Source organism: Coregonus lavaretus (assembly GCF_964263955.1).
Source record: "Coregonus lavaretus genome assembly, chromosome: 3".
Taxonomy (NCBI): Eukaryota; Metazoa; Chordata; class Actinopteri; order Salmoniformes; family Salmonidae; genus Coregonus; species Coregonus lavaretus.
This window is the reverse complement of record NC_139990.1, coordinates 27,362,317-27,434,405: the sequence shown is the minus strand read 5'-3', so window position 1 is coordinate 27,434,405 and position 72,089 is coordinate 27,362,317. Positions and strand designations below refer to the sequence as shown.

The 72,089-nt window shown below is 42.7% G+C and overlaps 4 protein-coding genes across 5 annotated transcripts; 2 read left to right on the top strand and 2 right to left on the bottom strand.

Moving 5' to 3' along the window:
* Positions 1-6,300: 6,300 nt before the first annotated feature.
* On the bottom strand, positions 6,301-7,350 carry LOC311106999 (formyl peptide receptor 2-like; the record flags this gene model as incomplete). Its single annotated transcript, XM_084149447.1, has 1 exon — positions 6,301-7,350. One exon carries the CDS (start codon positions 7,348-7,350, stop codon positions 6,301-6,303), a length of 1,050 nt encoding a protein of 349 aa, XP_084005573.1.
* A 23,410-nt stretch (positions 7,351-30,760) lies between these two features.
* LOC311106996 (formyl peptide receptor 2-like) lies at positions 30,761-31,834 on the bottom strand (the record flags this gene model as incomplete). The annotated part of the gene is made up of 1 exon (XM_084149424.1): positions 30,761-31,834. The coding sequence occupies one exon, from the start codon at positions 31,832-31,834 to the stop codon at positions 30,761-30,763; it is 1,074 nt and encodes a 357-aa protein (XP_084005550.1).
* A 13,135-nt stretch (positions 31,835-44,969) lies between these two features.
* On the top strand, positions 44,970-51,417 carry LOC311109445 (B-cell receptor CD22-like). 2 transcript variants are annotated; one of them, XM_084152343.1, is made up of 9 exons: positions 44,970-45,080; positions 45,182-45,263; positions 46,431-46,799; positions 48,718-49,029; positions 49,532-49,798; positions 49,987-50,083; positions 50,195-50,213; positions 50,525-50,614; positions 50,786-51,417. In XM_084152343.1, the coding sequence occupies exons 1-9, from the start codon at positions 45,057-45,059 to the stop codon at positions 50,867-50,869; spliced, it is 1,344 nt and encodes a 447-aa protein (XP_084008469.1). In that variant the 5' UTR covers positions 44,970-45,056; the 3' UTR covers positions 50,870-51,417. The 2 variants fall into 2 exon arrangements, with proteins under 2 accessions (XP_084008469.1, XP_084008470.1); XM_084152344.1 differs by lacking the exon at positions 49,532-49,798.
* A 2,835-nt stretch (positions 51,418-54,252) lies between these two features.
* Positions 54,253-66,187, top strand: LOC311106988 (serine/threonine-protein kinase SBK1-like; the record flags this gene model as incomplete). The annotated part of the gene is made up of 6 exons (XM_084149412.1): positions 54,253-54,300; positions 54,410-54,505; positions 58,718-58,888; positions 64,329-64,473; positions 64,583-64,785; positions 65,393-66,187. 6 exons carry the CDS (start codon positions 54,253-54,255, stop codon positions 66,185-66,187), a joined length of 1,458 nt encoding a protein of 485 aa, XP_084005538.1.
* Between the last annotated feature and the right edge of the window lie 5,902 nt (positions 66,188-72,089).

Genomic DNA, 72,089 nt, shown 5'->3' with positions numbered 1-72,089 from the left:
CCAAGCCAGTGGTGCGCGTCGCCAGCCCGGTCCGGCCTGTTCCTGTCCCTCGCACCAAGCTAGTGGTGCGCGTCGCCAGCCCGGTCCGGCCTGTTCCTGTCCCTCGCACCAAGTCAGTGGTGCGCGTCGCCAGCCCGGTCCGGCCCGTTCCTGCTCCCCACACCAAGCCAGTGGTGCGCGTCATCAGCCCGGTCCGGCCCGTTCCTGCTCCCTGCGCCAAGCCAGTGGTGCGTGTGTCCAGTCCGGCACGGCCCGTGCCTGTTCCACCGGTGCCAGGTCCGGCACCGTTCAGCTGCTCCACTCCGGAGTCAGAGCAATCCGCTCCACCGGGGTCCAGTCCAACTCCAGTCAGCGGATCCACTCCGGAGCCAGAGCAATCCGCTCCACCGGTGTCCAGTCCAGCTCCGGCCAGCGGCTCCAGTCCGGAGCCGGTAAGGTTTGGTCCACCGTCGTCGGGTCCAGCTCCAGTCAGCGGGGCCAGACCAGACCAGGGGCGCAACGGGGAGGTGGAGAAAAGGTGGTGGTCACGCCCGGAGCCGGATCCGGCCCCTACCCTCTTGTGTTTGTGTGGCGCGGTCGCAGTCCGCGCCTTTGAGTGGGGGGGGGGGGGGGGGGGGTGGTGTACTGTCACGCCCTGGCTCTGGGGACTCTTAAATGTTGAGCCAGGGTGTGGATTTTTCTATGTTTAGTTTTCTATGTTTTTTGTTCTAGATCGTTTAGATCTATGTTGGCCAGGGTGGTTCCCAATCAGAGGCAGCTGTAGCTCGTTGTCTCTGATTGGGGACCATACTTAGGCAGCCTGTTGGCACCAGTTAGTTTGTGGGATCTTGATCCGTAAAGGTTTTGTGTGTGTAACCTCAGGACTTCACGTATCGTTTCGTTTTGTTGTTTTGTTCGTGTGTTGTGTATCAATAAAGATGTACGCTTATCACGCTGCGCCTTGGTTCCACGAGTCATTAAACGAGCGTGACACAGTATTGGTCGGTCACATGAATGAAGCAAACGTTAATGATGAATTAATCATGCAAATATGACTTGTCTGCAGTATATTAGAGAACTAACGGGACTGCCCCGTTAGAGCTTCTGACAGACATTCATTATGGTGCATTAAGTTTGTTGGAACTTCTCCAGCGCACTGACAATAAACAATGATTCATTTATGATTGACTTCGAGTGTCCTTATGTAAGAATTTCCACAACACGAGTTTCCAGCTGCTTTGAAGGTGGCAGAAGTCATGCTGGATTGACAGCATGGCCAATGTATTTAACCGTTTCTGGCCCATGGTGTTGGCTGTGAATGTTTATCCTTTTAAGCTTGGAAAATAAACCCTTCTACACAGACTTGGTCCACACACCCTCTCCACCAAATAGCAGGCAGGGGAAGCAAAATAGTGATTGTGTTGCAATGCTTGCAGTTAGCCACTGATTCCTTTTCACATGACAAGGATTGAAAAGGATTTGCCAGTAGATTGTCGACCTGATTCATGATGATGACTGCTTTTCTAGCTTGATAGCTAAGATTTTGAAAGTATGATGTTGACATGATCAGTCCAATCAAAGCTACGGTAGATATAACGTGAATTGATGTCATTTTATCTGTGGCCAATGACCTTGAGCCTTCTTGGATGGGCACTTCTAATGTAAATCTATGGCAACACCCAAGGGGGCTGGAACTTTCTAGCTCTCCCTGTAGATTTTGTGGTGACGTAGTGTCCCCATGAGTGACAGAACACTGAGAAAATCACGGCGCAACTAGAGAAGATTACCAACCCCTACGCTCTACATTTTGCGCTGGCTGCCTCTCCACCACAGAAAGCACTGAACTAGGCTGAAACACCTGCATTTTGGAGCAACCTTAGTCAAGAAAGCAAAAAAGAGACCATGTTTATATGAAGCTTTATTAACTTAAGAATAATTGTTACATTGTTTGCAAATTGATAAGTGACACGTATCAATGCCAAGATAACATGCAAAACAGTATTAACCCCCTTGGCATTTTTCCTATTTTGTTGCCTTACAACCTGGAATTAAAATGGATTTTTTGGGGGGTTTGTATCATTTGATTTACACAACATGCCTACCACATTGAAGATGCAAAATATTGTTGTTGTTGTTGAACAAACAAAAAATAAGACAAAAAAACTGAAAGCTTGAGCGTGCATAACTATTCACCCCCCAAAGTCAATACTTTGTAGAGCAATTACAGCTGCAAGTCTCTTGGGGTATGTCTCTATAAACATGGCACATCTAGCCACTGGGATTTTTGCCCATTCTTCAAGGCAAAACTGCTCCAGCTCCTGGTGTACAGCAATCTTTAAGTCATACCACAGATTCTCAATTGGATTGAGGTCTGGGCTTTGACTAGGTAATTCCAAGACATTTCAATGTTTCCCCTTAAACCATTTGAGTGTTGCTTTAGCAGTATGCTTAGGGTCATTGTCCTGCTGGAAGGTGAACCTCTGTCCCAGTCTCAAATCTCTGGAAGACTGAAACAGGTTTCTCTCAACAATTTCCCTGTATTTAGCGCCATCCATCATTCAATTCTGACCAGTTTCCCTGTCCCTGCCGATGAAAAACATCCCCACAGCATGATGCTGCCACCACCATGATTGACTGTGGATGGTGTTCTCGGGGTGATGAGAGGTGTTGGGTATGCGCCAGACATAGCGTTTTCCTTGATGGACAAAAAGCTCAATTTTAGTCTCATCTGACCAGAGTACCTTCTTCCATATGTTTGGGGAGTCTCCCACATGCCTTTTGGTGAACACCAAAAGTCTTTCATAATTTTTTTCTTTAAGCAATGGCTTTTTTCTGGCCACTCTTCTGTAAAGCCCAGCTCTGTGGAGTGTACGGCTTAAAGTGGTCCTATGGACAGATACTCCATTCTCTGCTGTGGAGCTTTGCAGCTCCTTCAGGGTTATCGTTGGTCTCTTTGTTGCCTCTCTGATTAATGCCCTCCTTGCCTGGTCCGTGAGTTTTGGTGGGCGGCCCTCTCTTGGCAGGTTTGTTGTGGTGCCATATTCTTTCCATTTTTTAATAATGGATTTAATGGTGCTCCGTGGGATGTTCAAAGTTTAGGATATTTTTTTATAACCCAACCCTGATCTGTACTCCACAACTTTGTCCCTGACCTGTTTAGAGAGCTCCTTGGTCTTCATGGTGCCGCTTGCTTGGTGGTGCCCCTTGCTTAGTGGTGTTGCAGACTCTGGGGCCTTTCAGAACAGGTGTATATATACTGAGATCATGTGACACTTAGATTGCACACAGGTGGACTTTATTTAACTATTTATATGACTTCTGAAGGTAATTGGTTGCACCAGATCTTATTTAGGGGCTTCATAGCAAAGGGGGCGAATACATACAGTGAGGGGAAAAAGTATTTGATCCCCTGCTGATTTTGTACGTTTGCCCACTGACAAAGACATGATCAGTCTATAATTTTAATGGTAGGTTTATTTGAACAGTGAGAGACAGAATAACAACAAAAAAATCCAGAAAAACTAATGTCAAAAATGTTATAAATTGATTTGCATTTTAATGAGGGAAATAAGTATTTGACCCCTCTGCAAAACATGACTTAGGACTTGGTGGCAAAACCCTTGTTGGCAATCACAGAGGTCAGACGTTTCTTGTAGTTGGCCACCAGGTTTGCACACATCTCAGGAGGGATTTTGTCCCACTCTTTGCAGATCTTCTCCAAGTCATTAAGGTTTCGAGGCTGACGTTTGGCAACACGAACCTTCAGCTCCCTCCACAGATTTTCTATGGGATTAAGGTCTGGAGACTGGCTAGGCCACTGTGCTTCTTCTTGAGCCACTTCTTTGTTGCCTTGGCCGTGTGTTTTGGGTCATTGTCATGCTGGAATACCCATCCACGACCCATTTTCAATGCCCTGGCTGAGGGAAGGAGGTTCTCACCCAAGATTTGACGGTACATGGCCCCGTCCATCGTCCCTTTGATGCGGTGAAGTTATCCTGTCCCCTTAGCAGAAAAACACCCCCAAAGCATAATGTTTCCACCTCCATGTTTGACGGTGGGGATGGTGTTCTTGGGGTCATAGGCAGCATTCCTCCTCCTCCAAACACGGCGAGTTGAGTTGATGCCAAAGAGCTCAATTTTGGTCTCATCTGACCACAACACTTTCACCCAGTTCTCCTCTGAATCATTCAGATGTTCATTGGCAAACTTCAGACGGGCATGTATATGTGCTTTCTTGAGCAGGGGGACCTTGCGGGCGCTGCAGGATTTTAGTCCTTCACGGCGTAGTGTGTTACCAATTGTTTTCTTGGTGACTATGGTCCCAGCTGCCTTGAGATCATTGACAAGATCCTCCGTGTAGTTCTGGGCTGATTCCTCACCGTTCTCATGATCATTGCAACTCCACGAGGTGAGATCTTGCATGGAGCCCCAGGCCAAGGGACTGACAGTTCTTTTGTGTTTCTTCCATTTGCGAATAATCACACCAACTGTTGTCACCTTCTCACCAAGCTGCTTGGCGATGGTCTTGTAGCCCATTCCAGCCTTGTGTAGGTCTACAATCTTGTCCCTGACATCCTTGGAGAGCTCTTTGGTCTTGGCCATGGTGGAGAGTTTGGAATCTGATTGATTGATTGCTTCTGTGGACAGGGGTCTTTTATACAGGTAACAAGCTGAGATTAGGAGCACTCCCTTTAAGAGTGTGCTCCTAATCTCAGTTTGTTACCTGTATAAAAGACACCTGGGAGCCAGAAATCATTCTGATTGAGAGGGGGTCAAATACTTATTTCCCTCATTAAAATGCAAATCAATTTATAACATTTTTGACATGCGTTTTTCTGGATTCTTTTGTTGTTATTCTGTCTCTCACTGTTCAAATAAACCTACCATTGAAATTATAGTCTGATCATTTCTTTGTCAGTGGGCAAACGTACAAAATCAGCAGGGGATCAAATACTTTTTTCCCTCACTGTATGCACGCACCACTTTTCCGTTATTTCTTTTTTAGAACAAGTAATTTTATTTTTATTTTGTGTATGTCCATTACATGAAATCCAAATAAAAATCAATTTACATTACAGGTTTTAATGCAACAAAATAGGAAAAACGCCAAGGGCGATGAAAACTTTTGCAAGGCACTGTATTTTTGGCCCACTTGCCCTGAATGACGGGTCAACACTGAACAAGATAGTAGCCATATTAGAATCCCTCCAAATGGTATTTTGTTTAGAATTGATTACTTCTAAACAAAAGGCTATTTGGAAATGTAAAACAGATAGTCATGTGCTTTTTTTTCTCCATGACTAAAAATGATGACATTCTATTTTTAGCTGATCTGGGAGCCAATACGTTGAAGCAGCATATCAAATTGGGATCATGTTGTAGGTTGCACCGGAAAGTATAAGTATTTGCCATTTAATATTATTTCATTAGAAATCCGATCAAGAGTCCTGAAAAATATAAGCAGAGAGAGGAGAAGGAGAGAAAGAGAGAGAGAAAGAAAGAGTCAGAAAGCTAATTGAATTGTGGTTTTCAATTCTCTTCCGCTGTGAGAGTGGTGTCTGTCATTGTGGAAACATGACCATCCGGTTTCAACTGAACTGGCAACCACAGAGCTTAAGCTAAGCCACTGTGTTCATCTCTGACACAGTTTGTCTGAAGGAGAGAGCAGTCATATGACTGAGACACGATAGAGACAGTCTGACTAGGAGGAGCAATGTGGTGACTAAAAGAGAAACAAGCGACCACCACACTTCCTCAAGTCCAGTTGTCCAGATCACATCCTCTTTTTCTGACTCCCCTCTCCCTTTCTTTCTATTTTCTCTCAAATTTTCTATTTCCACCCTTTGAATCATCAATGAGAATGAATGAGGTGTCAGCAATATGGAAAATTCACCATTGGCACATAAGGATGCTGCCCTGTAGTAGACAATGATTCTAAATGGAAAAGCTGAAACCAAAAATTTTAATAAATATCCTTGTTTTTCCACTGTAAAACATAGCATGATTGAAGTCATCTATGACTTTCCCCAAAAGATATATCACTTCCCCCTGATATGTTCTTTTCTCTTTTCTAGGCACTGTTCCACGTTCTTTCTCAGATTTTCATCATATAACACTTAGAAAGTGTGATAATTATTTATTGAGTCATTTACATAAATTCACAGTTACCCTATGTCTATATGTATCCCAACTGTTAAAAAATATGAAAAATGTTTGTCTACACAAGCTATTCAGCTATTCAGTGTTAACTAGCCTGTGAACTAATAAGGACTGAAACACCTCCTCATACCAAATGTCACTTCCCTCAGACATTGGCCACATTCACTCGAGACTGACCATTGCAGGTCGTGACGCAGAGCCAGAACTATCATCCACTGTGCGCTCGTTGGACTGCGTGGAGCGACCATCCCTGTCATCAGCTAGTGCTCTCCGGTACACCCCCACTAAGCTCTGCCTGAACCTCAACCCTCTCATGTCCAACCCCATACAGAAGTAAAGCAGCGGGTTCACGCAACTGTTGAAGTAGGCAAAGCCTGTGGCCACTGTCAGCCCAACCTTCACCACCTTACTCTTGCTGTTCACCATCTTGGCCAGTAGGAGGCAGTGGTAGGGCGCCCAGCACAGGAAGAAGGCACAGACCAGCGATGCCAGGATATGTATGGGACGTGACTTGCCCAACAGGCGGGTGCGTCGGATGCCTAGCCCTGCCAGGATGTAGCAGCAGAGGATGATGAGGAAAGGAAGCAGGAAACCGCATAGGAAGCGGATGAAGTAGAGCCCTAGCCTAGCGCTGTTATCGTCCTTCATTGGCTCATTTTCCTCCAGCGAGCACCTGCTCAGGTTGTTCTTGCCCAGGTGAACCTGGCGGTAGGCGAAGTAGGGTGCGCTCAAAATGGTTGCCGCCACCCACACGCCGGCGCTCACCAGGCGGGCGGCGCAGATCGTCCTATGCCGTTTGGTAAAGACGGGGTGCAAGACGCACAGCGTCCGGTCCATGCTGATGACGGCGAGCAGGAACACACTACAGAACATGTTGGCATACTTGAAGAAGCCATTGGACTTGCACAAGAAGATGCCAAACGGCCAGTAGTCGAAGAAGAGCTTCTTAGTCAGCGAGAGCACACGGCTCAGGCAGAAGATGAGGTCGGCAATGGCCAGGTTGACCAGCCACACACTGGTGACGGTGGGCTTGAGCTTGAAGCCTGCCACCCAGATGACTACAGAGTTGCCCGTGGTGCCCAATACAATGACCAGCATGTAAAGGACAATGATTAAGTTGTCCATGATGGCATCGATGTCCACCACCGTGGCTTTGTCATCTCGGGCGGCTGAGGTGACGAGGACGAATGGAAGGGTGGTGTTTGGTGTCATTCTGTAAAAAAAGGGCGACAAGGGTGTGAATATACAGAATGACTTCCTTCTACAGTATTAAAGGCCTTCATCTAGGATGAGTCATATAGTGTAACACTGTTTCCTCTAATGGTTTTACACTTTGTCACAGCCAGCAGCCAGTCAGTTATTATTATCAGGAAGAGGACTCATAGTCACAAATGGACAGAACTCTTTAAATTCTTGACTTTAGTAAGTATTCTGAATCTTCAAATGAGATGTTGTGTACCAGGCATGATGTGATCTATTCATGACAGTCCATTTCTATGTCTGTGTCTGAGTCATTTTGTGTCTGTGTCTGGGAATGTGTGTGTGTGTATGTGTGTGTATTTGTGTGAGTATGTGGCGGGGGTCTGGGACTGTGAACTACCCACAGTTTAAAAATATTTTTTATTTTTCCAAAGTGCACACCACAGGAGGCTGCTGAGGGGAGGACGGCTCATAATAATGGCTGGAACGGAGTACATTTCATGTTATCAAACACCTGTTTCATGTCTTTGACACCATTCCACTCATTCCGCTCCAACCATTACCATGAGCCCATTCTCCCCAATGAAGGTGCCACCAACCTCCTGTAGTGCACACCCACATACTATACAATTAATTGGATATTGACATACTGTCTGCGTTCCACCTAAAACAAGTCAGTCCAACAAGAAACGTATAAGAACATGACTGCCATCCTGCTCCACTTTGCATGCAGTATCTCAATTTCTTTTCCAGAGGCATACATAGACAGGAATCATATAATGGTTTTGGCTTATGACTAGGGCTGTGGCGGTCACGTAATTTCATCAGCCGGTGATTGTCAAGCAAATAACTGCCGGTCTCACAGTTTATAGCCTACAAGCCACTGGCTATAAACTGAATGTTCCATTAGCTGAAAAGTCTAATAAATCCATGTAATATAGCCTACACCATCACAATAAATCCATTATTTATTTTAGACAGATCTAAAGAAACATGATATGAAGAAAATGTAGTCTATTTCAGAAAAACAGAATAGCATCTGAGTTGTCCTTATGTTAGGTCCTGATCTGGCTATGCCATATGGCTGTTGGCTACACTAGTTCATTTAGCAGACAAGATTTGATTAGAATTCAATGGCATTATTTTATAGTATTTTATAGTATAAAGAATACAATTGAACAAAGCTGAATAAAATAGAAAGGATATTTTCTCCAAATGATTTCAGGGAATGCGCACATGCGGCTATTCTGTGTTGAGCGGTTAACAAAGAAACAGCTACTCCTATATGATGCTGGGTCAATTGTGCGCCGTCCTGTGGGACTCCCGTTCACGGCCGGTTGTGACACAGCCTGGGTTCGATCAATGCAGTGCCTTTGACCGCTGCACCACTCGGGAGGCCCCATATGTTTAGATTTTTAATACATTCTAAGGCTGCATGATGCAACTCTAATGATGATTGAAAAAAAGTTGCATGAAAGGCATGAGGTCTGCTTAGTTTTTTGTGCAGGCTGTACACTCTTCATCAGTCTCTCATTCACAATTTGAAAAGCACTTGATAATGACTCGAATTTCCCAGGGGCATCCCCTTTGTGTGACCATAATGCCCCTAAAAAAATCCATGCCTTTTGCCTTTTGTGACCTTGGGCTGAATATAATAATATTTATTCCCTTCTCCCTTCGTGCTGCGTGCTCCGAAGCACCTCTCACTCACATGGCTCTCAGTCACGTGATCAGGTCTTTCTCACAGGCTACAAGTGAAGACAGACACATCGGGGTCGCAACTGCATGCGTCCTTATCCAATTCAGAGGTGCATGTTGAAGATATTGGAAGAATTTACTTTTCGTCAGTCAGCAAGATGAGTAAGCCTAAATAACAGCAAAAGCACTAGCCTATGTCAATCTACTATCCCCCATAGTACAAAAGTTGACCTATTCTATTCTGTGTGAGAAATAAATATTCCAAACATATTCTGGGACAGTTGTGGGATGCGCTAGATCCCAAATTAATACAACCGCTAGCATGAAAAATATCTTTTTTATGCAATGAGGCTGACGCAACAGATCAGAACGTTTGGCTTAAAACGCTGATAGACTATTAGTCTATTTCTTAACATTATAAGTGCAGCAATGCACACACGACAGTAGGCTATAAACTGAATGTTCCATTAGCTGGAAAACACATTATCAAAAGTGACACAAATGGGATTATGCATGTAATGCTTTTATTATAAAGGTGCATTTCTATATCAGCTAGTTAATTCTAAAATTGATTCAATCGTTTTTTCCCCTCGTCAATCTACACACAATACCCCATAAGGACAAAACCGTTTTTTAGAAATTGTTGCAAATGTATTAAAAATAAAAAACTGAGATATCATATTTACATAAGTATTCAGACCATTTACTCAGTACTTTGTTGAAGCACCTTTGGCAGTGATTACAGCCTCAAGTCTTCTTGGGTATGACGCTACAAGCTTGGTACACCTGTATTTGGAGAGTTTCTCCCATTCTTTTCTGCAGATCCTCTCAAGCTCTGCCAGGTTGGAGGGGGAGCGTCGCTGCACAGCTATTTTCAGGTCTCTCAAGAGATGTTCGATCGGGTTCAAGTCCGGGCTCTGGCTGGGCCACTCAAGGACATTCAGAGACTTGTCCCGAAGCCACTCCTGCGTTGTCTTGGCTGTGTGCTTAGGGTTGTTGTCCTGTTGGAACGTGAACCTTCGCCCCAGTCTGAGATCCTGAGTGCTCTGGAGCAGGTTTTCATCAAGGATCTCTCTGTACTTTGCTCTGTTAATCTTTCCCTCGATCCAGACTAGTCTCCCAGTCCCTGCCGCTGAAAAACATCCCCACAGCATGATGCTGCCACCACCATGCTTCACCGTAGGGATGGTATTGGCCAGGTGATGAGCGGTGCCTGGTTTCCTCCAGACGTGATGTTTGGCATTCAGGCCAAAGAGTTAAATCTTGGTTTCATCAGACCAGAGAATCCTTTAGGTCTCTTTTGCAAACTCCACATTTTGTTGCATTACAGCCTTGTTATAAAATGGATGAAATAACATATTTTCCTCATAAATCTACACACAATACCCCATAATGACAAAGCAAAAACAGGTTTTTAGAAATGTTTGCAAATGTAAAAAAATAAATAATAATAATAATAATACGTATTTACTCATAGCAAAGGGTATTCAGACCCTTTGCTATGAGACTCGAAATTGAGCTCAGGTGCATTCTGTTTCCATTGATCATCCTTGAGATGTTTGTACAACTTGATTGGAGTCCACCTGTGGTAAATTCAATTGAATGGACATGATTTGGAAAGGCACACACCTGTCTATATATGGTCCCACTGTTGACAGTGCATGTCAGAGCAAAAACCAAGCCATGAGGTCGAAGGAATTGTCCGTAGAGCTCCGAGACAGGATTGTGTCGAGGCACAGATCTGTGGAAGGGTACTAAAAACTGTCTGCAGCATTGAAGGTCCCCAAGAACACAGTGGCCTCCATCATTCTTAAATGGAAAAAGTTTGGAACCACCAAGACTCTTCCTAGAGCTGGCTGCCCGGCCAAACTGAGCAATCGGGGGAGAAGGGCCTTGGTTAGGGAGGTGACCAAGAAACTGATGGTCACTCTGACATGGCTCCAGAGTTCCTCTGTGGAGATGGGAGAATCTTCCAGAAGGACAACCATCTCTGCAGCACTCCACCAATCAGGCCTTTATGGTAGAGTGGCCAGACGGAAGCCACTCCTCAGTAAAAGGCACATGACAGCCCGCTTGGCACCTAAAGGCACCTAAAGACTCCCAGAGCATGAGAAACAAGATTTTATGGTCTGATGGAACCAAGATTGAACTCTTTGGCCTGAATGCCAAGCATCACGTCTGGAGGAAACCTGGCATCATACCTACGGTGAAGCATGTGTGGTGGCAGCATCATGCTGTGGGGATGTTTTTCAGTGGCAGGGACTGGGAGACTAGTCAGGATCGAGGGAAAGATGAACAGAGCAAAGTACAGAGAGATCCTTGATGAAAACCTGCTCCGGAGTGCTTAGGACCTCAGACTGGGGCGAAGATTCACCTTCCAACAGGACAACAACCCTAAGCACACAGCCAAGACAACACAGGAGTGGCTTCGGTACAAGTCTCTGAATGTCCTTGAGTGTCCCAGCCAGAGCCCGGACTTGAACCTGATCGAACATCTCTGGAGAGACCTGAAAATAGCTGTGCAGCGATGCTCCCCATCCAACCTGACAGAGCTTGAGAGGATCTGCAGAGAAGAATGGGAGAAACTCCCCAAATACAGGTGTGCCAAGCTTGTAGCATCATACCCAAGAAGACTCGCGGCTGTAATCGCTGCCAAAGATGCTTCAACAAAGTACTGAGTAAAGGGTCTGAATACTTATGTAAATGTGATATTTCAGTTTTTTTTGTTTTTGCTTTGTCATTATGGGGTATTGTGTGTAGATTGATGAGGGGGGAAAAAACGATTTAATCAATTTTAGAATAAGGCCGTAACGTGACAAAATGTGGAAAAAGTCAAGGGGTCTGAATACTTTCCGAATGCACTGTATATATTTATATATATATATTCCCATCAGTGAGCCAACAGTAAAACAAACATAGTCCTGTTGTATTGGAACCAATAAACTTCCAGTCTATATAACGGATGGGGTTTACCTAGGAGCAAGATTATTAGGAATGCGTTTTTGTGCCATGAGCCAACGACTTAGTGTTTTTTTATGAGCAGAGGCTTCTTTGATATGACGCTAATAAGATTTGCATTCCCGTAAATACTTGCGTTGTCATAGTGCTTGCTCTCGGCGAAAGTCAATATTGACAGGCTACATTCATTGGATGTTCTTTATCAGTTTGAGGATGTATTTCATTCATGTAAATACATCTTACAAAGTATTATTTTTTTGTCATTTAGCAGACGCTCTTATCCAGAGTGACTTACAGTTAGTGAGTGCATACATAAAAATAAAAAAAATCATACTGGCCCCCCGTGGGAATCGAACCCACAACCCTGGTGTTGCAAACACCATGCTCTACCAACTGAGCTACATCCCTGCCGGCCAGTCCCTCCCCTACCCTGGACGACGCTGGGCCAATTGTGCACCGCCCCATGGGTCTCCCGGTCGCGGCCGGCTACGACAGAGCCTGGATTCTCTATTTTGTCCAATGCACTGTCATTGACAAACATTAGATACTATTTCAGTTTGATTTCTTTATTGTCAAGGTTATGAATGATGTCTTATTGTTAGATGTGACTGACATACTGTATGCACTGGTGACTTCATGAGCAATGTGTCTAGCACAGTGGACTGATAGTTCTGGACTACAGTGTATACATGATGAGGATTAAGTTGTTTTATTACACCTCCTATTTTATGGCAGTTTGTGTTATTGCTACAGTATTCATGTTTGCCTACGTGATTAAATGCTGTTCGCCCCTGCTCGGAAATGTAGAAGAGACTTTGTTTTCAATGACACTGTTCCTGGCTAAATTAAGTTTCATTAAATGCTGCAAAACAAACCGTCCATATCTAGCCTAGACTTTACTCAATATTTTCATCTACAGTAGTAATGTATATCAGTGGCTAATCATCATCCATCTTGTTGGCAACTCAATTTGAGCTGGCATGTGGTGATATTTCAATGGAAAGCAATGGACACAGATAAAGGGTAACATACAGTAGCTTCTTTGGATAGCCCTGACGGATTATCTGTATATACAGTGGCTTGGGAAAGTATTCACCCCCCTTGGCATTTTTCCTATTTTGTTGCCTTACAACCTGGAATTATTTTTGGGGGGTTTGTATCATTTGATTTACACAACATGCCTACCACTTTGAAGATGCAAAATATTTGTTATTGTGAAACAAACAAGAAATAAGACAAAAAACTGAAAACTTGAGCGTGCATAACTATTCACCCCCCAAAGTAAAAACTTTGTAGAGCCACCTTTTGCAGCAATTACAGCTGCAAGTCTCTTGGGGTATGTCTCTATAAGCTTGGCACATCTAGCCACTGGGATTTTTGCCCATTCTTCAAGGCAAAACTGCTCCAGCTCCTTCAAGTTTGCCAAGTCTAGGTCCAAAAGACTTCTCAACAGCTTCTACCCCCAAGCCATAAGACTCCTGAACAGCTAATCATGGCTACCCGGACTATTTGCACTGCCCCCCCACCCCATACTTTTTACGCTGCTGCTACTCTGTTAAGTATTTATGCATAGTCACTTTAACTCTACCCACATGTACATATTACCTCAACTACCTCAACTAGCCGGTGCCCCCGCACATTGACTATGCAACGGTACCCCCCTGTATATATAGCCTCCCTACTGTCACTTTATTCTATTGTATATATAGCCTCCCTACTGTCACTTTATTTTTACTTCTGCTCTTTTTTTCTCAACACTTTTTTTGTTGTTGTTTTATTCTTACTTTTTTTGTTTAAAATAAATGCACTGTTGGTTAAGGGCTGTAAGTAAGCATTTCACTGTAATGTCTGCACCTGTTGTATTCGGCGCATGTGACCAATAAAATTTGATTTGATTTGATTTGATTTGAAGTTGGATGGGTTCCGCTGGTGTGCAGCAATCTTTAAGTCATACCACATATTCTCAATTGGATTGAGGTCTGGGCTTTGATTAGTCCATTCCAAGACATTTAAATGTTTCCCCTTAAACCACTCGAGTGTTGCTTTAGCAGTATGTTTAGGGTCTTTATCCTGCTGGAAGGTGATCCTCCGTCCCAGTCTCAAATCTCTGGAAGACTGAAACAGGTTTCCCTCAGGAATTCCCCTGTATTTAGCACCATCCATCATTCCTTCAATTCTGACCAGTTTCTCAGTCCCTGCCCATGAAAAGGTGTTGGGTTTGCGCCAGACATAGCGTTTTCCTTGATGGCCAAAAAGCTCAATTTTAGTCTCATCTGACCAGAGTACATTCTTCCATATGTTTGGGGAGTCTCCCACATGCCTTTTGGCGAACACCAAACGTGTTTGCTTATTTTTTTCTTTAAGCAATGGCTTTTTTCTGGCCACTCTTCCGTAAAGCCCAACTCTGTGGAGTGTATGGCTTAAAGTGGTCCTATGGACAGATACTCCAATCTCCGCTGTGGAGCTTTGCAGCTCCTTCAGGGTTATTTTATTATTTTTATTTATTTTATCTTTGGTCTCTTTGTTGCCTCTCTGATTAATGCCCTCCTTGCCTGGTCAGTGAGTTTTGGTGGGCGGCCCTCTCTTGGCAGGTTTGTTGTGGTGCCATATTCTTTACATTTTTTAATAATGGATTTAATGGTGCTCCATGGGATGTTCAAAGTTATGGATATTTTTTTATTACCCAACCCTGATCTGTACTTCTCCACAACTTTGTCCCTGACCTGTTTGGAGAGCTCCTTGGTCTTCATGGTGCCGCTTGCTTGGTGGTGCCCCTTGCTTAGTGGTGTTGCAGACTCTGGGGTTTTCAGAACAGGTGTATATATACTGAGATCATGTGACAGATCATATGACACTTAGATTGCACAGAGGTGGGCTTTGTTTAACTAATTAGGTAATTGGTTGCATCAGATCTTATTTAGGGGCTTCATAGCAAAGGGGGTGAATACATATGCACGCACAACTTTTCCGTCATTTATTTATTTAGAATTCTTTGAAAAAAATAATTTTTTTCATTTCACTTCACTTATTTGGACTATTTTGTGTATGTCCATTGCATGAAATCCAAATAAAAATCCATTTAAATTACAGGTTGTAATGCAACAAAGTAGGAAAAATGCCAAGGGGGATGAATACTTTTGCAAGGCACTGTATTAAGCTAACTATCCACAGAATCTCATAATTTGTCCAGAATAGGCTATAGCATGCTACAACTACGTATGTGTACAGCTTGGGTGGCCAGTGTAGCTAGTCAGAAGACACAGTTTCTGCATGTCAAAAGAGTTTACGTGGTCTCTAACTAAATCAAACCAATCGTCTCTTGATAGTCAGAACATCTAGAGAATATTCTCTCCTGTAGTTGAAAATATCAAAATAAAGTGATTTAAGAAACTAAATGAAAAGTAAAGACAAAAAACGCTGTATACGGTTGTTCTTATTCATACTGATAATGCTTACCTATGAGTTGAGATGTTCCAGTTGTAGCTGTCCATCATGTTTAGCTTCAGTGGTTGAGAAAATCTTGGAGGTTCATAGATCTAAGCTGTGTGTCTTCAGTTTACAGATAGGTCTGTGTCCCTACAATCCTCACGATCTTCTCTGTCCTTCTGGTGTGTGTGTGAGTGTGTATGTGTGTGCGTGTCTAAATGATGTGGCCTCCAACCACAAGTCACTTTGTCACTTGGGTGAAGTGGCCACAGAAAAGACATGAGATCTGTGAACAGAAAAGTTAACATCCTGCATCTCGCTCTCTCTTTCTCACTCTCCATCTCTTTCGCTCCCATCCCCTCTCTCCCACCCCATCTCTCTGCTCACACAGACACAGATACAGTGGCGTTTTTCCTATTTTGTTGCATTACAACCTGTAGTTTAAATTTATTTTTATTTGGATTTCATGTAATGGACATACACATAATGGTCCAAATTGGTGAAGTGAAATGAAAAAAATGACTTGTTTCAAAAAATGCAAAAAATTTTTTGCAACATTTGGCAACTCGAACCTTCAGCTCGCTCCACAGATTTTCTGTGGGATTAAGGTCTGGAGACTGGCTAGGCCACTCCAGGACCTTAATGTGCTTCTTCTTGAGCCACTCCTTTGTTGCCTTGGCCGTGTGTTTTGGGTCATTGTCATGCTGGAATACCCTTCCACGACCCATTTTCAATGCCCTGGCTGAGGGAAGGAGGTTCTCACCCAAGATTTGATGGTACATGGCCCTGTCCATCGTCCCTTTGATGCGGTGAAGTTGTCCTGTCCCCTTAGCAGAAAAACACCTCCAAAGCATAATGTTTCCACCTCCATGTTTGACGGTGGGGATGGTGTTCTTGGGGTCATAGGCATCATTCCTCCTCCTCCAAACACGGCGAGTTGAGTTGATGCCAAAGAGCTCGATTTTGGTCTCATCTGACCACAACACTTTCACCCAGTTCTCCTCTGAATCATTCAGATGTTCATTGGAAAACTTCAGACGGGCCTGTATATGTGCTTTCTTGAGCAGGGAGACCTTGCGGGCGCTGCAGGATTTCAGTCCTTCACGGCGTAGTGTGTTACCAATTGTTTTCTTGGTGACTATGGTCCCAGCTGCCTTGAGATCATTGACAGTATCCTCCCGTGTAGTTCTGGGCTGATTCTTTTATACAGGTAACAAGCTGAGATTAGGAGCACTCCCTTTAAGAGTGTCATTTGTCATTTGTGTAAGTGCTGTGCTTGTTGAATGTCCTTCTCTATAAGCATGCTGAACGTTTGTTGTCAATTTGTTTACAGGAAAATAGCATTGTATCTGGTCAAACACAATTTTTTTCCAATAGTTTACTAAGGGTTGGTAACAGGCTAATTGGTCGGCTCTTTGAGCCAGTAAAGGGGGCTTTACTATTCTTAGGTAGCGGAATGACCTTTACTTCCCTCCAAGCCTGGGGGCACACACATTCTAGTAGGCTTAAATTGAAAATATGGCAAATAGGGGTGGCAATATCGTCCACTATTATCCTCAGCAATTTTCCATCCAAGTTGTCAGACCCCGGTGGCTTGTCATTGTTAATAGACAACAATAATTTTTTCAACTCTTCCACACTCACTTTACGGAATTCAAAATTACAATGCTTGTCTTTCATAATTTGGTCAGATATACTTGGATGTGTAGTGTCAGCAATTGTTGCTGGCATGTCATGCCTAAATTTGCTAATCTTGCCAATGAAAAAATAATTAAAGTAGTTGGCAATATCAGTTGTTTTTGTGATGAATGAGCCATCTGATTAATTGAATGATGGAGACGAGTTTGCCTTTTTTCCCAAAATTTCATTTAAGGTGCTCCAAAGCTTTTTACCATCATTCTTTTTGTCATTTATCCTTGTTTCATAGTGTTGTTTCTTCTTATTTTTATTCAGTTTAGTCACATGATTTCTCAATTTGCAATACGTTTGCCAATCGGTTGTGCAGCCAGACTTATTTGCCATTCCCTTTGCCTCATCCCTCTCAAACATACCAATTTTCAATTCCTCATCAATCCACTGGGATTTAACAGTTTCTACAGTCATTTTCTTAATGGTTGCATGCTTATTAGTAACTGGAATAAGCAATTTCATAAATGTGTCAAGTGCAGTATCTGTTTGCTCCTCATTACAGAATGAGGTGAATGCCTCCAAAATCGACTTTATGATTAATTATGGTGTAGTTAGTAGCTAATTAAGTCAAGATACAGACTTTTTCATGGTGGCATCCCAATCTCATAGTATCAAATGTTACTACTTTATCTACTGTGTCCTGCCAAGCAAAGAATATAATGATCTAAACGCATCATTCAATCACAATTTTTTGTTTTATTGCAGATTTGATACGGTATGTGAGAATATAGAGGTAGAGTATATCACTTTCCAAATGTAACAATAGCTGTCTTACTGATGCATGTACTGCACCACTGTATACAGTGCTTTATAAAAGCTATCTGCAGAATGCCTCTGGCCCCATATAGTTTTGGTGGCTCCTACACGGGGATGTTACACTCTGGTGGCAGACTGTGACAAGTCATCACGTTGTGCCTTATTACAATAGAGAAGTCAGAGATATCCTGCCACAGAATGTTGCAACCAATTGTAAATGTTCTAGTGTTCTATCAATTGTAGCAAACATCCTCTTCATTCTGATGTTTGTCATTGGTTAAGCATTAAGCAAGCAGGGTTTGGATTTCCCTTTATTTCCCAATGCATATAAAAGAAAAGACAGCTTCTTGCTTTGATTAAACAACCTTTGCCATTTTGGATATATCGGTGATCTCAATAGCCATGATCTCTTTTACTCAGTCACAGGTAAGGCTTTTTCATTATTTCATCTAAAATACATGTTTAGAGTATTTCAGAAGCATTACACAATAAACACAATATTTTTCTATCTCTATGTTTATTTGAAGTGTATTCTTACTGTGGAAGGCACCTCAACCACATCACAGATGGGTCTGTGGTTTATTGCTTTCACCACTTTTCTGTTGAAAGGTCAGTTTCTCCCTGATTGTGCATACTGTACTTTCCTCTTAACTTGTACACACTGACTTACTGACAATTTTACTGACATTTTATGGATAGCATATTATTTAATTATCAATCTGATTATTTCACAGCTAATCAACTTTAAAATCACTTAAACTTCAAGATTGCTGTCTCGGTTTAGCTTGGCATTAAATAAGCAGCCTGTTTTGCATTGATAAATGAATATAATCTCAGCGACTGTTCAAACAATAAATCAAAGAAGATGAGTGGCAATTTTAGCATGTAAATCTTGGTGGGGCAAACTCAACAATTTTTTTGGGGGGGATGTATGCCAGCAAAGCCACTACACAACACAACACTAAACAATACATTAATTGCACTATAACGGTGACAAACGGTGCCCACAAACTGTTAGGGCCTACATAAAGCTGTCCCAACAGCAGAGCTTTCTTTTCAGCACCATGGAGTGAATCCTTACCACCGCTACACCTGGCTATCAGCGGAGCCTTGTCTGGCAGCGAAACAGTTCATTCAGCCTCATAAAAAAACAAAAACATTGCTGTATGGCTGACTTGCTTAAACAAATGTGGTTTCTACTGACAATTGAGATGTACAAACTATGGCATAAGGGAACAATGAGAGGATAAGAGGCAATCCGTAATTTCGATTAAGACATTAATGAGCAAGCTAATACGGACGTAGTCAATATAACTATTTGTTCAGCACTTTTGAAATGTACAGCGACAGAATTCAGAACATGGGCCGTTCTTACATTATTCTCCCTGTACACCAAGTCAGAACCGTAGGATAAATAAAGGGGGCATATATGCAGACAATGAAAGCTCATACAATATTTGATGATGACGTTTCTCTAAAACAGGCTATAGGCTACATGTGCACCACCAAGTCAGAACAGTAGGCTAAGTTATGAAGGGGAAAGGGACCAAATTGTTAGGGTGAGGCACATGGGCTACTAACAGCTTACTACACAACATACACTTAGTATTACTTTCTTAGCTACAGTATACGTATCTCCCTGGCATATTACATCGTTTATGCAGCAGCACACAATACATTTTTGGACTCTCCTTGTTGTGCTGTGCTCACCTGAACAGGAATGTTGCACGTCGGTCCTTCCTGTGGACAAATTTTGTCATAAAACTTTGTCATCAATGTCTGTCAATCTCTGGATTTATGGTGCTTTCAAGACAACTGGGAACTCTGAAATAAAACAATGTTGAATCATGACATCAGTGATCTTCAGGTCGGAGCTCTAGAAAGAGGCCAGAGTTGACGACTTGGAATTCCGAGTTGGATCACCGTTCAAAACGTTTTTTCCCAGTCGGAGCTCGTTTTTCCCCCCTATGTAGCTCCTCCAGTGACAGGCATGAGGCAAGAGGTCTTGATTTGAATACAGGGCTTTAATGCTGGTCAACCCGTGAGAACTGGTTTAAAGAAAGAAAAAATACATTAACAAAATAATGCCATATGCATGTCTCACACATCTGGCGTTATAATCAAGCTCATACAGCTAGCCACTTTATGTATATTTTACACCAAAACTGACGCACGTAAACACAAACACCCTCATAGCAAAATAAGTAGTCAACAAACCTCATTGCTGCTTATCACACAGAGGTACTAAACATCATTTTAAATGTCCTTTATCTTCTTCTGTATACTTTCTTTGTAAGTATGCACTTAAACACGATAACAGTGGAAAAATAATTCGCTTTTGGCGGTAAAGTTTTCTCGGTGCGTCGCTAAAGGCGCTCGGGTGACAACACTCGGGCGGAACCAATAATTAGTTCCGTCTTGCTGTAAACGTACAATTCAGAAGAAATTAAATAATAAAAAGTGCAAATACATGAAATAAACTGGCGACAGAGGCAGTTACACCCTAGTTCCCAGTTGTCTTGAACTCACTGAAGTCAGAGATTTCCCAGTTATGAGTTTCCAGCTGTTTTGAAGGCGGCAGAAGTCATGCTGAATTAACAGCAAAGTATTCAACCTTTTCTGGCCCATGGTGTTGGCTGTGAATGTTTATCCTTTTAAGTTTGGAAAATAGACCCTTAAACCCAGACTTGGACCACACAACCTCTCCACCGAATAGCAGGCAGGGGAAGCAAAATAGTGATTGCTTTGCAACACTTGCAGTTAGCCACTGATTCCTTCCAAACCACTCATTGTTGAATTTGCGATTTCCAACTTGTTGTGTAATGTTTATGTCCAATGGCCGATGAGCTCCGGTACGTTTTATCTATAATTTCTCTTCATATGACAAGGATTTGCCAGTAGATTGTCGACGTGATTCATGATGATGACTGTTTGTCTAGCTTGCTAGCAAAGATTTTGAAAGTATGATGTTGACATGATCAGTCCAATCAAAGCTACGGTAGATATAACATGATTTGACATCATTTTATGACCTTTAGCCTTCTTGGATGGGCACTTCTAATGTAAATCTATGGCAGCACCCAAGGGGGCTTGAACTTTCTTGATCACCTGTAGATTTTTTGGTGACGTAGTGTCCCCATGAGTGACAGAACACTGAGCAAATAACGGTGCAACTAGAGAAGATTACCAACCCCTGCGCTCTGTATTTTCCGCTGGCTGCCTCTCCACCACAGAAAGCACTGAGCTAGGCTGAAACACCTGCATTTTGGAGATGCCTTACTCAAAAAAGAAAAAAGAGACCATGTTTGTATGCAGCTTTATTAACTCAATAATCATTTTGACATTGTTTGCAAACTGATATGTGACACGTATTAATGCCAAAATAACATACAAAACAGGCGAAACAATTTTTTGTGGCTAACAGGTGGGGCTCAAAACAGGTGGGGCTCAAAACAGGTGGGGCTCTGCCACCTTCGCCCTGAATGACGGGTCAGCACTGAACAAGATTGTAGCCTTATTAGAATCCCCCCATAAGGTATTTTGTTTAGAAGTGATTACTTCTAAACAAAAGGCTATTTGGAAATGTAAAACAGATAGCCATGTGCTTTTTTTCTCTGTGACTAAATATTATGACATTCTATTTTTAGCTGACATGGGAGCCAATACATTGAAGCAGCATATCAAATTGGGATCATGTTGTAGGTTACACCGGAAAGTATAAGTATTTGCCATTTAATGTAATTTCATTAGAAATCCGATTATTTCAAAAAGCTAGCTAGCTTGCAGTGTTTAGCCAACTTGCTAGCAAGGGAAGACAACAAGGCAAGAGGGATTTCACAACAAATGAGAAGACAACAAGAAAACCTCTGTCGCCCCCTTGTGATTATTGATCAGTGAAAAAGCAACTATAGAGGATGTGTGTCGCTGAAATAGAAGCACCCTTCACCACACTGCCTTCAACCCATTTTATTATTTCACATGTTGCTCAATTCAAGACCTTTCGCCTCATGACAAATCAAATGAATTAGACATACAGTGGGAGTTCCCTCTTCCTATAGGTCAACATGTTTGTTGAAGAATGTGATATCCGTTAGCGTGGTACTTTTTTGACAATGGTAATTGGTCAATTTGCTTTACACACATTGATTTAGACAAGTCTTTTACATTGTATAATACATTGAAGAGATAAAATCACCACAAATATGTCACAGTATGTACAGTATCACCAGTTACACTATTCAAACCATTTTTTATTTTTGCATTAGACATTTCGACCTTTAACCTATGTTACATTCAGTCTAAGCAAAGCAATGATGATACAGGGGGGAATTTCTTGCAAGGAGCATCAAAAAGATGAGAGGAAGGAGGGTGCGGCTTGCTGGTCTGTTCTTTTTGTTCCCATCCATTTATGTCCCTTCTCCTCCATTGTCCTGAGGGGGATTTCTGTTTCTCTGCATCCTGGGTGTTTGGGCCTTTCATGAACGACACCGCTAGCTACACAGTATCAGACAATACAGGAATACTCATTGAGAATATTTATCAAAAGATAAGTAGATGTTAGCTTAATTGTCTCTCTTTCATACTTTTTCTTTCAGTACAAGAGTCCTGAAAAATATAAGCAGAGAGAGAAGGAGAGAAAGAGAGCGAGAGAGAGAGAGAGAGGGAAGGAAGGAGAGAGAGCGTGATAGAGTCAGAAAGCTAATTGAATTGTGGTTTTCATTTCTTCTCCGCTGTGAGTGTGGTGTCTGACATTGCATATTAAGTGGAAATGTGACCATCCGGTTTTATCTGAACTGGCAACCACAGAGCTTAAGCTAAGCCACTGTGTTCACCTCTGATACAGTTCCTCTGAAGGAGAGACCAGTCATATGACTGAGACATGATAGAGACAGTCTGACTAGGAGGAGCAATGTGGTGACTAAAAGAGAAACAAGCGACCACCACGCTTCCTCAAGTCCAGTTGTCCAGATAACATCCTCTTCTTCTGACTCCCCTCTCCCTTTCTTTCTCTCAAATCTTTCATTTCCCCCCTTTGAATCATCAATGAGAGTGAATGAGGTGTCAGCAATATGGAAAATTCACCAGTGGCACCTGGTCCTGCTGCTGCTCCAGTTTCCACTCTTCTGCCTGCGGCTATGGAACCCTGACCAGTTCACCGGACGTGCTACCTTGTCCCAGACCTGCTGTTTTCAACTGCTGTTCTCTCTCTACCGCACCTGCTATTTCAACCTCTAAATGACCGGCTATGAAAAGCCAAGTGACGTTTACTCCTGATGTACTGACCTGTTGCAACCTCTAAAACCACTGTGATTATTATTTGACCCTGCTGGTCATCTATGAACGTTTGAACATCTTGGAGAAAAGTCTGGCCTTAATGGCCATGTACTGTCATAATCTCCACCCGGCACAGCCAGAAGGGGACTGGCCACCCCACAGAGCCTGGTTCCTCTCTAGGTTTCTTCCTAGGTTTCTGCCTTTCTAGGGAGTATTTCCTAGCCACCGTGCTTCTACATCTGCATTGCTTGCTGTTTGGGGTTTTAGGCTGGGTTTCTGTATAGCACTTTGTGACATCTGCTGATGTAAATGTCACACCCTGGCTCTGGGGACTCTATATGTTGAGCCAGGGTGTGTAGTTTCTATGTGTTTTGTTCTATGTTCACAGTCTAGTTCTTGTATTTCTATGTTGGCCGGAGTGGTTCCCAATCAGAGGCAACGAGTGTCAGCTGTTGCTGGTTGTCTCTGATTGGGAGCCATATTTAAACAGTCTGTTTTCCCTTAGTGTTTGTGGGATCTTGTTCCTTTTGGTTAGTTTGTACCGTTGGACTTCACACATCGTTTGTTGTTTTGTTTATTGTGTGTGTACACTTAATAAAATAAGATGTACGAGTATCACGCTGCGCCTTGGTCTACTCCCTTCGACGATCGTGACAGAAGATCCCACCATACCAGGACCAAGCAGCGTGTCCAGGAGCAGGCAGCCTGGACATGGGAGGAGATATTGGACGGGAAAGGGTCCTGGACTTGGGAGGAGATCCAGGCCGGGATGGATCGGCGTCCGTGGGAAGAGACGGTGGAGGCGCGCCGTAGAGAGGAGCAGCGGCGCCAAACGGGTCAACGTCGGACAGGCGAGAGGCAACCCCCCAAAAAATTTAGGGGGGGCACATGGCATGGACGACGGGGCTGCTGGAGGCAGATAAGGGGCGAGTTCAGAAGGCCACCAGGTTACGGGAGCCATTGGTGAGAAGAGGGAAGGAAGATGTAGAGGCACGGCGAGAGGTACTGAGGTGTATTGCCAGTCCGGTCCGGCCCGTTCCTGATCCCTGTTTAAGGCCAGTGGTGTGTGTTCCCAGTACGGTCCGGCCTGTTCCTGTCCCTCGCACCAAGCATACGGTGCGCGTCGCCAGCCCGGCCCGGCCTGTTCCTGCCACTCGCACCAAGTCTACGGTGCGCGTCGCCAGCCCGGCCTGTTCCTGTCCCTCGCACCAAGCATACGGTGCGCGTCGCCAGCCCGGCTCGGCCTGTTCCTGCCACTCGCACCAAGTCTACGGTGCGCGTCGCCAGCCCAGCCCGGCCTGTTCCTGCCACTCGCACCAAGTCAACGGTGCGCGTCGCCAGCCCAGCCCGGCCTGTTCCTGCCACTCGCACCAAGTCTACGGTGCGCGTCGCCAGCCCGGCCCGGCCTGTTCCTGCCACTCGCACCAAGCCTACGGTGTGCGTCGCCAGCCCGGCCCGGCCTGTTCCTGCCACTCGCACCAAATCTACGGTGCGCGTCGCCAGCCCGGCCCGGCCTGTTCCTGCCACTCGCACCAAGCCAGGGGTGCGAGTCGTCAGCCCGGTAAGGCCCGTTCCTGCTCCACGCACCAAGCCAGGGGTGCGCATCGTCAGACCGGTCTGGCCCGTTGCTGCTCCACGCACCAAGCCAGGGGTGCGCATCGTCAGCCCGGTCTGGTCCGTTCCTGCTCCACGCACCAAGCCAGGGGTGCGCATCGTCAGCCCGGTCCGGCTCGTAGCTGCTCCACGCACCAAGCCAGGGGTGCGCATCGTCAGCCCGGTCCGGCCCGTTCCTGCTCCACGCACCAAGCTAGGGGTGCGCATCGTCAGCCCGGTCCGGCCCGTTCCTGCTCCACGCACCAAGCCAGGGGTGCGCATCGTCAGCCCGGTACGGCCCGTTCCTGCTCCACGCACCAAGCCAGGGGTGCGCTTCGTCGGCCCGGTCCGGCCCGTTGCTGCTCCACGCACCAAGCCAGGGGTGCGCATCGTCAGCCCGGTCCGGCCCGTTCCTGCTCCACGCACCAAGCCAGGGGTGCGCGTCGTCAGTCCGACACAACCCGTGCCTGGGTTACCGGTGCCTGGTCAGCTGCTCCACACCGGAGCTTAAGCAATCCGCTCCTACGATGTCCAGTCCAGCTCCAGCTAGCGGGGCCAGACCGGACCAGGGGCGCTACGGGGGGATTATTGGAGGGTGGTGGGCAAGCCCGGAGCCGGAACCGCCTCCGAGGAGGAATGCCCACCCAGCCCTCCCCTGTTTGGTTTATGTGGAGGCGCGGTCGCAGTCCGCGCCTTTGGGGGGGGGGTACTGTCACGCCCTGGCTCTGGGGACTCTATATGTTGAGCCAGGGTGTGTAGTTTCTATGTGTTTTGTTCTATGTTCACAGTCTAGTTCTTGTATTTCTATGTTGGCCGGAGTGGTTCCCAATCAGAGGCAACGAGTGTCAGCTGTTGCTGGTTGTCTCTGATTGGGAGCCATATTTAAACAGTCTGTTTTCCCTTAGTGTTTGTGGGATCTTGTTCCTTTTGGTTAGTTTGTACCGTTGGACTTCACGCATCGTTTGTTGTTTTGTTTATTGTGTGTGTACACTTAATAAAATAAGATGTACGAGTATCACGCTGCGCCTTGGTCTACTCCCTTCGACGATCGTGACAGTAAAAAGGGCTTTATAAAAAAATGTTGATTGATTGATTGATTGATTGATGCTGCCCTGTAGTAGACAATGATTCAAAATGGAAAAGCTGAAATGGAAAATAAATATCCTTGTTTTTCCACAGTAAAACATTGATATTTTGAAGGAGGAAGCAAAGTACTTTAAGCATATGTTTTCGTTTCAGTCGCCTCCATCTCCTCTAACTGAAGCTAATTGTAGGGAGCTTTTTTCTATTGATAATGTAAAAGCCATACAGAAAGACTCATGTGAAGGTGAAATTACAGAGGAGGAACTTCTGGATGCAATTAAAGACTTTAAGTCCGGGAAAACTCCAGGGTTGGATGGCATACCAGTTGAGGTATACCAAACCTTTTTTGATATACTCAGAGGACCTTTATTAGCATGTTTTAACCACTCCTATGTAAATGGTAGATTATCAGACACTCAAGAAGAAGGTCTGATGTCATTATTACTGAAACAGGATACAAGTGGGAAATATAAAGATCCAGTCCATGAAAAAAATTGGAGGCCCCTTACACTTCAGTATTGTGATACAAAAATTCTAGCAAAATGTAGAAATTAAAAAGGTATTGTCGGACATTATTCATTCTAATCATACAGGTTTTTTACATGGACGATACATTGGAGATCATTTAAGGCAAGTACTGGAAACAATAGAACACTATGAAAAATCTGGGAAACCAGGCCTGCTATTCATAGCAGACTTTGAAAAGGAATTTGATAAAGTATGACTGGAGTTTATATATTAATGCCTGGAGCATTTCAATTTTGGAGAATCTCTTTTAAGATGGGTTACAATCATGTATAGTAACCCTAGGTGTAAAATAGTAAATAATAGCTATTTCTCCGAAAGTTTTAAACTGTCAAGAGGAGTAAAACAAGGTTGTCCACTATCGGCATATCTATTTATTATGGCCATCGAAATGTTGGCTATTAAAATCAGATCCAACGATAATATCAAGGGATTAGAAATCCAGGGCTTAAAAACAAAGGTGTCATTGTATGCTGATGAACCTGGTCTGATGGTGATGTGGATATACTCGGAATACATATCCCAAATGAAATAAACAATCTTACTCCAATACATTTTAATAGAAAGTTAGCAAAAATAGATAAGATCTTGCTGTGATGGAAAGGTAAATATCTGTATATTTGTGGAAAAATCACCCTGATTAGCTCTTTAGTATTATCCCAGTTTACCTATTTGCTTATGGTCTTGCCTACACCTAGCGAACAGTTTTTTAAATTATATGAGAAAAAAACATTAAATTGTATTTGGAACGGCAAGCCAGACAAAATTAAACGGGCCTATTTATATAATGAATATGAATTCGGAGGACAGACATTTTTAAATATTAAAGCATCAGACCTATCACTAAAAGCTTCAGTCATACAAAAGTTATACTTAAATCCAAACTGGTTCTCCAGCAAATTAGTAAGATTGTCTCACCCCATGTTCAACAGTGGCCTTTTTCCCTTTATTCAAATTACAACCTCTCACCTTCAGTTATTTGAAAAGGAAATAATCTCCCAAATATCACTATTTCTAAAACAAGCCATAGAAAGTTGGTTGCAATTTCAATTTAATCCTCCAGAAATGACAGAACAAATAATGCAACAAATATTGTGGTTAAACTAAAATATACTAATTGATAAAAAAGGTATAATCTTCGTAAATGATATCATAGGTAGGACTGGTGGAGTTATGTCGCATATGCAGCTAACAAATATGGTAATGTCTGCTCTACCCAAAATTACAACCAAATAATGGCAGCATTACCGCAAAAATGGAAGAGGAAAGTGGAAGGGGGAAAAAGTAAGGAACTTGTCTGTCGGCCCTACATTAAAGAACATAATTGGTTAAAGAAAATAGTATACCAGTTTCAGTTAAGGACCAAAATGTTTATTTTCAATTCACAATCTGTAGAAACAATGAAAATAGAAGGGTTCAGAACTTTTGTGAAACATCACAGTACAGTTGAAAAATATATGGCAAATAGAAATTCAATATGGATGGTGTTAAGAGATAGATGGGAGGTGTTGAATGGAGCTGAAGGATGGGACTAATAACAACTAACAACAACTAATAACAACAAGATAACTAATGTAAAGCATAATGTGTCCATAATAAGTATATAGGTTATAGGTTGAGAGCTTTTGTGAAAGAGCACAGTTAGAAAGACATGGCATATAGAAGCAAACCGGATGGACATCATGAAAATGATCAGAGAGGTTGAGGGTAGGGGAAGTTCAGGAGTAAAAACAAACAAAATATAATTCTTGTAAAATTGACTGTGTCCATAAAATGTATATAGTATGTATAAGCTGGAAGTAGAAGCCTAAGCGTTGTTGTTCACTAGTTTACTCCAATTAGGGAAGGGGTGGTGGTGTTGGAAAGTAATAAAGGGAAATATATATTTTTAAAGGATATGTATGTATGTGTATATGTATGTGTATGTATGTATATGTATATATATATGTTTGCGAGAATATATGGGGGATTGGAAGTGATGCAGACAATTACAGTTGAAGTCAGACGTTTACATACCCTTAGGTTGGAGTCATTAAAACTCGTTTTTTCAACCACTCCACAAATTTCTTGTTAACAAACTATAGTTTTGGCAATTCGGTTAGGACATCTACCTTGTGCATGACACAAGTAATTTTTCCAACAATTGTTTACAGACAGATTATTTCACTTATAATTAACTTTATCACAATTCCAGTGGGTCAGAAGTTTACATACACTAAGTTGACTATGCATTTAAACAGCTTGTAAAATTCCAGAAAATGATGTCATGGCTTTAGAAGCTTCTGATAGGCTAATTGACATCATTTGAGTCAATTGGAGGTGTACCTGTGGATGTATTTAAAGGCCTACCTTCAAACTCAGTGCCTCTTTGCTTGACATCATGGGAAAATCAAAAGAAATCAGCCAAGACCTCAGAATTTTTTTTTGTAGACCTCCACAAGTCTGGTTCATCCTTGGGAGCAATTTCCAAATGCCTGAAGGTACCACGTTCATCTGTACAAACAATAGTATGCAAGTATAAACACCATGGGACCACACAGCCGTCATACCACTCAGGAAGGAGACGCGTTCTGTCTCCTAGAGATGAACGTACTTTGGTGCAAAAGTGCAAATCAATCCCAGAACAACAGCAAATGACCTTGTGAAGATGCTGGAGGAAACAGGTACAAAAGTATCTATATCCACAGTAAAACGAGTCCTATATCGACATAACCTGAATGGCCGCTCAGCAAGTGATATGAGGTTTTCATAGTGTTATGGGAAACTAGGTTAGAGTTAGTGGATAAGTGGCTTGGTGCCACATAGTCTGCATTCCTTATGTCAAAGGAGATTACCTATATTGATCTTAGAATAATTGATGGACATGATATAGTGACTTGGGGTAAAGGGCAATAACATCAAAGAAGGGAGTGCCCATTGAGGGTTAGCATATGTACATGAAGAAACTTGTAACAGAGGGTATGTAAGGGAGAGTGGCTCTTTGTTCAAGTCAGTTCGAAATAGCAAGAGGCAAAGCTCTGTCTTTGGTATATCGAACCCGGTACCAACTAATAAAACATTTGCATTAACTTTCTACAAAGTCTCTAAGTATATCCTTACATCCTTAATTACTTGATACCCGAGAAACTCATCATAACAGCAAGGAAGAAGCCACTGCTCCAAAACCGCCATAAAAAAGCCAGACTACGGTTTGCAACTGCACATGGGGACAAAGATCGTACTTTTTGGAGAAATGTCCTCTGGTCTGATGAAACAAAAATAGAACTGTTTGGCCATAATGACCATCGTTAGGTTTGGAGGAAAAAGGGGGTTGCTTGCAAGCCGAAGAACACCATCCCAACCGTGAAGAACGGGGGTGGCAGCATCATGCTGTGGGGGTGCATTGCTGCAGGAGGGACTGGTGCACTTCACAAAATAGATGGCATCATGAGGAAGGAAAATTATGTGGATATATTGAAGCAACATCTCAAGACATCAGTCAGGAAGTTAAAGCTTGGTCGCAAATGGGTCTTCCAAATGGACAATGACCCCAAGCATACTTCCAAAGTTCAAAATGGCTTAAGGACAACAAAGTCAAGGTATTGGAGTGGCCATCACAAAGCCGTGACCTCAACCCTATAGAACATTTGTGGCCAGAACTGAAAAAGCGTGTGCGAGCAAGGAGGCCTACAAACCTGACTCAGTTACACCAGCTCTGTCAAGAGGAATGGGCCAAAATTCACCCAACTAATTGTGGGAAGCTTGTGGAAGGCTACCCGAAATGTTTGACCCAAGTTAACAATTTAAAGGCAATGCTACCAAATACTTATTGAGTGTATGTAAACTTCTGACCCACTGGGAATGTGACGAAATAAATAAAAGCTTAAATAAATAATTCTCGCTACTATTATTCTGACATTTCACATTCTTAAAATAAAGTGGTGATCCTAACTGACCTAAGACAGGGAATATTTACTAGGATTAAATGTCAGGAATTGTGAAAAACTGAGTTTAAATGTGTTTGGCTAAGGTGTATGTAAACTTCCGATTTCAACTGTACATTGATGGAAGTTACAATCTATCTGCAATATTAAAGCTGATCTACCCCCTAAAAAAAACACACAAAAAAAACATAGCATGTCTGAAGTCATCTATGACTTTCCCCAACAGTAGTATCACTTCCTCCTGATATGTTCTTTTCTATTTTCTAGGCACTGTTCCACGTTCTTTCTCAGATTTTCATCATATAACACTTAGAAAGTGTGATCATTATTTATTGAGTCATTTGCATAAATTCACAGTTACCCTATGTCTATATGTATCCCAACTGTTAAAAAATATGAAAAATGTTTGTCTACACAAGCTATTCAGCTATTCAGTGTTAACTAGCCTGTGAACTAATAAGGACTGAAACACCTCCTCATAACAAATGTGACTTCCCTCAGACGTTGGCCACATTCACTCGAGACTGACCGGTCACCATTGCAGGTCGTGACGCAGAGCCAGAACTCTTATCCACTGTGCGCTCGTTGGACTGCGTGGAGCGACCATCCCTGTCATCGGCTAGTGCTCTCCGGTACACTCCCGCTAAGCTCTGCCTGAACCTCGACCCTCTCATGTCCAACCCCATACAGAAGTAAAGCAGCGGGTTCACGCAACTGTTGAAGTTGGTAAAGCCTGTGGCCACTGTCAGCCCAACCTTCACCATCGTACTCTTGCTGTTCACCATCTTGGCCAGTAGGAGGCAGTGGTAGGGCGCCCAGCACAGGAAGAAGGCACAGACCAGCGATGCCAGGATACGGAGGGGACGTGACTTGCCCAACAGGCGGGTGCGTCGGATGCCTAGCCCTGCCAGGATGTAGCAGCAGAGGATGATGAGGAAAGGAAGCAGGAAACCGCATAGGAAGCGGATGGAGTAGAGCACTAGCTTAGCGCTGTTATCGTCCTTCGTTGGCTCCTTTTCCTCCAGCGAACACTTGCTCAGGTTGTTCTTATCCAGGTAAACCTGGCGGTAGGCGAAGTAGGGGGTGCTCAAAATGGCCGCCACCGCCCACACGCCGGTGCTCACCAGGCGGGCGGCGCAGATCGTCCTACGCCGTTTGGTAAAGACGGGGTGCCAGACGCACAGTGCCCGGTCCATGCTGATGACGGCGAGCAGGAACACACTGCAGAACATGTTGGCGTACCTGAAGAAGCCGTTGAACTTGCACAAGAAGATGCCGAATGGCCAGTAGTCAAAGAGGAGCTTCTTGGTCAGCGAGAGCACACGGCTCAGGCAGAAGATGAGGTCGGCCACGGCCAGGTTGACCAGCCACACATTGGCGACGGTGGGCTTGAGCTTGAAGCCTGCCACCCAGATGACTACAGAGTTGCCCGTGGTGCCCAGGACAATGGTCAGCATGTAAAGTACAATATGTAAGTTGTTCATGATGGCATCAATGTCTACCACCTTGGCTTTGTCATGTTGGGTGGCTGAGGTGACGAGGGTGAATGGAAGGGTGGCGTTTGGTGTCATTCTGTAAAAAAAGGGCAACAGGGTGTGAATAAATCAAATCAAATCAAATGTTATTTGCCACATGCGCCGAATACAACAGGTGTAGACCTTACAGTGAAATACTGACATACAAGCCCTTAACCAACAATGCAGTTTTTAAGAAAATAAAAAAATAGATATGTAAAAAATAAAAAATAGCAAATAATTAAAGAGCAGCAGTAAAATAAAATAACAGTAGGGGGGCTATATACAGGGGTTACCGGTACAGAGTCAATGTGCGGGGGCACCGGTTAGTCGAGGTAATTGAGGTAATATGTACATGTGGGTAGAGTTAAAGTGACTATCCATAACTAATACACAGAGTAGCAGCAGCGTAAAAGAGGGGGGTGGGCAATGCAAATAGTAAGGGTAGCCATGATTAGCTGTTCAGGAGTCTTATGGCTTGGGGGTAGAAGCTGTTAAGAATCCTTTTGGACCTAGACTTGGCGCTCCGGTACCGCTTGCCGTGCAGTAACAGAGAGAACATTCTATGACTAGGGTGGCTGGAGTCTTTGACAATTTTTAGGGCCTTCCTCTGACACCGCCTTGTATAGAGGTCCTGGATGGCAGGAAGCTTGGCCCAAGTGATGTACTGGGCTGTACGCACTACCCTATGTAGTGCCTTGCGGTCGGAGGCCGAGCAGTTGCCATACCAGGCGGTGATGCAACCAGTCAGGATGCTCTCGATGGTGCAGCTGTAGAACTTTTTGAGGATCTGAGGACCCATGCCAAATCTTTTCAGTCTCCTGAGGGGGAATAGGCTTTGTCGTGCCCTCTTCACGACTGTCTTGGTGTGTTTGGACCATGATAGTTTGTTGGTGATGTGGACACCAAGGAACTTGAAGCTCTCAACCTGTTCTACTACAGCCCTGTCGATGAGAATGGGGGCGTGCTCAGTCCTCTTTTTTTTCCTGTAGTCCACAATAATCTCCTTTGTCTTGATCACGTTGAGGGAGAGGTTGTTATACTTGCACCACACGGCCAGGTCTCTGACCTCCTCCCTATAGGCTGTCTTATCGTTGTCGGTGATAAGGCCTACCACTGTTGTTTGTCGGCAAACTTAATGATGGTGTTGGAGTCATGCCTGTCCTTGCAGTGATGGGTGAACAGGGAGTACAGGAGGGGACTGAGCACGCAACCCCGTGTTGAGGATCAGCGTGGCAGATGTGTTGTTACCTACCCTATATACAGAATGACTTCCTTCTGCAGTATACTTAATGGCTTTCATCTAGAAGAGTCATATAGTGTAACGCTGTTTCCTCTAATGGTTTTACACTTTGTCACAGCCAGCAGCCAGTCAGTTATTATTATCAGGAAGATGACTCATAGTCACAAATGGACAGAACTCCATTTGTAAGTCGCTCTGGATAAGAGTGTCTGCTAAATGACTTAAATGTTAAATGTTAAACTCTATAAACTCTTGACTTTAAGATTCAAATAAAATATATTTTGCTTTTTAGGAAGTATTCTGCATTTTTTTTAGTCATTTTTAGCAGACGCTCTTATCCAGAGCGACTTACAGTTAGTGAGTGCATACATTTTTCATACTTGCCCCCTGTGGGAAACGAACCTACAATCCTGGCGTTGCAAGCGCCATGCTCTACCAACTGAGCTACAGGGGACTTCAGATGGGATGTTGTGTGCCGGGCATGATGTGATCTATTCATGACAGTCCATGTCCATGTCTATGTCTGATTCATTCTGTGTCTCTGTCTGGGAATGTGTGTGTGTGTGTATGTATGTATTTGTGTGAGTATGTGGCGGGGGTCTGGGACTGTGAACTACCCACAGTTGTACAATTTTTTTGCTTTTTCTGAAGTGCAAACCACAGGAGGCCGCTGAGGGAATGTCGGCTCATAATAATGGCTGGAACACAGTGAAAGAACAGAGTCACAGGAATGGCGCCGGAGAAGATGGCTGCCGTTTTAGAGCCCTCTAACCATTTGTACTATTATGTGTGTTTTTCCGCGTTATTTGTAATTTATTTTGTACATAATGTTTCTGCCATCGTCTCTTATAACCAAAAAGAGCTTCTGGATATCAGGACAGCGATTACTCACCTCGTATTGGACGAAGATTTTTTCTTCAACGAGGCGGCCGCGAAGGATATCATACAGACACCCGACAAGGCCCAAATCCCCGTCATTCGCGTGAGGAAGAGACGGAGATATCGTGGACGTGGATCGGGGTGCCTTGTAAGGATCCGACGGCGAGCGAGTAAACTGCCTCTTCCATCAATCCTATTAGCCAATCTTCAATCATTGGATAACAAATTGGATGACCTAAGATTACGGTTATCCTACCAACGGGACATTAAAAACTGTAATATCTTATGTTTCACCGAGTCGTGGCTGAATGACGACATGGATAACATACAGCTAGCGGGCTATACGCTACATCGGCAGGATAGAACGGCTGACTCCGGTAAGACAAGGGGTGGCGGTCTGTGTATATTTGTAAACAACAGCTGGTGCACAAAATCAAATACTAAGGAAGTCTCGAGGTTTTGCTCGCCTGAGGTAGAGTATCTTATGATAAGCTGTAGACCACACTATTTACCAAGAGAGTTTTCATCTATATTTTTCATAGCTGTCTATTTACCACCACAAACCAATGCTGGCATTAAGATTGCACTGAATGAGTTGTACAAGGCCATAAATCAACAGGAAAATGCTCATCCAGATGCAGCGCTCCTGGTGGCCGGGGTCTTCAATGCAGGGAAACTTAAATCCGTTCTACCTAATTTCTACCAGCATGTTAAATGTGCAACCAGAGGGAAAAAAACTCTAGACCACCTTTACTCCACACACAGAGACGCATACAAAGCTCTCCCTCGCCCTCCATTTGGCAAATCTGACCATAACTCTATCCTCCTGAATCCTGCTTATAAGCAAAAACTAAAGCAGGAAGCACCAGTGACTCGGTTAATAAAGAAGTGGTCAGATGACGCAGATGCTAAGCTACAGGACTGTTTTGCTAGCACAGACTGGAACATGTTCCGGGATTCTTCAGACAGCATTGAGGAGTACACCACATCAGTCACTGGCTTCATCAATAAGTGCATCGATGATGTCGTCCCCACAGTGACCGTACGTACATACCCCAACCAGAAGCCATGGATTACAGGAAACATCCGCACTGAGCTAAAGGGTAGAGCTGCCGCTTTCAAGGAACGGGACTCTAACCCGGACGCTTATAAGAAATCCCGCTATGCCCTCCGATGAACCATCAAACAGGCAAAGAGTCAATACAGGACTAAGATTGAATCGTACTACACTTGCTCTGACGCTCGTCGGATGTGGCAGGGCTTGAAAACTATTACAGACTACAAAGGGAAGCACAGCCACGAGCTGCCCAGTGACACAAGCCTACCAGACGAGCTATACCACTTCGATGCTCGCTTCGAGGCAAGCAACACTGAAGCATGCATGAGAGCACCAGCTGTTCCGGATGACTATGTGATCACGCTCTCCGTAGCCGATGTGAGTAAGACTTTTAAGCAGGTCAACATTCACAAGGCCGCAGGGCCAGACGGATTACCAGGACGTGTACTCCGAGCATGTGCTGACCAACTGGCAAGTGTCTTCACTGACATTTTCAACATGTCCCTGACTGAGTCTGTAATACCAACATGTTTCAAGCAGACCACCATAGTCCCCGTGCCCAAGGACTCTAAGATAACCTGCCTAAATGACTACCGACCCGTAGCACTGACGTCTGTAGCCATGAAGTGCTTTGAAAGGCTGGTCATGGCTCACATCAACACCATTATCCCAGAAACCCTAGACCCACTCCAATTTGCATACCGCCCCAACAGATCCACAGATGATGCAATCTCTATTGCACTCCACACTGCCCTTTCCCACCTGGACAAGAGGAACACCTACGTGAGAATGCTATTAATTGACTACAGCTCAGCATTCAACACCATAGTGCCCTCTAAGCTCATCACTAAGCTAAGGATCCTGGGACTAAACACCTCCCTCTGCAACTGGATCCTGGACTTCCTGACGGGCCGCCCCCAGGTGGTAAGGGTAGGTAACAACACATCTGCCACACTGATCCTCAACACGGGGGCCCCTCAGGGGTGCGTGCTCAGTCCCCTCCTGTACTCTCTGTTCACCCATGACTGCATGGCCAGGCACGACTCCAACACCATCATTAAGTTTGCCGACGACACAACAGTGGTAGGCCTGATCACCGACAACGATGAGACAGCCTATAGGGAGGAGGTCAGAGACCTGGCCGTGTGGTGCCAGGACAACAACCTCTCCCTCAACGTGACCAAGACAAAGGAGATGATTGTGGACTACAGGAAAAAAAAGAGGACTGAGCACGCCCCCATTCTCATCGACGGGGCTGTAGTGGAACAGGTTGAGAGCTTCAAGTTCCTTGGTGTCCACATCACCAACGAACTATCATGGTCCAAACACACCAAGACAGTCGTGAAGAGGGCACGACAAAGCCTATTCCCCCTCAGGAGACTAAAAAGATTTGGCATGGGTCCTCAGATCCTCAAAAAAATCTACAGCTGCACCATCGAGAGCATCCTGACTGGTTGCATCACCGCCTGGTATGGCAACTGCTTGGCCTCCGACCGCAAGGCACTACAGAGGGTAGTGCGTACGGCCCAGTACATCACTGGGGCCAAGCTTCCTGCCATCCAGGACCTCTATACCAGGCGGTGTCAGAGGAAGGCCCTCAAAATTGTCAAAGACTCCAGCCACCCTAGTCATAGACTGTTCTCTCTGCTTCCGCACGGCAAGCGGTACCGGAGTGCCAAGTCTAGGTCCAAAAGACTTCTCAACAGCTTCTACCCCCAAGCCATAAGACTCCTGAACAGCTAATCATGGCTACCCGGACTATTTGCACTGCCCCCCCACCCCATCCTTTTTACGCTGCTGCTACTCTGTTAATTATTTATGCATAGTCACTTTAACTCTACCCACATGTACATATTACTTCAACTACCTCAACTAGCCGGTGCCCCCGCACATTGACTCTGCACCGGTACCCCCCTGTATATATAGCTTCCCTACTGTTATTTTATTTTACTTCTGCTCTTTTTTTCTCAACACTTTTTTTGTTGTTGTTTTATTTTTACTTTCTTTGTTAAAAATAAATGCGCTGTTGGTTAAGGGCTGTAAGTAAGCATTTCACTGTAATGTCTGCACCTGTTGTATTCGGCGCATGTGACCAATACAATTTGATTTGATTTGATTTGAAAGGAATGGTATCAAACATGTGTTTGATGTATTTGACACCATTCCACTCATTACCACAAGCCCATTCTGACCAATTAAGGTGCCACTAACCTCCTGTGGTGCACACCCACATACTATACAATGACTATACAATGTGTCTATTTGTCAATAACAGCTGGTGCGCGATGTCTAATATTAAAGAAGTATGCTTGGGGTCATTGTCCATTTGGAAGACCCATTTGTGACCAAGCTTTAACTTCCTGACTGATGTCTTGAGATGTTGCTTCAATATATCCACATAATTTTCCTTCCTCATGATGCCATCTATTTTGTGAAGTGCACCAGTCCCTCTTGCAGCAAAGCACCCCCACAGCATGATGCTGCCACCCCTGTGCGTCACGGTTGGGATGGTGTTCTTCGGCTTGCAAGCCTCCCCCTTTTTCCTCCAAACATAACGATGGTCATTATGGCCAAACAGTTTTAATTTTGTTTCATCTGACCAGAGGACATTTCTCCAAAAAGTACGATCTTTGTCCCCATGTGCAGTTGCAAACTGTAGTCTGTCTTTTTTATGGCAGTTTTGGAGCAGTGGCGTCTTCCTTGCTGAGCGGCCATTCAGGTTGTCGATATAGGATTAGTTTTACTGTGGATACTGTATAGATACTTTTGTACCTGTTTCCTCCAGCATCTTCACAAGGTTCTTTGCTGTTGTTCTGGGATTTATTTGCACTTTTCGCACCAAAGTACATTCATCTCTAGGAGACAGAACGCATCTCCTTCCTGAGTGGTATGACGGCTGTGTGGTCCCATGGTGTTTATACTTGCGTACTATTGTTTGTACAGATGAACGTGGTACCTTCAGGTGTTTGGAAATTGCTCCCAAGGATGAACCAGACTTGTGGAGGTCTACAATTCTTTTTCTGAGGTCTTGGCTGATTTCTTTTGATTTTCCCATGATGTCAAGCAAAGAGGCACTGAGTTTGAAGGTAGGCCTTGAAATACATCCACAGGTACTCAAATGATGTCAATTATCAGAAGCTTCTAAAGCCATGACATCATTTTCTGGAATTTTCCAAACTGTTTAAAGGCACAGTCAACTTAGTGTATGTAAACTTCTGACCCACTGGAATTGGGATACAATGAATTATAAGTGAAATAATCTGTCTGTAAACAATTGTTGGAAAAATTACTTGTGTCATGCACAAAGTAGATGTCCTAACCAACTTGCCAAAACTATAGTTTCTTAACAAGAAATTTGTGGAGTAGTTGAAAAATGAGTTTTAATGACTCCAACCTTAGTGTATGTAAACTTCCAACTTCAACTGTATATACTAGGCGGTGTCAGAGGAAGGCCCAAAAAATTGTCAAAGACTCCAGTCACCGAAGTCATAGACTGTTCTCTTTGCTACCACATGGCAAGCGGTACCGGAGCGCCAAGTCTAGGACCAAAAGGTTCCTTAACAGCTTCTACCCCCAAGCCATAAGACTGCTGTCATGACTGTCCTGTGAGGATCCAAATAGGTCAGATCAGGTTTGCAATTAATAACTTCAACCAGACCCCCTTTCCTTCAAAGAGAGGGGGAGGAGGGAACTGGGCCGGTTTGACACCTCACGCCCTGTTGTAAATCACTGAGAGAAGGCCCAGGGTCTCCGTCTCCAGTATTGACCAAAGGAATGTTCTTTGTTCCACAGACTTATCCTGCTGAACCTCTAACACATTCAAAAGCGAATACTGGAACAATATTCCTAACAGAGAATGTGGGGAATGGTCAGAGGCGATCTATAGACAACGAATGTCGTTTGGTTGGTTATTTTGTGATGTCATTAAAAATGTTGTAAAGGAAATACTGTAACTTATTAAGTATACCCACTACATGTACAAAGTTTTCATCCACTGCGTTGTGCATGAAATATGAAAAATGATGAAAGTATTTTTGTTAAGATAGGGATGTGATTTTAGGAGCCATAAAAGATAATGGTTTTCTTTAAACTTTGCACAGTAATTAGTCACGCACCGAGTAAGGTCAGAGAGCGTGTCAGCCTGACGGAACCGTCCCTTTCGACCAGAGTGTATAAAAGGATTGGTTAACAATTAACATATCAGACCAGAAAATGTAAAAGCGGGAGCTACACGTTTAAAATGGTTGGAACTTTGAATTGCAACACGAGGTGGAGAAGAAAACTCCCCTCCTGGTAATCACTGGTACGGCTGATTAGCTGTCCTAGGGACAGTATCGTCGAAAGTGGATTTAAGTGGGACCATTCTACTACTCCATCCAAACTGTCCAACTAAGCTACTCTCATCACCCCACTGGGGAACCATCGACACGGCTGGCCAACCTATCTTCAAAGAAGCAATCTTCCAGAACGAGTGGAAGGAAAATCCATTCTGTAATTCTGTTTAGGACTACATGACAAGTCACCGGACATCGGACAACTACAGAGGACCACAACAGTAGAAGACTTGTTGTAACTGCAGGACAATCAGAGCCTTACGAGCGAGCCTTGAGAAGGCCCAACCAACTCCCTTTCCAGGGTGGCCCGGTTCTGAGAGAGAGAGCTACATGGTGGCACTTCACTTAAATGCATTCATGATTTCTTACTCCAAGCGGGCGGCAGTTCGTGTGCAAAGTATAGGAGAAATATAAGTGAGAGTAGTTTCTAAATGTACCAACGTGAAGTGTTTCTGTCCCTGTCTCTCTACCTGTCCCTCTTTTGAAACAAGCAGCCATGTTGTTATCAGTCCGCTAGGGACCTGTTGTTAATGTATTAAGTGTGTATGTTATCCTGTGTTACCATTTAGTTAGCTAGTAAATAAATAATTAAACCAATTTGTGTAGTACATAAGTAAGGCTGTTTTTTTTTGCAGATGCAAGGAGGTTACGACGTTCAGAATGATGATATGATACGAGGTTATGATTAATAAGTTGACTGTTTATCGATGTGATAGGTATAGACCTTCTAGAGTTTAATTTGGGAGATGGTAACTCTTTAAACAACCGCTCTCGTGGTGCCCCAAATCCTAATGAGTTAATTGTTACATGATTCATTTCATTGGGTAACAATTAAACATAGTTAGTTAATTAGAGAAATAACAGTAATCCGACACTGCTGAACAATTAATAAAATGGCCTCCCGGACTATTTACATTGACCCCCCTCCCCCCTCCCTTTGTTTTTACACTGCTGCTACTCGCTGTTTATTATCTATGCATAGTCACTTTAACCCTACCTACATGTACAAATTACCTCGACTAACCTGTACCCCCGCACATTGACTCGGTACTGGTACCCCCTCGTTATTGTTATTTTATTGTGTTACTTATTAACTTTAGTTTATTTAGTAAATATTTTCTTAAATCTATTTCTTGAACTACATTGTTGGTTAACGGCTTGTAAGTAAGCATTTCACGGTACCTGCTGTATTCGGCACATGTGACATTTTTTTGTTGATGATTTGATTTGATTTGAATTCATTGGATATTGACATATTGTCTGCATTCTACCTAAAACATATCAGTCCAACAAGGAACTTGTAAGAACATGATTGCCATCCTGTTCCATTTTGCATACAGTCTCTCCATTTCCTTTCCAGAGGCATACATAGACAGGAATCATATGATTGTTTTGGCTTATGACTCATTTCACCAGTCTCTCTGAGTCATAGCTGCGGGAAGTAGGTGTGCTGAAGGTGTTGCAGCATCCCCTGGTGGTGAGATAGTAAAACTGCCGAAGAGGTGTATATTCCCATCAGTGAGCAGTGCATTCGGACCCCTTAACTTTTTCCACATTTTGTTACATTACAGCCTTATTCTAAAATGGATTACATTTGTTTTTTTCCTCATCAATCAACACACAATACCCTATAATGACAAAGCAAAAACAGTTATTTAAAACGTTTTGCAGAAATAGTTGCACATTTAATTAAAAAACTTTGGCGGCGATTACAGCCTCGAGTCTTCTTGGGTATGACGCTACAAGCTTGACAACCTGTATTTGGGGAGTTTCTCCCATTCTTCTCTGCAGATCCTCTCAAGCTCTGTCAGGTTGGATGGGGAGCGTCGCTGCACAGCTATTTTCAGGTCTCTCCAGAGATGTTCGATCGTGTTCAAGTCCGGGCTCTGGCTGAGCCACTCAAGGACATTCAGAGACTTGTCCCGAAGCCACTCCTGTGTTGTCTTGGCTGTGTGCTTAGGGTTGTTGTCCTGTTGGAAAGTGAACCTTCGCCCCAGTCTGAGGTCCTGAGCGCTCTGGAGAAGGTTTTCATCAAGGATCTCTCTGTACTTTGCTCCGTTCATCTTTCCCTTGATCCTGACTAGTCTCCCAGTCCCTGCCGCTGAAAAACAACCCCACAGCAAAAACGTTTTTTTGCTTTGTTATTATGGGATATTGTTTATAGATTGATGAGAAATAAAAACGATTTCATTCATTTTAGAATAAGGCTGTAACGTAACAAAATGTGGAAAAAGTCAAGGGGTCTGAATATTTTCCGAATGCATTGTATGTATATTCCCATGAGTGAGCCAACAGTAAAACAAACAGTCCTGTTGTCTGGCAACCAATAAACTTTCAGTCTACAGTGGGGAGAACAAGTATTTGACACACTGCCGATTTTGCAGGTTTTCCTACTTACAAAGCATGTAGAGGTCTGTAATTTTTATCATAGGTACACTTCATCTGTGAGAGACGGAATCTAAAACAAAAATCCAGAAAATCACATTGTATGATTTTTAAGTAACTAATTTGCATTTTATTGCATGACATAAGTATTTGATACATCAGAAAAGCAGAACTTAATATTTGGTACAGAAACCTTTGTTTGCAATTACAGAGATCATACATTTCCTGTAGGTCTTGACCAGGTTTGCACACACTGCAGCAGGGATTTTGGCCCACTCCTCCATATAGACCTTCTCCAGATCCTTCAGGTTTCGGGGCTGTCGCTGGGCAATACAGACTTTCAGCTCCCTCCAAAGATGTTCTATTGTGTTCAGGTCTGGAGACTGGCTAGGCCACTCCAGGACCTTGAGATGCTTCTTACGGAGCCACTTCTTAGTTGCCCTGGCTGTGTGTTTTGGGTCGTTGTCATGCTGGAAGACCCAGCCACGACCCATCTTCAATGCTCTTACTGAGGGAAGGAGGTTGTTGGCCAAGATCTAGCGATACATGGCCCCATCCATCCTCCCCTCAATATGGTGCAGTCGTCCTGTCCCCTTTGCAGAAAAGCATCCCCAAAGAATGATGTTTCCACCTCCATGCTTCACGGTTGGGATGGTGTTCTTGGGGTTGTACTCATCCTTCTTCTTCCTCCAAACACGGCGAGTGGAGTTTAGACCAAAAAGCTTTATTTTTGTCTCATCAGACCACATGACCATCTCCCATTCCTCCTCTGGATCATCCAGATGTCATTGGCAAACTTCAGACGGGCCTGGACATGCGCTGGCTTGAGCACGGGGACCTTGCGTGCGCTGCAGGATTTTAATCCATGACGGCGTAGTGTGTTACTAATGGTTTTCTTTGAGACTGTGGTCCCAGCTCTCTTCAGGTCATTGACCAGGTCCTGCCGTGTAGTTCTGGGCTGATCCCTCACCTTCCTCATGATCATTGATGCCCCATGAGGTGAGATCTTGCATGGAGCCCCAGACCGAGGGTGATTGACTGTCATCTTGAACTTCTTCCATTTTCTAATAATTGCGCCAACAGTTGTTGCCTTCTCACCAAGCTGCTTGCCTATTGTCCTGTAGCCCATCCCAGCCTTGTGCAGGTCTACAATTTTATCCCTGATGTCCTTACACAGCTCTCTGGTCTTGGCCATTGTGGAGAGGTTGGAGTCTGTTTGATTGAGTGTGTGGACAGGTGTCTTTTATACAGGTAACGAGTTCAAACAGGTGCAGTTTATACAGGTAATGAGTGGAGAACAGGAAGGCTTCTTAAAGAAAAACTAACAGGTCTGTGAGAGCCGGACTTCTTACTGGTTGGTAGGTGATCAAATACTTATGTCATGCAAATTAATTACTTAAAAATCATACAATGTGATTTTCTGGATTTTTGTTTTAGATTCCGATTTCTTTATTGTCAAGCTAAAGAATTATGTCTTATTGTTAGATGTGACTGACATTCCGTATGTACTGGTGACTTCATGAGCAATGTGTCTAGCACAGTGGACTGATAGTTCTGGATTAAATTGTTTTATTACACCTCCTATTTTATGGCAGTTTGTGTTATTGCTACAGTATTCATGTTTGCCTACGTGATTAAATGCTGTTCACCCCTGCTTGTAAATGTAGAAGAGACTTTGTTTTCAATGACTTACTGTTCCTGGCTAAATTACGTTTCAATAAATGCTGCGAAACAAACCGTCCATATCTAGCCTTTACTCAATATTTTCATCTACAGTAGTAATGTATATCAGTGGCTAATCATTATCCGTCTTGTTGGCAACTCAATTTGAGCTGGCATGTGGTGATATTTCAATGGAAAGCAATGGACACAGATAAAGGGTAACATACAGTATCTTCTTTATATAGTCCCTGACGGATTATCTGTATATATTCAGCTAACTATCCACAGAATCTCATAATTTGTACAGAATAGACTATAGCGTGCTACAACTACATACGTGTACAGCTTGGGTGGCCAGTATAGAAAGTCAGAAGACAGAGTTGCTGCATGTCAAAAGAGTTTACGTGGTCTCTAACTAAATCGAACCAATCATCTCTTGATAGTCAGAACATCTAGAGAATATTCTCTCCTGTATTTGAAAATATCCAAATAAAGTGATTGAAGAAACTAAATGAAAAGTAAAGCCAAAAAAACGCTGTATACGGTTGTTGTTATTCATACTGATAATGCTTACCTATGAGTTGAGATGTTCCAGTAGTAGCTGTCCATCATGTTTAGCTTCAGTGGTTGAGCAAAGCGTGGAGGTTCATAGTTCTAAGCTGTGTGTCTTTAGTTTACAGATAGGTCTGTGTCCCTACAATGCTCACAATCTTATCTGTCCTTCCTGTGTGAGTGTGTCTGTGTGTCTAAATGATGTGGCCCTCAACCATAAGTCACTGTGTCACTTGGGTGAAGTGGCCACAGAAAGGACATGAGAGATCTGTGAACTTCCGGTCTCTCGCTCAATCTTTCTCACACTCCATCTCTCTCGCTCCCATCCTCTTTCCCACCCCCTCTCTCTGCTCACACAGATAGGAAGTGTGGAAGGGGGTGTGGACTACTGACCATGCCTTAATCGGTTGTTGGACGCTCTTCCCTCTTTAACTGGAGTCCTAGAGTGTCCACTTCCTTCCTGTATTCTCTATGTTCAGCCAACAGACACACCCAGAATGAGGCAAATGCCCCCAAAATCGACAGTAATTAGTAATAAATGATGACTTTATGATGAATTATGGTGTAGTTAGTAGCTAATTAAGTCAAGATAAGGGCTTTTTCATGGTGGCATCCCAATCTCATAGTATCAAATGTTACTACTTTATCTACTGTGTCCTGCCAAGCAAAGAATATAATGATCTAAACGCATCATTCAATCACAATTTTTTGTTTTATTGCAGATTTGATACGGTATGTGAGAATATAGAGGTAGAGTATATCACTTTCCAAATGTAACAATAGCTGTCTTACTGATGCATGTACTGCACCACTGTATACAGTGCTTTATAAAAGCTATCTGCAGAATGCCTCTGGCCCCTGATAGTTTTGGTGGCTCCTACATGGGGATGTTGCACTCTGGTGGCAGACTGTGACAAGTCATCACGTTGTGCCTTATTACAATAGAGAAGTCAGAGATATCCTGCCACAGAATGTTGCAACCAATTGTAAATGTTCTATCAACTGTAGCAAACATCCTCTTCATTCTGATGTTTGTCATTGGTTAAGCATTGAGCAAGCAGGGTTTGGATTTCCCTTTATTTCCCAATGCATATAAAAGAAAAGACAGCTTCTTGCTTTGATTAAACAACCTTTGCCATTTTGGATATATCGGTGATCTCAATAGCCATGATCTCTTTTACTCAGTCACAGGTAAGGCTTTTTCATTATTTCATCTAAAATACATGTTTATAGTATCTCAGAAGCATTACACAATAAACACAATATTTTTCTATCTCTATGTTTATTTGAAGTGTATTCTTACTGTGGATGGCACCTCAACAACATCACAGATGGGTCTGTGGTTTATTGCTTTCACCACTTTTCTGTTGAAAGGTCAGTTTCTCCCTGATTGTGCATACTATACATCCCTCTTAACTTGAACACACTTTGACTTACTGCCAATTAAAAAGTAATTGGCATTTTACTGATAACATCAATGTGTGCTTGAATGTTTCAACAAGTGTGTGTGAGATTGATCAAACTTTGTGTGTGTGTGTTCGTGTGTGTGTTTGTTTGTGCAAAGAAATGTGTTTTGCTGTTCAGCCTGGCCTCAAAGACTAGACGTAACATAGTAAATGTAAATCTGTGACACTCAAATTACTATGATATGTTACGTTTGGTATGGTTACATAAGACAGAAGGTTATTAATGCCAAAAATGAAAGGAGGGAGGTTGGTCGGGGAGGATGGGTAGACGTATAACGCGAGCGTCTAGCAACTCAAAGGTTGCGTTTTCGAATCACATCATGGACAACTTTAGCATTTTAGCTAATTTGCAACTACTTACTGTACTACTTTTTAGCTACTTTGCATTTACTTAGCATGTTAGCTAAACCTTCCCCTAAAACTAACCCCTAACACCTAACGCTAACCCCACCCTAACCCACATAGCCACCTAGCTAAGTTTGTACAGCAAAGTGGAATTTATAACATATCATACGTTTTGCAAATTTATAATATATTATACTTTTTTATTTTTTTTATTTTTTTTATTTAACCTTTATTTAACCAGGTAAGCCAGTTGAGAACAAGTTCTCATTTACAACTGCGACCTGGCCAAGATAAAGCAAAGCAGTGCGATAAAAACAACAACACAGAGTTACACATGGGGTAAAACAAAACATAAAGTCAAAAATACAACAAAAATATATATACAGTGTGTGGAAATGTAGCAAGTTATGGAGGTAAGGCAATAAAAAGGCTATGGTGCAAAATAATTACAATTAGTATTAACACTGGAATGATAGATGTGCAAGAGATTATGTGCAAATAGAGATACTGGGGTGCAAATTAGCAAAATAAATAACAATATAGGGATGAGGTAGTTGGGTGGGCTAATTTCAGATGGGCCGAATTGCAATTCGTAACATATCATACGAATTGTAATTCTTAACATATCATACGAAATGAAGGCAGACAGATTTTATGTTTACTATGTTACGTCTATCCCTGAGTCCAGGTTTTGCTGTTCAGTGTTTCTTGATGGTGCTGTGTTCTCCAGGTGCTCTCTGCCAACAGTGGAGTCTGTGGACGCCCCAAAGCATTGTGGCTGTTGGTGGAGCCTGCCTACTGGTCCCATGTAGGTTCAAGAACCCTGCGAAGTTTGATGCTGACTTGAAAAACTGCACAGTCACTGGGATTTGGAAGAAAAATCACGAATTGGGAAATATTGTTTTCCACTCAGCCCAAACGGATGCCCAAAACATCATCAAGGGAGTGATGGTGGGAAATCTGTTGGACAAGAACTGCACCACTATTTTCAACAGTTTCCCTGCAGGATATGATGACACATATATCTTCAGGCTGGAATGTCCTGGAACAAATCGCCTCAAATATAACTTTATACCAGGTGTAAATATCAATCATACAGGTACAGAGTTTTACCTTACCTAAGAGATACAGTGGGGAGAACAAGTATTTGATACACTGACGATTTTGCAGGTTTTCCTACTTACAAAGCATGTAAAGGTCTGTAAGTTTTATCATAGGTACACTTCAACTGTGAGAGACGGAATCTAAAACAAAAATCCAGAAAATCACATTGTATGATTTTTAAGTAATTAATTTGCTTTTTATTGCATGACATAAGTATTTGATCACCTACCAACCAGTAAGAATTCCGGCTCTCACAGACCTGTTAGTTTTTCTTTAAGAAGCCCTCCTGTTCTCCACTCATTACCTGTATAAACTGCACCTGTTTGAACTCGTTACCTGTATAAAAGACACCTGTCCACACACTCAATCAAACAGACTCCAACCTCTCCACAATGGCCAAGACCAGAGAGCTGTGTAAGGACATCAGGGATAAAATTGTAGACCTGCACAAGGCTGGGATGGGCTACCGGACAATAGGCAAGCAGCTTGGTGAGAAGGCAACAACTGTTGGCGCAATTATTAGAAAATGGAAGAAGTTCAAGATGACGGTCAATCACCCTCGGTCTGGGGCTCCATGCAAGATCTCACCTCGTGTGGCATCAATGATCATGAGGAAGGTGAGGGATTGACCGTCATCATTGAAAGTCCGTATTGCCCAGCGACAGCCCCGAAACCTGAAGGATCTGGAGAAGGTCTGTATGGAGAAGTGGGCCAAAATCCCTGCTGCAGTGTGTGCAAACCTGGTCAAGACCTACAGGAAACGTATGATCTCTATAATTGCAAACAAAGGTTTCTGTACCAAATATTAAGTTCTGCTTTTCTGATGCATCAAATACTTATGTCATGCAATAAAATGCAAAATAATTACTTAAAAATCATACAATGTGATTTTCTGGATTTTTGTTTTAGATTCCGTATCTCACAGTTGAAGTGTACCTATGATAAAAATTACAGACCTCTACATGCTTTGTAAGTAGGAAAACCTGCAAAATCGGCAGTGTATCAAATACTTGTTCTCCCCACTGTATATATAGCCTCCCCACTGTATATATAGCCTCCCCACTGTATATATAGCCTCCCCACTGTATATATAGCCTCCCCACTGTATATATAGCCTCCCCACTGTATATATAGCCTCCCTACTGTATATATAGCCTCCCCACTGTATATGATTACCCATTGGATTATACCCTTAGGGCTAAACATTCTAACAAAATGACTAGATTGAACTCTTATGAATACTAATAGCAAACTTAGGGCTCGATTCAATCAGATCGAGCGTTAACGCGTGTTGGCCGACAGACGCATAGTGGATGTTTTGGTGGTGTTGGAGGTGTAACTGCAGTATGAGCTGACAAATTGGTGAGTGGCTGCTCTTGTGTGTCACAAACCACTTCCTTCCTTATTATCCCTACCACGTTAGAAGTTCAAAACAGCGATTGAAAGTGTAGGCTCTATCGATGATAGAGATGTTGACTCTCAAGTAAAACCATTCAATCAAATAGGCTATAGCCTACAAAAGCCACCTTGCTACGTTCTCCTTATTTGTGCAGTCGAAGGTCATCAATGAGGCATCATTTTCAGAACTGCCTACCTCTAACGCGGCTGCATGGGATTTGTCGAATTATAAAATCGGGTGGTCCAATTCAGTGTCCGCGATAAGGTAATGCAAGGAGCCGCTTGTGGATTTGAACCATTCCACCTCAGGCATCACCAAAACAACCGTTTGCGGTGTCGGCTAAAGCGGATCTGATTGAATCGAGCCCCTAGAATCAAATACTCAACATGAAAAGTGATGTTGTTAGCAAAGTTAGTTTCAATCTGGTTGCCCCATACGGCATGCCATTGGGCCACTTTATGTCATGTTATTGATTCAATATCGCCCTCTCTCCCACATATTTTCATCCACCCAGACACCCCACCCAAACCCCAACTGATCTCTATGGGCAACATCACAGAGGGGGAGCGGGTTAGACTGAGCTGCTCTGCCCCCGCCCCCTGCCCTACATTGCCGCCCTCCCTGACCTGGACCTCTGGGCTGGGTGGAAGTGTTGAGAGCCAGCTACAGGAGGGTATAGATGGGCTCATGACCATGACCTCCACCCTAACTTTTACCGCCTCCCTCCCCCATCACGCGCTGATGGTCAAATGTTCTGCCCGCTACACACTGCAGTCAGGGGGCACCACCAAGACGACTGAGGGGAACCTGACCCTCAATGTTCTGTGTGAGAGACCACAACAACCATAATCACATGACCATACCGCAACCATATGACCACAACCATAAACCGTAGTGTAATCTCTTTATTCTGTGTGCAAACATGATTAGTTCATTGGTCATTTAACTGTTTAGTGCTAAACAGTATAAAGGGTATAAAAAACTAACCGGTTAGACATGAATTAGCAGGAAATAGGCAGTGATTTAGCTAATCATACCTATGCAATGATTCTTCCCTTCCTCATACACTGTATGTGTATCTTCTCAATAGTGCTTTCTAGATCATGTTCTCAATACTATGGCAACCTTCCAGCTCACTAGTGAGACTTAAAAATGACACTAATTATTTGTATTTTTTTCTGTTTTCTCTCATTCACTTCAATACATTCTATTTCTATCATTTGCACGCTCGTTGACGCTCACATGACGAACGTTCCCTGTGGGAATTGGTCTTTAATCTTCCAGATAAAAATGAGCTTGCATACCTCAGTGTGGATTTTGTCTTCCAGATGCCCCTAAAAACACTGTAGCCCTGTCCAGCCCAACTGGGTCTGTGCCTGAGGGTAGGGCAGTGACCCTGACCTGCCAGAGTGATGCCAACCCACCGGTGGAGCTTTACTCCTGGTACAAAGACATCAGTGGGCAGGTGACCTGGAAGGCCAATGGGCAGACACTGGTCCTCCTGGTCAGCAAGGCAGACAGCGGGCTGTACCTCTGTGAGGCCCACAACCAGAAGGGATCACAGAGGTCAAAGGCCATGCCTCTGGAGTTAGAAAGTAACCCATTTTGTTCACTTTATGACAAGTGCACTATATACGAAATAGGGTGCCATTTAATTTGTTGAAAGTGCTGTTGTTGAAAAGTAAATATTATATGTATATTCTAAATGGTTAACACTCAAGCCAAATGGACAACAAATTAATAGTCAACTTTAAAAACCATGTTCTATTCCCATTGTTTTCAGGTGGACAATTTTCCAAGATGGCCCCCTACATCATCTGTGGAGTGATGGTGTTGCTCTATGTTCTGACCGTCACCGTGGATGTGTATAAATATAAAAGGTGTCATTGTTTATGTGGTCATGCCCATCGAGTTTAGGAATACATTTATAGAAGGACTGTTCCAATCCTCTTTGTTCTAATCCAAGTTCCCCCTTTTCCTTCCCTATTAAGTCTCTCCAGAAGATTGAAAGTAAGAGGAACATTTTCATTTCATAATATTCTGTTTAACCAACCTCAACCACTGAGCAACTTTAAGACATATGCAGTAGATGATGCAGTTTGATACTCAGAGTTTGATGTGATACAGAGGCAAAGTGTTAAATTCTACATCAAAACTTTAACAATTCTCAGTATGACTATTATACATGTTTACTGTGGTTTTGTATAAAACATGTACCACTAATACTCCTATTTTGTATTAAATGTTATATAGTATTGATACCTCTGTTGGGTAATATAACTCCTCTGTTTACATACAATTATGTATCCTTAATATTTTAGCAGATAGAGCTCTCCCTCTCAGGGAAAGGGGACAACACATACACCAACCTAAGGATCGCCAGCATCAGCTCTGGCTATGACCAACTCCAGGTGATTATGAAGAAAAACCTCAAATATAAACTCAAAACAACAAAATACAATGTTTGAGTTTTTAGGTATTTAAGCTAACTGTTATGTATGAGGATTCATTTGAATAAGGTACAGTTCAAAATCATCAATGAGTTTGTGTGTGTGTCCATGCACAATGTCTTCCTCTGACAGATGACCAGGGCTGCCCCAGGTGAAGCTTGCTCTTATGAAAACCCGAATGGAATTGGCAGAAGAAATGAAAGAGCTGCGCCCTGAAACCACAAGGCAAAACAGCTCCAGATTTGACCTTTGCATTTGACCTTTGTTGTATGGAAAATGTTAATCTTGTATCTTTTGCTTCAGATCATATATTTTTTGATCCCAAAATACCTGATGCCTTCTGAATGTCATCACCTCTGCTAGTGTATTTTGCCTGAATGAGTTCAATATGATCCAGAGGCATCATGCACCTGATTTATTTTAATGGGGCACTGATGGCCAAATTGGATATCTTTGGATGAATGTGTAAGATAAACCATAGCTTCTGTATTTTCAGTGTACAAATGGATAAACTCAAATGGGCATGATGCCTCTGTATTGCCCCTGTGAGCTACATATTTACACCTCAATGTGTAAGACTGTATATCTGGATTAATGCAATGCTTTATGCACTTATAGTTGTATTTCCTAAAATAGTACTAAATTGTACTTGAATGATTTTGGTTTGTGGTTCAGCATCATCAGTCTTCTTCTCTGTAGATGATGTTAAACCATGCAGGGGGTTGTGTGGTAAACAGTCGAATAAATCTCTTAATGCCATTCTACCATGTTTTCTCTCTTGAAATTCATCACATTCCATTGCCTCCATCAATGAACAGGAAATAAAGTAGGGGGGGGGGGGGGGGGGGGGGATGACGGAAGATGCAGGGCGTGATCTGACACCCCCTCCCTGCCCCCCTCTGGGCCCCCTGATTTCCCACCAGGAGGGAAGTGGCGGATCTTTGATGACATCATGGCGCACTCATCTCCTTTGTCTGTTCTGTCTGAGTCTCTTTGCGTTTATGTCCATCCATGAAACAACAACAGGCAGAATGCTAGCAGGGAGATCTGAGAGTACTTGCTAGCTACAGAGAGGGTTGGGTGGGTTGTGTGTGGGGAAATGTTTTGGGATTATTTTACTAAGGGAGGAGAACGATTTAAAACTCAGATAAAAAGGAATCACCACTTAGCAACCGTTTCAAATATATTATCAAACATGTCTGATAAATGTTAGTTTTGAATCATCTCTTTTAGATGAGCCTCATTGCAACTCATATCATATCAGAGTTACGGAGTGGGACAGTTTTTTTTCTCCCAGTGTCTGATTGCATTATGATTGCATCACTATTTCAAACCCAAGATAATTCAATAGAACGGCTTGATAAGAGAACACAACCGGTTTTAAGAACACAACCAGTATAAAGACCCTAACCAGTATAAAGACCCCAACCAGTATAAAGAACCCAACCCGTATAAAGAACCCAACCAGTATAAAGAACCCAACCAGTATAAAGAACCCAACTGGTATAAAGAACCCAACCAGAACCCAACAAATGAACCCAACCAGTATAAAGAACCCAACCAGTATAAAGAATCCAACTGGTATAAAGAACCCAACCAGAACCCAACTAATGAACCCACCCAGTATAAAGAACCCAACCAGTATAAAGAACCCAACCAGTATAAAGAATCCAACTGGTATAAAGAATCCAACCAGAGCCCAACTAATGAACCCAACCAGTATAAAGAACCCAACTGGTATAAAGAACCCAATCGGTATGATGGAAAACAAAGAAAGAAAGTGAATAGCCGTGTTTTGGAAGGGAGGAGGGAGAGAGGAGGCTTGCGGGGGCGTTCTTCTATGAATGGATTTGGTGACTCAGGTGATGTGTCATCGTACAGATTCTATAAAAAAGAACGTTTGGATTTGTGAACTCATTTAGGGGGATGAACGATTGAGGCTGCTGACAGTTTATTTACAACTTTTGGATTTTCGGGTGACAATGAAATGTAAGTATTTATGATACTATACTATTGACTGGGGATGTAATATGTCTGTCTCTCTGTGTGTGTGTGTGTGTGTGTGTGGGGGGGGGGGGGGTAATATAGGCATATCCAACACACTATAATGATACGTTTCCAGAAACTGAACTTAGACTAATACTGTTCCACTGTACGTAGACAAAGCAATGCACTTACAAGCAACAATGTGTGCCGAATTTCTAAGGAAATTCTCAAATACTTGGGGGTGTGTTACATCAGCCCAAGGCTACAGGAAACTTCAGTTTAATGGTACCTGAATCAGCTGAAAATCAGTATGAAAACTGGGTCAGGAATAGCTTTTTGACAGTGCAAAAGTGACATTCATTTTTCCATGAAATGACTGAACAGGAAATAGTTACCTCTAAGGTAACTCTCTTTAACTCTATGGCTAAATTGACGAAATGTAACATATTCATATGTTGTTTCTAACCTAAAGCAAATGTTAAAAGTATCATTGATTTTTGCCTGTGTCAGACTGTGCTCTATTAATCAGGTAATGAAATGACAAATGCATTTTTCAATAAAATGAAAGTACTACACAGGAAATGGTGAAGTTAGAAGTTGTTTCAAACCCTATCCTGTATTGATAATGGTTTATAAGAAGTGTATAGGGGATATACATGCTACTGTATTATTATACTGCCGATGTACTGGTCATCAATATGTAGTTCAGACAGATTCCATCTCACTCCTTCATGTTCACAGGGAACCTAAGAGGTCTACCACAACATACTCAGCATTCTTCATCAATGACTTGGCTTCAACTGCAATATCTCGTTTAGTTCTGGTTGGTGATTTATATGAAGGTTTGGTTGCAGTGTTTCTGATGCAGTCTGCTGGCTACGAAAACAGTTGACATCAATACTTATGATTTGATAGCATCAAATTAATCACTAGCCTACTGTCCAGACTCAGAGTCATAGTGCTTGCTAGCAATAACCACAGTCTATAAAATATTATTTGAAGTTGTCGGCTTGATGAGTCAATTATGAAACAGTTGGACTCCATGGTGATTGGATGACCCCTTTATCAAATGGAATCTCTTCTTCAAATGGAACCTATCATGTCTTTGTTTTTCCCGCTCATGGGAGCATATGGCATCTCATGGTAAAGGCATGTTGTGCCAAAGTGAAGGGGGGAGTGGCCAGGTAAAAATAAATGTTTGGTTCCATGATGGTTTCTTGCACTCTGGGAAGACAAAAACCTGTTATGTGCTAACCAATCAGCGTCTCCACTCACTCTAATGTAGGCCTACCATGTGGTCTGGTACCAGGCTATTGAATCACCACTTAGTAATTGTTGAATAATGTTGCATAGCATTGTAAACAGTGACAATTTAACCTATTGTTCAAAACAAACCTATTTTGAAACGTAGATGAATGCTGTGATCTTGAATGTAATCCTGATCCAATGCCTTACACAATGTACCTCTCTAAAATGATAATTTATTTATTATCTCTGCAGCGTGGCTTAACTCAACACAGTCTCTCCTCCTGTTGCTGCTATTGGCGCAGCTGCTTGTCCTTTCGTGGTCACGCCCCACCCACAAGTGCCCCCTCTTTGCCCAACTGACAATGATGGTCCAGCAAATGAGAAGCCTGCAGATGCTGACAAGGAATCTACAGGTGAGTGAGTTTACCATAGTTTGGTAGGCACAGCACGGTCAATGCTAGTCAACATACTCTCATTATGTGACCCTCCAATATAACTCTTATCTATGTCCTCTTCCTTTAGAGTGAAAGTGAATTCAGCGGTATAGCGCTTCTAGAGTACAACCTAGACTCTCTTCCAGAGATGGAACACACAGCAAATCACCTCAGTTCACTAAAGGTATCTGTCTTCTCAAGTCCAGCCCCTATTGCATGCTTTTATCTGTCTCTTTCTAAACAACTACAGTGCCTTCAGAAAGTATTCACACCCCTTGACTTTTTCCAAATTTTGTTGTGTTACAAGATCTACACAAAATCCTATGTAATGTCAAAGTGAAAAATAATAATAATAATAATTAATGGAAAATAAAACACCTTTGGCAGCAATTACAGCTGTGAGTCTTTCTGGGTAAGTCTCAAAGAGCTTTGCAAAGCTGTATTGTACAATATTTGCCCATTATTCTTTTAATATTTTTTCAAACTCTGTCAAGTTGGTTGTTGATCATTGCTAGACAGCCATTTTCAAGTCTTGCCATAGCTTTTCAAGACGATTTAAGTCAAAACTGTATCTAGGCCACTCAGGAACATGCAATGTCGTCTTGGTAAGCAACTCCAATGTATATTTGGCCTTGTGTTTTAGGTTATTGTCCTGCTGAAAGGTGGATTTGTCTCCGAGTGTCTTGTGGAAAGCAGACTGAACTAGGTTTTCCTCTAGGACTTTGCCTGTGCTTAGCTCCATTCCTTTTCTTTTTATCCTAAAAAACTCCCTAGTCCTTGCCGATTACAAGCATACCCATAACATGATGCAGCCACCACCATGCTTGAAAATATGAAGAGTGGTACTCAGTGATGTGTTGTGTTGGATTTGCCCCAAACATAAGGCTTTGTATTCAGTACAAAAAGTTTGTTTCTTTGCCATATTTTTTACAGTATTACTTTAGTTCCTTATTGCAAACAGGATACATGTTTTGAAATATATTTTATTTTGTACAGGCTTCCTTCTTTTCATTCTGTCATTTAGGTTAGTATTGTGGAGTAACTAAAATGTTGTTGATCCATCCTCAGTTTTCTCCTATCACAGCCATTTAACTCTGGAACTGGTTTAAAGTCACCATTGGCCTCATGGTGAAATCCCTGAGCGGTTTCCTTCCTCTCCGTCAACTGAGTTAGGAAGGACGCATATACGGTGGGGAAAAAAAGTATTTAGTCAGCCACCAATTGTGCAAGTTCTCCCACTTAAAAAGATGAGAGAGGCCTGTAATTTTCATCATAGGTACACGTCAACTATGACAGACAAAATGAGAAAAACAAATCCAGAAAATCACATTGTAGGATTTTTAATGAATTTATTTGCAAATTATGGTGGAAAATAAGTATTTGTGTCAATAACAAAAGTTTCTCAATACTTTGTTATATACCCTTTGTTGGCAATGACACAGGTCAAACGTTTTCTGTAAGTCTTCACAAGGTTTTCACACACTGTTGCTGGTATTTTGGCCCATTCCTCCATGCAGATCTCCTCTAGAGCAGTGATGTTTTGGGGCTGTCGCTGGGCAACACGGACTTTCAACTCCCTCCAAAGATTTTCTATGGGGTTGAGATCTGGAGACTGGCTAGGCCACTCCAGGACCTTGAAATGATTCTTACGAAGCCACTCCTTCATTGCCCGGGCGGTGTGTTTGGGATCATTGTCATGCTGAAAGACCCAGCCACGTTTCATCTTCAATGCCCTTGCTGATGGAAGGAGGTTTTCACTCAAAATCTCACGATACATGGCCCCATTAATTCTTTCCTTTACACGGATCAGTCGTCCTGGTCCCTTTGCAGAAAAACAGCCCCAAAGCATGATGTTTCCACCCCCATGCTTCACAGTAGGTATGGTGTTCTTTGGATGCAACTCAGCATTCTTTGTCCTCCAAACACGACGAGTTGAGTTTTTACCAAAAAGTTCTATTTTGGTTTCATCTGACCATATGACATTCTCCCAATCCTCTTCTGGGATCATCCAAATGCACTCTAGCAAACTTCAGACAGGCCTGGACATGTACTGGCTTAAGCAGGGGGACACGTCTGGCACTACAGGATTTGAGTCCCTGGCGGCGTAGTGTGTTACTGATGGTAGGCTTTGTTACTTCGGTCCCAGCTCTCTGCAGGTCATTCACTAGGTCCCCCCGTGTGGTTCTGGGATTTTTGCTCACCGTTCTTGTGATCATTTTGTGATTTTCTGGATTTTTTTTCTTCAATTTGTCTGTCATAGTTGACGTGTACCTATGATGTAAATTACAGGCCTCTCTCATCTTTTTAAGTGGGAGAACTTGCACAATTGGTGGCTGACTAAATACTTTTTCCCCCCACTGTATCTTTGTAGGGACTGGGTGTATTGATACACCATTCAAAGTGTAATTAAAAACAATGTCTGCTTTTATTTTATTTTATTACCCATCTACAAATATGTGCACTTTTTGCGAGGCATTGGAAAACTGCTCAACTGAGGGACCTTCCAGATAATTATATGTGTGGTGTACAGAGATGGGGTAGTCAGAAAAAAAATCTGTCCATGCAACTTATTATCTGACTTGCTAAGCATATTTTTACTCCTGAAGTTATTTAGGCTTGTCAAAACAGGGGTTGAATACTTATTGACTCAAGACATTTCAGCTTTTCATTTTTGAATAAAAATGTCTAAAAACATAATTCCACTTTGACATTATAGGGTATTGTGTGTAGATCAGCGACACAAAATCTAAATGTAATACATTTTAAATTCAGGCTGTAACACAACAAAATGTGGAAAAAGTTAAGGGGTGTGAATACTTTCAGAAGGCACAGTACATACAGTGCCTATAGAAAGTCTACACCCCCTTGAACTTTTTTCACATTTTGTTGCGTTACAAAGTAGGATTGAAATAGATTTAATTGCAATTATTTGTCATTGATCTACACAAAATACTCCATAATGCCAAAGTGAAAAGACAATTCTACAAGTTAAATAACAAAAATATAGTCGTTGCATAAGTATTCACCCCCTTTGTTAAGGCAAGCCTAAATTAGTTTAGAAGTAAAAATTGCCTTAACAAATCACACAATAAGTTATATGGACTTGTGAAATAATAGGGGTTGACATAATCTGTCAAATATTGCATTTTAAGCACAAATTCAACTACAAAGACCAGGGGAAAAGCCTCATAAAGAAGGGCAGTGATTGGTAGATGGGTAACAATAACAAATCAGACTTTAATAAATCTTTAAGCATGGTCAAGTTAATAATTATGCTGTGGATGATGGATTAAACCACCCAGACCCATCAAAGATGCAGTCGTCCTTCTGAACTGAGCTGGAGGACAGGAAGGAAACTGCTTAGGGATGTTACCATGAGGCCATTGGTGATTTTAAAACAGCTCTAGAGTCAATGGCTGTGATGGGAGAAAACTGAGGTCTAAATGCAAAGCCTTATGTTTGGAGCAAATACAACACATCACTGAGTAACTGCCTCCTTATTTTCAAGCATACTGTTGGCTGCATTATGGTACGGGTATGATTGACATCGACAAATACAGGGGAGTTTTTCAGGATGAAAAGGAACGGGATGGAGCTAGGCACAGGCAAAATCCTAGAGGAAAACCTGTTTCAGTCTGCTTTACACCAGACACTGGGAGAGGATTTCACCTTTCAGCAGGACAATAACCTACAACACAAGGCCAAATCTATACTGGAGTTGCTTACCAAGAAGACAGAGAATGTTCCAGGTTACAGTTTTGACTTAAATCTGCTTGAAAATCTATGGCAAGACTTGGAAATTGCTGTCTAGTCATGATCCCCAACACCTTAACAGAGCTTGAAGAATTTTGAAAAGAATAATGGGAAAATATTGCACAATACATGTGTGCAAAGCTCTTATGAGACTTACCCAAGAAGCTGTAATCGATGCCAATGGTGTTTCTAACATATATTGACTCAGGGAGCTGAATACTTATGCAACAACTATATTTTAGTTATTTCATTTTTATTCATAAAAAAAAAAAAAAAAGACAAGAGTATTTTTTGTAGATTGTTGACAAAAACTGACAATTAAATCAATTTTTATCCCACTTTGTAACACAATAAAATGTGAAAAAATCCAAGGGGTCTGAATACTTTTGCAAGGCACTGTATACAGTGCTACATTGTGTGAAAGTGACAAAGCGATATGAATGTAGTGACTTAAAGCAGCAAAAATGTATACCATAATTCATCACTGCTCAGTTTATTTAATATATTGTGAGGAATGCTTCAGGGACGCTTTATCACTTTTCAGAAGCTTTTTGATGTTGCACTAAATAATGTGTTTATAACACAGTGTCAAGTCCCCAGTCTTTAGAATTCACACCTTGTCGCCCTCTCTCCCCTCTCCCAGCTAAACGACTCCCTTTCACAACTTTACACGGATCTCCGCTCCTTTAAGCTGCACCTTGATTGGCTGATTGATGTCCGAGTCAGTATGAGCCTGCCAGTCTCTCCCAAGACAGTAGAGGTCACCAGAGGCCTGCAGCATATCTCAAGCCTCTGCTCTACTGCACTACAGCAGGTAGGTAGCTCAATATACTCTGGGTACAGTAGTGGTGCATGTGCAAAATCAATGGGGAAGCCAGGCCAGAAAAAAAAGCCATATTACAACCTATGTGTTGTCATAATTATGTTGTTTGCTCTTTAACCTGTTAGTTCATATGCCTTGCCACCGTGAGAGTTAGACTGGGTACAGATCTAGGATCCACTTACGCTGTCAAATTCCAAACCTTATCCATAAGTGAGAGAAAATTTAACTGAGAGAAAATGTAACTGACCTTAGAAGAGTATAGGGGCAATGTAATTCTACTCCCCTTAGATCAATCCACTCAGATCAATAAGACACAAAGCTGAAGTGGCACAAAAAGAGCTGACTAATGTCAGTGGTAGAAACCTCAATTTACCCTCAAGGTGTGGAAAAAAACGTCCATATAATATAACAAATATGGAAAAGCCGTTTAGATTTTGATAATTGACTTTGGTATGTTTAGATGTAATATTTGACAGTAACATAAGATTCTTAGTTCGCACCATTCTAACTTCTCCCCCCCCCTTTTTCCCTCCATTATAGATTGCGTGCCCACTACCCCAGATTTCCATTCCTTCTTTCCCAACGCAACTCAGAACCTGGGACGTGGTCCTCCTCTCCTACGAGATTCCTGAACGGTTAGGATTTTACTGTCAATGGTCTACCAGAGTGCTGGTCCTCCTTAGGTCAAAAGTTCAGGGCCTTTGACATCAAGGTTTCCGCCATCTAGGTTCCTACTCTTTACGACAACAAATGCCTTCCTCCAAAGCACTGAACCAAGTTCTATTTTAGCGCCTGGCTACGCAGACGCTCGTTGACGCACGCAAACAGTTTGGATTAAATTATTGAATAACATGTGTAAATTTATTTTGCAACGCTTACGAACATGCTGACCGCACCGCTAGCGTTACGGGCGTTTACATTTTAGTCATTTAGCAGACGCTCTTATCCAGAGCGACTTACAGTTAGTGAGTGCATACATTTTTCATACTGGCCCCCCGTGGGAAACGAACCCACAACCCTGGCATTGCAAGCGCTATGCTCTACCAACTGAGCTACAGGGGACATCTCCTCATTGGTTTTTAGGAGCATATACCCACGTGGGTGATTGAAAGCTGAACTGAGGTCCACACTCCAGTCCAGTTGGTGGTGGTAATGCACCTTAAAGTTGATTGCCAAACGCCATATAAAGTCCAAAGACGAAGAAGAAGACTGAAGGAGGAGAGATTACTGGAAACTAACTAAGTTTACCCTTTTATCTGTGGATTAATTGAGTAGAGGACCTTGTGCATTTCAGGTAAAATAACAACCCAATGTTTATATCCCAGGACAAATTAGGTAGCAACAGCAAGCTAGCTAGCTAAATGGCCATGAATGTTTCATGCGTTTCGACCTGTCCCCAAATTAATATAGATGGTTCAGAGTTCATTTTAATATTTCAACCTGCGCGTCCTGATCGCATCTGGTGTGCATGGACAAAATCAACATGCGTGCGTGCCCAGTCTAGTCAGCATGTTAGATCATTTACATGTTGAAATACAAATTCCTCTTCTTTAATATACAGTAATTTATAATATCCCTATTACAGTGCTGTTACTGAAGAATGTGCTTGAGTTAGGGTTAAACCTGATCCTAACCCTAAATATGAATGAGCCTACGAACCTGTTTTGTATTGTATTTACTGAATGTATAGTTATTTATTATTTATGAGCCTATTATATTTGTGATGCTGGCATCAAATATTTTTATACAAAGACATTATAATATCCATGGGATTTACCCATCTAAAATTAAAGACAGTGATATATTACCATGTTGTCCTGCATTTCTTTCATTCTTTACATGTAAACTGACATACTGTTTGGGTAACTTAATTTAATGGTACATATTGACTTCATAACACATTCATAATGCTTTCATAGCAGTACTACCGACCCGTAGCACTCACTTCCGTCATCATGAAGTGCTTTGAGAGGCTAGTCAAAGACCACATAACCTCCTCCCTCCCTGACACACTTGTCCCTCTCCAATTCGCCTACCACCCGACAGATCCATGGACGACGCAATCACCATTGCACTGCACACTGCCCTCACCCACCTGGACAAAAGGAATGCATATGTGAGGAAAGGGGTCAGTTGTACAATTGAATTCATTCAACTGAAATGTGTCTTCCGCATTTAACCCAACCCGTCTGAACCAGAAAGGTGTGGGGGCCTGCCTTAATCAACATCCACGTCATCGGCGCCAGGGGAACAGTGGGTTAACTGCCTTGCTCAAGGGCAGAATGACAGATTTTTACCTTGTCAGCTCGGGGATTCGATCCAGCAACCTTTTGGTTACTGGCCCAACGCTGCTACCCGTCCTGTACGTCCTGACGGGCTGCCCACAGGTGGTGAACATTACGCACCCTTGTGGGGCCCCCATGTTGAGGACATGTATCCTTAACATGGGGGCCCCACAAGGGTGCGTCCTCAGTCCCCTCCTGTACTCCCTGTATACCCACGACTGCGTGGCCTCACATATGTCCAACACCATCATCAAGTTCGCTGATGACACGACAGGCCTGATTACCAACAACAACGAGACGGCCTGCAGGTAGGCACTCTGACGGCATGGTGCCAGGTAAACAACCTCATAACATTTTGCCTGTCCCCGATGGCACTCCCAGTGTTCTACAGGAGCACCATCGAGAGCATACTGTCAGGCTGCATCACAGCCTGGTATGGCAACTCCGCCGCTGACCGCAAGGCTCTACAGAGGGTGGTAAGCTCAGCCGAACGCACCATTGCGTGCACACTGCCTGCCCTCCCCCCACCCCCCCGCAGACCAGCTACCTGCTCCCCCCGCAGTTCAACATTATTTAGTGCTTATGAACTGCTTATGAACGCATTACGTATAGGTTATGATTGTGTTATGATTGTGTTATGAAGTCTTTATGTAGGTACACTTTAAAGGAAGTGTCACCCAGAACATGCTACACATGAACACGTAATAATAATAATAATATGCCATTTAGCAGACGCTTTTATCCAAAGCGACTTACAGTCATGTGTGCATACATTTTTACGTATGGGTGGTCCCGGGGATCGAACCCACTACTCTGGCGTTACAAGCGCCATGCTCTACCAATTGAGCTACAGAGGACCACATTGAGCTACAGAGGATCACGTAACACAGATGACATAACGCTAACACAGCTAAAGTGACAGTACAGTTGTAAGTTGCGTGGTAATGCTAGTCGCAGAGAAATGGATCTGCCCCAAGGGGGGCTGGAGGAGTTAGAAAAGATGTTGGGCAGGATAGCTGGTCGGATGGGTGGCGGTGGGGGAGATAGTTGGCAAGCTGGAGGAAATAGAGTTGGCAGGCACTCAAGGTACGAGAGGATCGCACTATAAAGCTGTTTTGGTGCGCTACCCCCTTCAGCTGTTCTGTTTGTCAAACGAGGGGAGAGAGGGAGTTGGAGAGAGAGAGAAAGAAAGAAAGAGGCACAAAACAGGTGGAAAAGTTGAGGAAAAGAGGCAGTCATTTGAAAGCCTGTGATGGAGTGTGTGCCGCTTGTTAAGCACAGGTCACAAGTGGTTATCCAAGCACAGGTTTGTCAGAGCGGCATGCCCTCTCTCGCTCCTCTTTAAAGGTGGAATGCAGCAAGCGTTGAGGGAGAAAGAGAGAGAGAGAGAAAGAGAGAGAGAGAATGTGTGTCCACTGTCTATGTGTTTGTGAGTGAGAGAGAGGTGCCGTTGGAAAAAGGGAGAGAGTCTAGACAAGTGTTTGGATAAACACAGGCGTAAATTTGTTGATTGACAGATCAAACTCAAAATATTGACTGGCCTTGGGCTCCACAACAGGGAGGGAAAGGCACCAGTGGGAGGGGCTGGCCTTCGACTGATGGGACAGACAGCTCACCAGAGAATCCAGTGGGAGGGAGAGAACCTGGGAGGAGTGCAGGAGGAGAGGAAAAGCGGAGCGAGATAATGTAGGGATTAAAGTAGGGGAGGAGATATCAAAACGCACCAACAGGAGAGATAGAGGGGCCTTTGCTGAGAAAGACAGACACGGACAACTACTCTACAAGATCTCTAGAGCAAGAACTCTTTTACCTTATGGTTGGAAGAGCTAATGTGCAGCCTATGTGTTGTGGAAGTGTTATTGAAAGGTGCACTACTTGGTAGATGTGGGCAGGGATACAGATTCACTGCAACTTGTCTGTGAGGAACATCACAATATCACTGTGAAAGAGACTGAAGTCAACCACAGAGCCAAAATGACAGTAAGTAAGCCATCCACTCACCCCATTTTCCTCTGCAACCAAGAAAGAATTTTGAGCAATGTGTTTCATTCAGCCAAGATTCATCAAGATTTAGGAAGACATTTGGAGTAGTTTTCTAAGATGCTGACTTCTTCTGAAATTGATTTAATTTTTCTAAACATATTATTTAAAAATAACATTTTATTGCACTGGGAAAATGTATAAAATTATTGTGTGTGTGTGGTGGGGGGGGGGGGGGGGGGGGCAACAGCAGTGCCTTAAACCGATGTGAGATGTCCCCATTATGTGACAAAATGTGATCAAACCTGTTCCTGATATTAGACAGCAGGTTATTAGATAAGGAAAATTGATTATGTAGTGTACACTATTTGGTAACACTTTATAATAACTTTCATGCATAAGCCATTTGAAATGCTTATACATGTTTTTAAATGCTTAATAAATGCTTAGAAATGTTATAAAAGCTTATGAATTGGAATCCTTGTAACACTTATAAACGCTAATAAATATTTTTTAAATAATAAAATACCTATTCATTAACAGTTTACTAATGCTTGTTCATGATAGTTATTATAAAATGCTTACCTGCTATATTTATTCATATTCATCACTCCATATATTGTTTATGCTTACACTATTGATATGAAATGTTCCACAGCATTGTATATTATAATCCATTGACATATTGAGTAGTAGTGGGGTACAGGGCAGGACAACTTTCATCTCAAACCACACGCCTCCGTTTCCCTTAACACGAAGTTACATAACCAAGGTGTTAAGCCCATGTCCCTACAGGCTGTTCAGGTTATGCCACGCTGGCAGGGGGCTGGGCTGGGCTTACCCCTGTGGAGCTAGCTATGCCACTCAGATATTTATATATCCATGGCTCTCTATGTACTAATGGGGTGTCTTGGGGCCGATCCGGTTGGCTAATACAGAAAAATCCCACAATCGCCTGTCTGGTGCCAATCAATGAAAAAGTAAACAGTCGATCGGATAAATCAAAGGCTTTGTTGAAAAGGGGGGTGTCCAAAAACTGTCCATTAAGAGCCTTTGAGCTGTTCATAGGGCTATAAAGGGATGTGTTTATACCTGGTTTAGTGCTGCCAAAATCGTCATGACGACAAGCATCATAACAGATATCTGTTATGTTCCCATCTCCGCAGGCTGCCACAAGGTTATTGGACGAGATGTGCCATCTCACCGTCCAATCGCTTATATCACTGGAGACCTCGGACCACTTCCAGGTGGTCAAGATGTTAGGGGAGGGGTCGTACGGGAAGGTCATGTTGGCTGTACATAGGAAAAGAGGTAAACTATGTGTCTGTTTTAACCTTAAACCCAGTTTGTCTGGCCTCATATCTCCAGAATTTCTTTCTTTATTTTGTTCTGATCACCTTTCTCTTTTTCCTTCCTCAAGGTACTCCAATGGCCCTGAAGTTCTTTCCTCGTGATTCCACAAATCTATTTTCCTTTTTACGAGAGTATAACCTCTCCCTCTCCTTCTGCACCCACCCGTCCCTGACCAAGGCACTGGGCATTGCCTTCTCCACCCCCTCACATTACGTTTTCGCCCAGCAAGCTAGCCTCTTTGGTGATCTATACGAAGTCATTGTCCCTGAGGTATAGTATATGTGGGAAAAACCTCCCCTCCCATGAGACATTTGTCATTATTTTCTTATGAATCTTTGCTAACTAAGGTCTAGATTCAATCAGATCAAGAGTTAACTGGCAATAGCAGACACCCACATAGTGCATGTTTTGGCGGTGTTGGAGGTGTAACTGCGTTGGAGACTTCAAATCGGTGAGCAGCTGCTCTTGTGATCATTGTCACGAAGCCACACCCTCCCCACTCATGTTAGAAGTTCAGAGCAAGAAAGTGTAGGCTATATAGAAATAATTACACTCAAATTGAAAAATCATGAATTAAATTAATGAGGATTTCTATAATCCTAATCAAGGTGTAGATGACATCTCACATTCCAGTGTTCGAACTTGTAAACAAGGCTGCATGGGATTTCTGTTAATGTGACTCCCTGCAGCCGACGGCAATGCCCGCTTTAGGTATAATGCCGGGAGACACTTGTGGATTTGACAACTCTAACGCAGTTCCACCTCCCGATACCGTCAAAACAACCACTACGCGGATGTCAGCAAAAGCGGATCTGATTGAATAGAGCCGTAAGAGTGGGAAATGTAGTTCAATTGTGCCTCTATGTCTTTTTCCCAGGTGGGTTTGGAGGAGAACTGTGTCCAGAGGGTGGTGTCCCAGCTGAGCAGTGCCCTAACCCACCTCCACTCCCTTGGTTTCGTCCACCGCGACGTCAAGCCCGAGAACATCTTCCTGGTCGACGCTGCCTGCCGTTGGGTCAAACTGGGTGACTTCGGCATGGCCAAGGCCACGGGAACCAAGGTACCCGGTGTGTGGTACAGTTCTGCTTACTGTACACCCGAGGCAGAGATAGCGAAGGATAGTAGCCATAATACTGCTTCAAAACCTGATGGAGGAAATGGGTTGGACAACAAGATCAAGAGGGTGTGGGTGTCGGTGGAGGCCAGTACAGACTGCTGGGCCTTGGGGATCCTCATCTACGCCATGCTGACTGGCAGTCTACCCTGGACGGAGACCGCATCCGACGACCGCTCGTACATCAAGTACAAAGAGTGGTTTGACCAGGAGAAAGATCAAGATGTTCAGGATGATGATCTAGACCTATGGGGGGAAGGAAAAGACGAGGACATCATGATGAGTTTGGATGAAGACAAGCAGAATCTGAACAAGAAAAAATCCCATCCGGTCGCCCCCCAGTTTGCCTATTTCACCCCACTGGCCTGCTCCCTTTTTCAGGCACTTCTCCACCCGCAGCCTGGGCTTCGTGGTAGGCCTGATGATGTACTGGGCTACCTCGGAGGAGACTGGTTGCGGAAGGAGGAGAAGATACGGTTGGAGGAGGAGAGGAAGAAAATGAGAGGGAGAGAGGTAATCAGAAACGAGAAAGAGAGGGAGGGAAGGGGAGAGAGATAATGGAGTGGCGACACACGATCATAAACCTACAAACTCACAGGTGAAAGAGAAAATATTTTTGACATCCAGAAAACAATACATATCCTCTGATGTGTCACATTGGTGCTTAAAAAGACATTGTACAGTATATAATACCACTACAGTTGCACTTTTTGTAAGATAAATAGCCATCAAGTCATTGTTGATACTGGATAGCCTTTGGGGATAGACACAGCTGCATTTGGTTACTATAGGGACTTGTAAGCACTTTATAAATTAGCATGTTGATGTGTTCAATCTAGTAAATTCTAAGTGTGACTTGATGATGGTGTTTCTGTATTCTAATGTTTTTTATAATATGTAAATATCATCTGTACGTCATAATTTATTGTGGTTGGAATTGAGTCTAATAAAATGTTTATTATGAGTTAAAATTCGGATTAAACTCATAAATTCAAAGTTTTCCTAGACCTACCTCTCTAGATTGATATGATATTTACACAGTCTTATGCATTTTGTGTTGATTCTATAGTAAGTTATATAGCTACTCTATTGTATTGCGTTAACCAAGAACATTGACAAGATTTCAGATTTTTTTTTATGATTGGACACGGAGGGTAGAATAACAACTGCGACTGCAAGCACCCCGCTGGGCAAAAACCGGTTGAATCATCGTGGTTTCCATGTAATTTCAACAAAAACATTCTGTGATGACGTTGAATCAACATGGAAAACTGACTGGATTTGTAAAAAGTAATCAACGTAATGGTATTTCATATTTTTTCACCCAACTTTTAACCTAAATCCAATGACATGTGATGATATGTTTAGTTGATTTCACATTGAATTCACGTTAACTCAACCAACTGTAAATCAAAACTAGACGTTGAACTGACGTCTATGCCCAGTGGGCCATGACTATCACTCCATAATGTGAACTGCGTGCACTAGGCAGTGGGCCTTCAACGAGTAGCCATACTCGTCACCATAGAAGGAACTGGTATTAAGATACGACATAAATCTGCTTGTCTGCACAGCAGGGTGCTCCAAAAAAATCCCAGAATAATGCCAGTAGAATCTGTCATAGTCTCCATTACAAATGGACGGCAATATGGAGGCCATTTTATGTATTTGGGCCATTTCACTCCACAAGAGGACACAGTGACTGTGTCATTCATTCACTTATCATGACAAACAAGATCCAGGATAGATTGGAACAGAATGGCTGCTTGTTACGATACATTTGCGTTGTGTTGTGCGAGTAACTGAACACTATTCAATGACCATAATATGATGCCCTGGCATGCATAGGCCTACATACAAACACATTCCCTCACATGCAGATACAAATACACACAGAGCACCAAACACACACAGAGCGATCTTCCCAGGGTGCCACCACAGACCTATTTAAAAATAGACCGGCCACAGTTTATTACCCATCATCATCCCCTATCTATCTACCCCAACCCCGTTTTCTGCCAATTTCAATCAATCAATCAATCAAATGTATTTATAAAGCCCCTTTTACATCAGCAGATGTCACAAAGTGCTATACAGAAACCCAGCCTAAAACCCCAAACAGCAAGCAATGCAGATGTAGAAGCTTGTTGCCCTACAAAGTCCTCAAACAGTTCACACACAGCATTCACTTAACCTGTCACACACACTTTCAGTCAACGTTATCACAAAATTCCTTGAACAGACCACACATGTACGTATAGTGCTGTCAGGTCTCTTTCTCCTACCGTCAATGCACATACATGAACAATAAACACTCCATGTGCACATATCACACTAACTCCCTGTACAATAGGTCTGTAAATCGTTCTTCTTTAGAACTATTGTAATACATCTTTGTTTACTTGACCCTATGTGGGTTAGTTCTGCAAACTATGGTCGGCTAGTCAATTTATTTGCTTGAATACATTTGCTCTCTTACACTCGCAACTTCTTGGAAACGACGAGGTCAGCGCCTAGAATCTAGGACGGGAGGAATATCTACAGTATGTTGAACCATTGCCTGGTGCCCAGCCAAAAAAAACATTATAGGACCGTAAATCAACCAAAACAAGACAACTGGAAAACTTCGCAAGTGGTTGTGTCATTCTCACCTACAGTGAGGGAAAAAAGTATTTGATCCCCTGCTGATTTTGTACGTTTTCCCACTGACAAAGACATGATCAGTCTATAATTTTAATGGTAGGTTTATTTGAACAGTGAGAGACAGAATAACAACAAAAAAATCCAGAAAAACGCATGTCAAAAATGTTATAAATTGGTTTGCATTTTAATGAGGGAAATAAGTATTTGACCCCCTCTCAATCAGAAATATTTCTGGCTCCCAGGTGTCTTTTATACAGGTAACAAGCTGAGATTAGGAGCACACTCTTAAAAGGGAGTGCTCCTAATCTCAGCTTGTTACCTGTATAAAAGACACCTGTCCACAGAAGCAATCAATCAATCAGATTCCAAACTCTCCACCATGGCCAAGACCAAAGAGCTCTCCAAGGATGTCAGGGACAAGATTGTAGACCTACACAAGGCTGGAATGGGCTACAAGACCATCGCCAAGCAGCTTGGTGAGAAGGTGACAACAGTTGATGCGATTATTCGCAAATGGAAGAAACACAAAATAACTGTCAATCTCCCTCGGCCTGGAGCTCCATGCAAGATCTCACCTCGTGGAGTTGCAATGATCATGAGAACGGTGAGGAATCAGCCCAGAACTACACGGGAGGATCTTGTCAATGATCTCAAGGCAGCTGGGACCATAGTCACCAAGAAAACAATTGGTAACACACTACGCCGTGAAGGACTGAAATCCTGCAGCGCCCGCAAGGTCCCCCTGCTCAAGAAAGCACATACACAGGCCCGTCTGAAGTTTGCCAATGAACATCTGAATGATTCAGAGGAGAACTGGGTGAAAGTGTTGTGGTCAGATGAGACCAAAATCGAGCTCTTTGGCATCAACTCAACTCGCCGTGTTTGGAGGAGGAGGAATGCTGCCTATGACCCCAAGAACACCATCCCCACCGTCAAACATGGAGGTGGAAACATTATGCTTTGGGGGTGTTTTTCTGCTAAAGGGACAGGACAACTTCACCGCATCAAAGGGACGATGGACGGGGCCAAGAACCGTCAAATCTTGGGTGAGAACCTCCTTCCCTCAGCCAGGGCATTGAAAATGGGTCGTGAATGGGTATTCCAGAATGACAATGACCCAAATCACACGGCCAAGGCAACAAAGGAGTGGCTCAAGAAGAAGCACATTAAGGTCCTGGAGTGGCCTAGCCAGTCTCCAGACCTTAATCCCATAGAAAATCTGTGGAGGGAGCTGAAGGTTCGAGTTGCCAAACGTCAGCCTCAAAACCTTAATGACTTGGAGAAGATCTGCAAAGAGGAGTGGGACAAAATCCCTCCTGAGATGTGTGCAAACCTGGTGGCCAACTACAAGAAACATCTGACCTCTGTGATTGCCAACAAGGGTTTTGCCACCAAGTTGTAAGTCATGTTTTGCAGAGGGGTCAAATACTTATTTCCCTCATTAAAATGCAAATCAATTTATAACATTTTTGACATGCGTTTTTCTGGATCTTTGTTGTTGTTATTCTGTCTCTCACTGTTCAAATAAACCTACCATAAAAATTATAGACTGATCATGTCTTTGTCAGTGGGCAAACGTACAAAATCAGCAGGGGATCAAATACTTTTTTCCCTCAATGTATATGATTTTAGCCATTTTCTTGCATCTATTTGGTAATCCTTTACATTAAGGTATAGTTTATAAAGGCTTTATAAAGGGCTTGTAAGTAGCTTATAAACAAGTTAAGTATTAATGTATAGATGGTTTATCAAGTTATCATAAACCATTATAACAAATTGTGTATTGGTTTATTCGGATCCCGATTACCTTTTGCCGAAGCAGCAGCTATTCTTCCTGGGGTCCACAAAAAACACAACACATGCGAAGTGACTAAACACTTATACATTGATAGACAAGGACAGTCTTACAAATTTAAAATACAAGGATATACAAACAATACCAAAACATTTAATTAAAATAATAGTTCAAACAATACAACAACAAAAATATAATGTGTGTGTAAATGGTAGATTATCAGACACTCAAGAAGAAGGTCTGATTTCATTATTACTGAAACAGGATACAAGTGGGAAATATAAAGATCCAGTCCATTAAAAAAATTGGAGGCCCCTTACACTTCAGTGTTGTGATGCAACAATCCTAGCAAAATGTATAGCGCATAGAATTGTCAGACATTATTCATTCTAATCAGACAGGTTTTTAACATGGACGATCCATTGGAGATAATATAAGGCAAGTATTGGAAACAATAGAACACTATGAAAAATCTGGGTAACCAGGCCTGCTATTCATAGCAGACTTTGAATAGGCATTTGATAAAGTACGACTGGAGTTTATATATAAATACCTGGAGCATTTCAATTTTGGAGAATCTCTTATAAAATGGGTTAAATAGTAAATAATGGCTATTTCTCCTAAAGTTTTAAACTGTCAAGAGGAGTAAAACAAGGTTGTCCACTATCGGCATATCTATTTATTATGGCCATTGAAAAATTAGCTATTAAAATCTGATCCAACAATAATATCAAGGGATTAGAAATCCAGGGCTTAAAAATAAAGGTGTCATTGTACGCTGATGATGTCACGTTCGTTGAAGGACGGGTCAGACCAAGGCGCAGCGTGATATACGTACATGTTTATTAAACCAAATAAACACAACGACAAAACAACAAACTAAACGAAACGTGAAGTCCAAGGTAGCACACACACAACATACCTTACACGGAACAAGATCCCACAACTAGACAGTGCCAATAGGCTGCCTAAGTATGGTCCCCAATCAGAGACAATGAGCGACAGCTGCCTCTGATTGGGAACCACACCGGCCAACATAGAACTATACATACTAGATCACCAACATAGAAAATATAACATAGAACATTCACACCCTGACTCAACATATAAGAGTCCCCTGAGTCTGGGCGTGACAGATGATTCATGTTTTCTTTTAAATCCACAACTTGAATCTCTCCACAGCCTCAAAGAAGATCTAGATACTTTTTCTAACCTCTCTGAATTACAACCAAATTATGATAAATGTACTATATTACGTATTGGATCACTAAAAAATAAAAAAATTACATTACCATGTAGTTTACCAATAAAATGGCCTGATGGTGATGTGGATATAGTCGGAATACATATCCCAAATGAAATAAATGATCTCACTCCAATAAATGTTAATAGAAAGTTAGCAAAAATAGATAAGATCTTGCTACCATGGAAAGGTAAATACCTGTCTATTTGAGGAAAAATCACCCTGATTAACTCTTTAGTATTATCCCAGTTTACCTATTTGCTTATGGTCTTGCCTACGCCTAGCGAACAGTTTTTTAAATTATTTGAGAAAAAAATATTCCATTTTATTTGGAACGGCAAGCCAGACAAAATTAAACAGGCCTAACAAAAGTTATACTTAAATCCGAACTGGTTCTCTAGTAAATTAGTAAGATTGTCTTACCCCATGAGAGGACGTGTTTTTCTCTGGCTGGAGGTAAGTAGGTAAGTAGGGGTAAGCTACATGTAGTGTTGAGTTAAGCTTAACCATGTATTAGATCGTAGGTAGGTAGTTAGCTGTAGTTAGGTATTGTATTTATTGTAGGTTAGTATTGTTGTTATTGTAGCTTTCCGTGGGTAATTTGTGGGTTAGTTTCGAGGCATGAGGCTAGCTAGCTAGCGGGTAGCTATTGGTAACGATTAGCAACGCTGGAGAGCTGGTTCCAACGGTAATGTACTCCTACCCAACGTTTAACTTTTGCTTAACCATCTATTAGATCGTAGGTAGGTAGCTAGCTGTAGTTAGGTATTGAATTTATT

What these genes read in the sequence shown, in the direction of transcription:
- LOC311109445 (XM_084152343.1), top strand. Translation starts at nt 45,057, where the DNA reads ATGATCTCTTTTACTCAGTCACAG. An exon ending in TCTCTTTTACTCAGTCACAG is followed by an intron (nt 45,081 to 45,181) that starts GTAAGGCTTTTT and finishes GTTTATTTGAAG; the next exon opens with TGTATTCTTACTGTGGATGG. An exon ending in CCTGACCCTCAATGTTCTGT is followed by an intron (nt 49,030 to 49,531) that starts GTGAGAGACCAC and finishes TTTGTCTTCCAG; the next exon opens with ATGCCCCTAAAAACACTGTA.